The sequence below is a fragment of the Parasteatoda tepidariorum genome, chromosome 3, assembly GCF_982258835.1.
Source record: "Parasteatoda tepidariorum strain Cologne lab strain chromosome 3, Ptep-v5.0, whole genome shotgun sequence".
Classification (NCBI taxonomy): Eukaryota; Metazoa; Arthropoda; class Arachnida; order Araneae; family Theridiidae; genus Parasteatoda; species Parasteatoda tepidariorum.
The window spans coordinates 408,990-481,078 of NC_141757.1; the positions used below are offsets into that span (position 1 = coordinate 408,990).

The 72,089-nt window shown below is 31.5% G+C and overlaps 1 protein-coding gene across 2 annotated transcripts; it reads left to right on the plus strand.

Annotated features, from left to right (window-relative positions):
• Nucleotides 1-23,494: 23,494 nt before the first annotated feature.
• LOC107457416 (PR domain zinc finger protein 1) lies at nucleotides 23,495-55,599 on the plus strand. 2 transcript variants are annotated; one of them, XM_087158552.1, is made up of 5 exons: nucleotides 23,495-23,720; nucleotides 47,579-47,746; nucleotides 51,287-51,406; nucleotides 52,467-52,713; nucleotides 53,962-55,599. In XM_087158552.1, exons 2-5 carry the CDS (start codon nucleotides 47,585-47,587, stop codon nucleotides 55,482-55,484), a joined length of 2,052 nt encoding a protein of 683 aa, XP_087014678.1. In that variant the 5' UTR covers nucleotides 23,495-23,720; nucleotides 47,579-47,584; the 3' UTR covers nucleotides 55,485-55,599. The 2 variants fall into 2 exon arrangements, with proteins under 2 accessions (XP_087014678.1, XP_015931061.1); XM_016075575.4 differs by lacking the exon at nucleotides 23,495-23,720 and adding an exon at nucleotides 47,165-47,372.
• The last annotated feature ends 16,490 nt before the right edge of the window (nucleotides 55,600-72,089 follow it).

The window sequence follows — 72,089 nt, forward strand, 5'->3', positions numbered from 1 at the left end:
CGTAACAGAAGGTTAAAATCAATTTATATTAATTACCTATTTTAATAGAATATGTTCTCCGAAGCAAATAAATAAAAATAAACAATCAAACTTTCTGAAGCAAATGCCGTAAAATAATGTTTACCGGGTCAATAAATAAAATAAAAAGCATTCGACGACTTTTAGGCGCGGCATCAGAAAGCCAAGACAAAATTCTTGATGGTTAATGACGGTTTCAGTAAGATTCTTCCAAAATGTGTTGATGGCCACCATCATACGACAATTTCCCTCTAGTTTGGATGGGACAACAAATTTCTATCATTAAAAAATTAAAATGTTACTTGTGTGTTATGATGGTAAGCAATGTCTGATTCTTGTTGGACCCATATAAACCATCCTATTTTGATGGCAGAGATTGCTTTACCCTTATGATGGTCAACCAACAAATTATGTTTTTTTATTACTAGACCAACAACCATCAAAATAGGATGAAGGATGTTGCATGGCTATTTTGATGGTCCACCCACAAAATTTCTTTATTAATGTTGGGCCAACCATTATAATAGGATGGAAGATATTGTTTTACTAATAAAATGATTCAACCATCATGCTATGTTTAGCATTGTTGGACCCATAACAGCCATTAAAATAGGATGGAAGATGCTGTTTACTTATTATGATGGTTCAACCACCATGCTATGTTTGCTGTTGTTGGACCCATAACAGCCATTAAAATAGGATGGAAGATGCTGTTTACTTATTATGATGGTTCAACCACCATGCTATGTTTGCTGTTGTTGGACCCATAACAGCCATTAAAATAGGATGGAAGATGCTGTTTACTTATTATGATGGTTCAACCACCATGCTATGTTTGCTGTTGTTGGACCCATAACAGCCATTAAAATAGGATGGAAGATGCTGTTTAACTATTATGATGGTTCAACCACCATGCTATGTTTGCTGTTGTTGGACCCATAACAGCCATTAAAATAGGATGGAAGATGCTGTTTAACTATTATGATGGTTCAACCACCATGCTATGTTTGCTGTTGTTGGACCCATAACAGCCATTAAAATAAGATGGAAGATGTTGTTTTACTAGTATGATGGTTCAACCCTGATGCCGTGTATTTTATTGTTGGACCAACAATAGCCATCAAAGTATGTTGGACGATGTTGTTTAACTATTATAATGGTTCAACTATGAAATTATGTTTATTCGATTGAGCAATTTTCAAAATGTGCAATATTTCTTTTATTTTTTTAAATTTTTATTACTATTACCCATTGGCAAAATTTGTCTTGATTTGGGTTTTATGGTGCGCGCACTTTATTTGGACGCCATCACACTATTCAACTGTGTTCTAGAGTAATAGTGCGCATGCGTCGTCACTGCATGCGTTGCTATGGAGACCGCTGCTGTTTGATCATTTTTTCAGAATTCTTCTTTTCTTTTTATTTTCACCAGCAGTCGTTCTTATTTATTTACATAATAATAATTTAAAATATTTTTATATTCCTTTCATTATTAAAATATAATGACTGGCTCGACAGTGATTTTAATATAAATATGGTTTCTGAAGAAGAAAAATTATTTTGTGACGTCTTGAAACAGGATTTGAAAATCAATCGGACGACAAGCATCAATGGAGACAGCAACCCATGATTCGAAATGTTGCCTCGTTTATCGGAGTCAAACCAGAAAAAGAAAAGCATTTGACCAAAGTGATCACAATGTTTTATATAACTTTGTTTCCAACTTTTTATTATTATTTTAATTTTTCGATTTCTGATTTTAATTTTTCAAATTTCACATCTCTGAATCTGTTCAGTCATAAAACGAGGTGTGGTAGTTATTCAAAAGTAAACGCAAGCAAATGCTTTAAGAAGAACTGAAATGAAAAGAAAGAAGAAAAGAAAGAAAGAGTTCGAGTGTGGTGAAAAACAACCCCTTGTTTATTATATAGACATCAGAAGAACGTCTGTTCATGTTTAGGTGTTTCGATCTCAAATACTCGAATGACCTGCACTTCAACTGCTTTTGTTGAGAAAAAAAACACATCTTCTTCTAACACTTCTTACCCACTGACACGCAATTGCACAAACTGCTCAAGAAGAACTGCTCATTTTCCACCAGATGTTTATCCGGTCGTTTTTCCGGAGGTTCTCTAACAAAATCGAACCCCCCCCCAACCCATACTCTTGAACTACAGTTTAACAAAAAAAAAAAGGAATAAATAAAACGGTACTCAAGTGGGTTAGTCGTAGCAAGGAAACCCAAGCAGCGCATCTCCGTTTCTCGGAAATGCTTAATCGTATAGGATTCGGAAGAAGAAGAAAATAATGTGTTTACCGGAGGAATTTATGAAAGAAGACATTAGATCCCCTCCCCCCCTCCAGCAATAAGTCGATGGTTCACTTTATTCAAATGCCGCGAAAAAATATTTGTTATCATGCAGTACCCGGGTGAATCACTATAAGATTCTATGTAAAATCTTAATTATTAGGTGATACTATACATCATTATTGTTTTAAGGCTGCTGAAAGCGATCTGCACTTGTTAACGTTCGTGTATTCAATGGGTTAAATGAGAAAATGGGAATGAGACGATGGGTTAAATGAGAGAAATGAGACGACGTATACTATACATTAGACGATTGGAAGAATTAGACGATGTATTATAAAAACATAGACTATTTATTATATCAGGTATTATATTAGTACAGTAAAACTTGTATAAGTTGACCACTTGTGGTGCATTGTTTTAGTGGTCAACTTAGACAAGTGGACAACTTATAGAGGGGGGGGGGAATCATTGTTCACTTTTTCGTTTCCTATATCATGTTGCTATATATTTAAAAACAAATTTCACTCGATTTATAAAATTATATTTAACAAATAGCCAAATGAATATCTTTAGAAATGTGCTTAAACCTGAATGAACTTCAATTTGTTACATATAATTCTAATATTTAACTAACTTTTTTTTAAAAATTATTTCGTTAGCTATGCATGTTAAATATTTAATGAAAATAATTTCTTAAAATATCAGAACACGAAAACATATGTTTTGAATGAAAGAAATGGTTAACAGCTGACCCCCTACCGTTTACCCAGATGGTCAACTCACAAAAGGGTTTAGATTAGCTTTTCACACTATTTCACCAAACAAGTGAAGTTTTAACATGCATTGCAAAATGACAGAAAGTTTTCTGAATTTTTTTTCTCTGGTCAACTTATGAGGGTTTTAGAATAGAATTTCATAATACTCCTCGACAAAATTGACTTGTTTCAGTGGTCAACATACAAGATAGACAGGTGGTCAAGTTACAAAGGTTTTGCTTCTTTATATTATATAGAAAAAATTCCGTTCTTGATAATTGAGGTCAACTTATGCAGGTGTCCAACTTACAAGGGTGGTCAACAAGGCAGGTTTCACTGTATATTTTAATAATCAGCCTAAAATTATTAGACGCACTGTAGTGTTTTAATAATGACACATTTTGTTTACATTATTTGCTTGAGTAGTTTAAAAAAGGATTTTCCATTAAACGGATTTCCCATAGAACTAACTTCGGGAGACCTCGTTAAATAGAGGTATATTATATGAATAATTCATTAGCCATCCTTAGAGTTCAGTTCCCACATTGAAATCATGGATTAAACGGGAAAAATCTCAAAGAATATGAGAGACCACTTTTATTTCAGCATATTTTTCTTCAAGGAATATAGTCAAAATGAAAAAAGAAATGCGTTGTTTACCTCTTTTTATCCCCCCTCTCCTCCAAAATATTATATTCTCATCCATCTCTTTCAGATTATTTTCACTCTTTCATAACTTTATATTCTTCCGGATCGGCGCGGAAACACACTCTTTTTTGAACATGTTCAGTCCCCCTAATCCGACACCTCTAAAGGGGTCCACGTAGTGGGTGTTCGAGAAAAAGAAACTTATGTATTCAAGTAACAAACAGTCCATCCGGAAAGGGAAATTCTCCTGGAAGGGGGTCGTCGTCTGTGACCTCTCTGAGAAATAAATAAAACTCTCGGGTATTATAATGTTCAAAGGAGTAAGGGAATCAAAAAAACAACCATGCGTTATGACCTTTAAGGTGATGCATTCAAAATCACTGAAGTTTAACTGTATTCAAAAAACTTTTTAGTTGTAGTATAAATCATATAAAACTGTATCGAAATTATTTCTAACTGTGCTTCATTATAGTCCGCTGATTAAAGCGAAAACAAGTAATAAAAATTCCAATTCTGGTCAACACAGAAAAATTTTATTTTAGTTACCTTTTTTATTAAATAAATATAATTTTGACTCTCATCTAAAACTAAAATGAATGATTTTAATTGAATGAATGAATTAATATTTGATAAAACTGTATTAACATCGAGTGCCACTCACTGCAAGTTTATGTTTGAACTCGAGTGGAGGAATAAAAAGTGTTTTAATAATGATTGAACATTTGAACAAGATATATAAATAAGAGTGTGAACTAATAGTAAGAATTGAAAGAAAAAAAAATGCTTCTTTTGAAGATTCAATAACCACGACATTGTTTGATAAAAAACAAAAAATAAAAAAAAAATAAAAAACATCTTTGTTATGTGATTATGAATAACACCTAAAAATTTTTTTTCTACACGCTCCCCCTTTTAAGAAAAAAGAAGATGAAATGAGAAGAATTTCTTCCAGAGATGTAAGGAGGCGCTGAATTGAAAGCAGAAAGATTACAAATTCATACCTGTGCTCGAAACAAGGGAGCTTTCTATGTATTCATATTTAATCAAATATTCACAGGTCAACAAAGCTTTTGACGCTTTTTACTTTGCTATTTGAGATACATTTTCCGATGAAATTTTTTGTTCTACTGAAAGAATAAGATGAATGCTTCTGGTGGCTCAGGACAGTTCAATAAGGTGAACCGGGCTCGAACCCAACCGATGGCTGGTCGATACGAATTCCGGCTTGCACCGACCACAGTGCTGACGGGAAATATCCTCAGCGCTAGACGGATCATGGGTTAGAGTCCCCTTGCCGTCAGGCTGACGGTGGGAGTTTCTCGTGGTCTTCCTCTCCACGTAGCGCAAATGCGGGCTAGTTCCATCAAAAAGTGCTCGACGAAGATAAATTTCTCCCAATAATGAATCCAGGAGTTCCATTGTCTTCTTAATAGGGTTCAAAATGACAAGGCTATGGAGTTGAATATTAGTAGTTCTAAACCCAAAATACTGTTCAACGACGGTTATAAATTAAAATTAAAAATGGTTTTGAAATCATAAGTTTTTTTTTTTCCATAATAATTTCAATTTTAAAAAGTACTTTTTATACAAAAGGAAAAAAAAATCTTTTTTAAAATGCAAACCCTTTTTATTCTTGCTCAGTCTTACTTTATTAAGCGTTGAACAAATAAATGGAAAACAAATATCTCACTAATAGCAAGGTAAGAAGCGTCAATAAGTGCAAGTACAAATTTGTACATTTTGTACATACAACTCCTATAAATCCTAAACTATCAGTTTAATCTGATCAATATTTGTCTCGTTCTTTGTGAAAAAAATACATAGGCTCCCTTGCTTGCCCTCAACGAAAGAAAAGGGGTGTACAGAAGAGAGTAGGGGAGTTCTCAGGTATCATTTATAATAACATAAAAAAAGCTTTAGATGAAGAAGAAAAAAATTGGGCATCAGTTTTTACTAAGAAATAGTTCAATTTTTCTAGACTAAAAATCAAAATATCACATTATCTTGAAAAATATTTTTGAATGTTTAGCGATAGAAAATACTGCTAGTTCATTTGTTTAAAACATATTATGAATTCCAGTCCTTCTCCTAAAAAAACGTTTTGTATATTTTTTGCAACCTTTCAGGCAGGGATAGCCTGGTTGGTAGGGCACTGGGCCCATGTCCAAGAGTTTGTGTGTTCGATCCCCGCCGGCCGAAGATTCCCCATGTCATAAATGGTGATTGATTCACTTTAAATCTGTCGAGTCGCAAAGTCATACCTCTAGGGGTACAAATCATACCTCTAGGGGTACAGATCCAGGAGTTTCCTTGTCTTCTGAATTAGATTCAAAAGCATTAGTAATCGTAAGCACAAAATTGGGTCAGCTGTTCAACAAAGGTTATAAAATATCAAAAAAAATTTAACCTTATAAGGATCATGGGTTAGAATCCTTCTGCCGTCAGGCTAACCATGGAAGATTCTCGTGGTTTTCCTCTCCATGTAACGCAAATGCGAGTTAATTTCATCGAAAAAGCTCGTCACGAAGGCAAATTTCTCTCAATGATTGATCTAGCAGTTCCTTTGTCTTCTGGATTGGGCTCAAAGTTGCAAGGCTACTGCGTTGAGGATTAGTAGAACCAAAAACTTGGGTCAGATGTTCAACGACGGTTATGAACTAAAACATTTAACCAAATCGAATCATTCACTTTATATCATTCACTTTCACCTCTGATTAAAGCTTTAATGAAAAATTATTTTATTAGTTACATGAAAAATTTGTCACTTATGCATGCAACGAAAATTTAAAAACAGATATGTGTTTACTATTCATTTTTATGAATTTAAATACCTTTCACCAACTGCTGATTGCGGAGATTAAATTGTTTGTCAGAAAAAAATAAAATAAAAGAGAATCTTCTTTATCGCAAATTCTGATTGTATTTGAAAGATAACGACGAATCATTCAAGTTTATGTGTGAGGAATTAGTAAGTTTCCTCTCCATTCGTTCGACAATTGAGTTCAGAAGTTGGAAATAGAGCACTACAAATAGTGAAACTACTCTAGTCGCTACTTTTGTCGTAGTTTGTAGTGCAGTGAGCTAATTTTTTTAAAAAGTAGTAGTAGTGCAATATAAAAAAAAAACAGTAGTTTGTAGCGATTCCTGGAAACTACTTTTAACGATAGTTTAGTAAAGAAATACGGCTTTAACGTAACTAATATTTCGAATATCATCTTCCATCAATGACTGCAGCTGAGAGTTAACAGAATTTACGTATTTAGAATCATGTATGACTAATATTTAAATTACAAAACAAACTAGGAAATAAAATATAATCACATTAAATAAGAACTATCTGGTGTATAATCATATTCTATCAGAAGCATGATTTTATAAAACTCGACATTCTTTGAATAAAATGCTTTTTACTCAATAAAATATTTTATTCAATAGATGACTCATAAAGGAAACATCGCATTTTATAGTTAAAAAAATTAAAATAAAAAGATTAGCAATCGGTTATTAGCGAAAAATTTGAAATTTTGGGGCTACGTGCGCGAAGTCAAGTTCCTCGTAAGTTAATCGCATTTTAATATTAATCGCAATCAAAGATAATTTCATGCAAAAAATAATCATTAAAAATTTTTTTTGCATGAAATTATCTTTGGGTAAATGAGTTTTTTGAGTAGGAACAATTTTTTTTTTAAATTGCTTAATTAGTTTTTAAAATATGACAAAAAACGCAAAAAATCATATTAACATTAATTTGTTCAAACTTTGAATCGCTCTCCTGACCAAACTATGGGGACCACATTTCCCAAATTGCGGCTAGCTCCTATATTTTGAAGCTTAAGAATCCAAATATGTAAAAAAGAAAAAAATATATATGTTTATTCAGAGAAAGTACATTTTTGTGTCCGATTTCGTAACTTATAGCACTAAACAATTAGCATATTTGTGGTCACCCCCCCCCCTATTAAGATTGTGAAACTCCGATCATTAGAATAAAAGTTATTCAGGGTGATTTTTCCGACTGTACACCCGGGTGAAACATTGATGTTATTGAAAAGAACGTATTTTGAATGTACTTAATATTTCAAAGGAAATAAAAGAGCGTTAGAACAATTAGAAAATTTTGAGTATTTAATAATTTTGCATATCTCAAAATAAATATTCGCTGTCGAAAAGGGCATGAAAAGATCAAATAAACAAATGTTTTAGAATAGCAAACTAGTTCATGTAAACATGAATAAATATTTCTTAAATACATTTAATAAAAGTTCGTTCTCCTTAAAGTACTGATGTTAATACAGTTTTTTTTTTCAAATATTAATTCATTCATTAAATTTAATGAATTAATTTCAGTTTATATGGGAGAAGAAAAAATTAATTATTTAATAAAAAGTAACGAAAATAAAAATTTTCTTTGTTGAGGTAGGAACTGACTTAAATTTTACTTGTTTCTATGGTGCACCGTTCATAAATTGACCCCCAGTTAAATCCATTTTATTTATTCAATTGAAGAAGCATCTTGTTAATTTGAGCCATTTAACGGTGCGTTATTGAAGCGTTCATAAAAGTGCAAAAAAAGCGTTCGTAAAAGAAAAAGAGATCATCACACAATGACATATTGCTTCGACGATTCTCTCCCGCGAGAACGCATTGCTCCCTGACTGACTTTAGTTAATGTGTGTCCATTGCAGGGAGACGCGGCGGAAGAGGGGGGAGATTTTTAAGTGATCTTGTTTTCTCTCACTTTGAAAAAGTGAAGTGAAAAACGTTACTCACTGAAAGAGGATAGAAAAGAAGAAAAAAAAGAGGGAGTGTTGGAAAAATATAGAGTTTTAGTGGATCCTCTTTAAACTAAAAAAGAACGTGTTTAAAAACATATATAAAAAAGAAAGGAAGAAGAGGAAGTCAAGTTTTTTCTTTTCTTTGGGTGTTGAGGAGTCATTTTTAGTGATAGAATGTTCATTATTCTTTTTTTTTTTTTTCTCATTCCATTCCGTGAAAGACAAAGTGGTTTTCGATAACTTTCTGCTGTGGTGTCAAAAATAAATAAATAAAAAAGAAGGAAAAAAAAAAGTTTCGAGTTCCGAAAACATTGTCATTGTGAAAAATAAGATGCGCTACTTTTTGGCCCTCAGGCTAGGCAATATTATTTCATCTTTGGAATAGCTAAGAAAGAGAGATGTTTAGTGGTTATTTATCGAAAGCTGTCACAGATCTTTTGTTTTTATTTTGAGATAGAAGCATGCTTAATGGGTTAAATAAATAATTTTACTTTTTTAATGCTTATCAGTTTTTATAAATGGTGCGAAGTTTATTTACCATTGAAAACATGAAACCTATCTTACGACAAAGAAGATTTTTTTTTAACAAACCTTTAAAAATATTTTATTCTCTTAGCGTTTTACTTCTTTATCTAATAAATATTAATTTCACTCATTCCCTATAAGATATGCAATATTTATCAATATTTTTGCTCAATATTTTGATAGTATTTCAGTATTTTTGAGACAAACTGCATACTCTATCTTCCAGTGCAGTACCTCGAGGGGAAAAAATGGATTTCATTCTCTAGAAGATAAAATTAACAAATTAACCACTATTCATTCGAGCAGGAAGTTATGTCATTCACAAATTAACCGTGTTTATTTTAATAAATTAACCACTATGTACAGTGCCCAATGAAAAAAAAAATACGGACCACCCTGAATCCGTTCTAATTGAAGTAACCGGATCTTTACGTTCTAGGGCTCAATCTTAATGGCTCGTGAGTGTGATCAAACTTTTGGGGCCCTATCTTCCAGATGAGGCTACCCCCCATATTTTGGGGGCCAGCAATCTGGATCCGTCGAAATAAAGGTAAGGTATGTATATCCAGAGAAAGTACGTTTTTGTGACTGATTTGGAAACTTAAAATATCGTCAGCCTCCATCCCTAATTAATTAACATATTTTTTAAATAGCTTTAAAATGGCATAACATATTATTAAATAGCTTTAAAATGAAGAAATTCGATGTCAATATTTTGTATTACAACATGGCCCTATATCTCACCATAATATTGACCCATTAAATTCAAACTGAACCTCGTACCGGGTACTGGTGTACCCTACCAGAGAAAATAATTATAGCCCTATTATTGGGCTTTTTTACGCACTGTGCATTTTAAAGGATTGCATTCATTTAAAAATGATAAAAGGTGATTATAACGAATTCGGGAGTATAAGAAGGTGTCGTTGTTGGATACCAATTGGTGTCGGAAAAGTGACACCAGTTAGTTTAAAGTTTTAATGAGTTAAAAGGGGGTTCACCTATAGGTTACAAAAAAAACAAATATTTGTTAGTTAAAAATTATTTAAGCAAGCATTTATAGTTGTGTGAATTACTCCAATGAGAAGCACAAAAAGGCATCTTTTGTTTATGTCATTCATCATAATTATATCGGCATGTTATTGAAATGAATCTAAATAAAATAAAAAGCAGACAAAAAAATTTTTTAAAAAAAAGTGTGATTTATCAAAAGTGTGTTTAGGATCACTACGTCAAAGACGACGAATATTAAAAGGGTGTGGAATAAAACACCATGATTAATATTTTATTAAAAAAAAATGCTTTAAAATAATTTTTCTGTATTTTTTTGAGTGATTAAACAGTTTAAAAGAGAAAATTTTGAGTAGTAAAAAATAATTAAATAAAAACCAGCATTTAAAGAAAGCTTTTAAAAATTTGTTGTGAAACTTTTTTTAAAGCATAAACTAAAAATTTTGCATAAAAAAACTATTGAGTACGTGAGTATTTAGTACGTAATAAAGGCTTTATTTTTATTAAAAAAATTGTTTTTAAAAAAACACTAAAAAATTTTTTTTTTCCACCATAAAAAAATTATGCATTATTTTTTCAGTTCTCACACGCACCCCACTCTCTAGGTCTATTAATAGAATTAAAAATATTAACCACAGCGCAATATCTAAGCTTATAAATAAAATCCGGCTTGCTTCATTGCCTGCAACCTTTATCCAATCAATTTTATTTAAGAACAATCATTTACTTTCACGAACTTCAATTTTTGTTTTATCGTTTTTTTTTAATTATTATTATTAGTTCAATATATATTAATCTAAATTGTGTTTTTTTAATGAGAAGTTTTACGGACTAGTTGTATTCGGGGTTTTTGTTGATAAAAAAAAAAATTTGAATGTTCTTCTAAAAATGTTTCACTAGGATGTGTGTCGATTATTTGAATCAGTAAAACAAATTTTAAATTGAATTACTTTGACTTTTTTTTAAAACAATTCCTGGCCTACTTTTACGTGAAGAAAAGGAAAACCTGCCAGAGGACAAAAAGGCAAAGCAACCAAAAATTAGAAAATACATGCATTGCGTGAGGTCTCACTAAGAGACTATGTTGCTCAGGGCCTGATTATCGCATGGCCCTGAGCTGGCACAAAATGTCACTTATTACTATTTATTTTTTAACAGCACTGTATTGCGTCTACCACTACAAAAATACAATTCTATTTCACTAGTATATTAGACATGTTAACTCAATTCTTTGTTAACATGTACCTTTTCATAGAGAAAGGTCAATAATAGTGTCAATAGTAACTATCCCTACATTGCTGACACGGACGGTGATGCGAACACTCCTACCTTGATAGAAACGCTCACTTCGATTTTAAAAAGCTTAAATCGATGGATGGTCCCATTGAACAGCTACTTGTGACTGCGACATTATCCACCTACTCGCGTTGTTGCTACTCAGTCTCGATCACACACAACGTCGGCCTGTATTCACTCGACTGCTAATGGCATCACAGGAGCGACCACGACCGTGAACACCTCTTACAATCAGCACTCAAAAAGTACGGTGCTCTTAATACAGTTCTCCCGACTTCTCACGAAACAGCAATAAATCAATTAGTGGTATCCGAATCAAATTCTCTCACACGTATAATTTTGGTGGGGGATAATGCGTCTACCTCTACAAAAAGGCAATTCGAATTCACTAGTATATAAAACATGTTAACTCGATTCGACATTCGGGTACCTTTTCATAGATGAAGGTTGATAATAACGACTATCCCCACAAATATTATAAATATTTGATGCGCGTACTTCTGCGTTTAATGAAATATTACATTTATTATTGTCTAGCTGAATACCCGTTCTTCGTACGGGGTGAAAAATGAACAAATCAGTAACGACTAGCACTACGGAATCGTGCACGCAACTGAAAGGGATATACCGGCACAATTAATAAAACTAAAACAATTGCAATTATTTACGTATTTATTATTATTTGTTGCCCTTCCTAGTGGTTTTACATTATTAAATTAAGTAAAACACGTTTTTTTAGTAGATCCAATCAGATCCGAGTAACTTTTGAGGGGTCGTAGAACTCCTCGGTCTCCTATTAAAACTGCTTAGTGTTGGTTCAGTTTTACTACTAGTTACCAACTTATAATATTTTGCACCAACATTAGTTATATTTGTTACACATTACATACCCTCCAACATTTGATTTTCGAGCGAAATGCATTTATCAGAGGTAGCAAACTATAATCGAAATTTTGAAAATAAATATAATTCTCTTTTATAAGGATCATTTCTCTATCTGACCTTTAATTACTGTATAAAATAAGTAGTAGTGGAAAAAAAGTTCGTTTAATTCATTAAAATCTTAATACACTATTTTTGCTATCACTGAAAAAAATATATATATTTTCTGAAACCGCGGAAAATCAGTAGCAGAATTCCAGATCGAAACTGCACCAATTGGAAACTCGCAACTCAAGAAGAAGAAGACCACTGATACACAGCCACCTGACTTCTCGGATCCTTTACTAGTGCTCACCTAAATTTTCCCCAAATTAGTTTGTGATATTATAAAGAATGCTACTGGTAGAAGAGTTTAAACTTACACTTGCTTACAATCGATGCACATCATCATCATCTCGCATTCGTGCATGCTTTGTTTAATGATTTTCTGCATTGTTTTAGAACTTTTAAATAAATTATGATAATAATTTAACAAATCACGACAATGCTTTAGAAATTTTAAATGAAATACTATAATGATTTATATAAACAACTATTTCCATCATTACAAATTACCAAAATTAATGAAGCATTGGGAAAAATAATATGGCAGTTTTTTTAAGATTTCCCAAAACGAACAAGTAATTTCATCGATTAGCCTAGCTTTCCAGTATAGCTTATTTTTTATTTCAATTAATTCTTATTACCAGCCATTAATTAAGCATCACTGGTGTCAATAATAATAAGACAATTTTTTAATATTCCTTTAGTAATTTTGCTTTTTAGTACATAGTTTATTTCTTTTATTTCAATATGTATTTATTAAACTAATGAATCAACATTGACCTCAATAATAGTATGACGATTTCTTACGTTTCTCCTGAACGAATTAATACAACTTTTCCGTTATTTTTTCCTTCGAATATGTAACTTTTTTTTTTCTCAGTTACCGTTCATTTCGAACCTTTGTATTTCAATAGATGTCCCTCTGAATGAGTTGTCCCGGATTCAAATCCTAGTCGATTGATACCTCCTTGCACCTAACTAGCATAAAATATCCTCAGTGGTAGATGCATCATGGATTAGAGTTCCCCTGCAGTCAAGCTAACCACAGGATATTTTTGTGCTTTCCCTTTCCATGTAACGCAGGCTAGTTTCATCAAAAAGTCTTCAACAACGAAGGCAAATTTCGTCCACTACTTGAGTTCCCTTGTCTTCTGGATTGGGCTCAAAATGACAATGCTACGGAGTTGAACATCAGAAGTCCTAAACTCAAGATTGGACCGGCTATTCAACGACGGTTATAAAATAACAATAAAATTATGATTGATTTTAAATTATTTACTTTTATAGAAACTCGTTATAAAAGAATTACTATAAAAAAAATAGATTATAATCATTATCGTTTACATTTATGAACAAAAATCTTTATGTGAATAATATAATTATGCAATCTTGTATATGAATAATGCAATGCAATCTTTGTATGAATATGTTTATATGATTATGCTTATGCAATATTTATAGGAACAAATTCAATGTTCTTATTTATTTTTGAAAAATACTGTTAGTATTTAAATTGAAATTCAGAAATTAGAATGTCTTCATTGCAGAAAGAGGTATTATTTTAAAATTTAATGCAGGTTTTGCTCATGTTTATGAATTTATTTTTTTTAAGAAGTGTGACTTTTTGAAATTGAATTTTTTTAACTTGGAAAAATTCAATTCCTATTTCTGAAAGGCACTCAACTGAAGTTGAGGCCCTGTGCCTCAAGTTCCCCATAGCCGGATCCTGGCTACGTAGCATATGTGACTATCTGAATAATAAAACTAGTTACAAACAATAAGTACATTTGTAAATAGCCTTATCAGAGCCTAAGAAAATTCATTCTCACGCTTTCTAATCAGCCTAAAGATTTAAAAAAAAAACTGAAACATATGAAGCAGATTAGAAAATACTGAAGAACTTTTCCATCAGCTTGATACACGTAGATGTAATTTGTGAACAGCTGAATTTTCTAATTGGCTAATAACACACACGCATATATATATTAAATGAAACGATAGATGATGTAAATTCGACGATTTCATAAACTAGACGATATATTATATACATATAGAATATTTATTATATCAAGCATTATATGAGTATAGTATAATAATTAGACCAAATTATTACACGCACTGTAGTGTTTTAATAATGACATGTTTTGCACGAGAATATAAGCAATACTTTTATATTTAATGGGATTTTATTCGGGTGACTTCTTATACACTTCCTATTTGTATTTATTTATAACGCATTCCATTACAGCAGTGATTCTCAACCACTGTGCCGCGGCACTTTTGTGTGCCGCCAAATTCTTAAAATGTGCTGCCTAATATTAGAAATGATACAAAAAAAATTATAATACTTTTTTTTTACGAGTAAAGTCTAAATTAAAGAAAAGTGTATATATATATATATATAATTTTAATAAATATATATATATATATATATATATATATATATATATATATATATATATATATATATATATATATATATATATATATATATATATATATATATATATATATATATATATAATTTTTTTCCAGGCTTTAACCGCGTGAATATTTTGTCGGCGATTGTCTTGTCTCTGACAATCTTAAAATAAGTGAAAATAAGAAGGAAGCGTTTAAATTGTTTTTGGCAATTTTAAAAAATAATGAAATACGTAGAAAATTTAATGACTATTAAAATTATTAATTAACAAAAGAAATAAAGCTAAATATTAACTTTCAAACGGAAATAAAAAGCTAATCATTAAAGTAAGCTATGCAATTAATAGTTATAAAAGCTAATTAACAAAGGATAACTAACGAAAAAATAAGCTAAAAAGTTTGATAATTAGCAAAAAAAAAACTAGTTAACAAGAAATCACAAAAAATAACAGTTAATAACTATAGAAAACAAGTTAATAATTAATAACTAGCAAAAAAAAATTAACTGTTACCAACTAATAAAAAATTAGTCGAAAAAAATAATTAATCTCTTAATAAATGTACTTTTGTAGTACATATTATTTTATTTCACGTTCAAAATTATTATCACAAACTATTTAACACAGTTCATTATAGGTTAGTAAACAACTCTTAAACTAATTTTTTTCATTGTGTGCCGTCAAATTTCGAAGTCGTTAAAAGTGTGCCGCCACGAAAAAAAGGTTGAGAATCACTGCATTACAGTGTTAACCCATCGATACACGAACATAAACAAGTGTAAACCAGTTTCAGCCAGGTAAAAACAAACTGTATAGTATCACATGATAATTAAGATTTTACATAGAAGTGCGTCGAATCATTCGGCCAGACACTGTACATATATGTACATATACATATGCGCTCCAAGGTCTTGTCTACCTTGGAATGCCCTATTTAACTGCAAAAAAGGAAGCCCTTCTATTACATAAAGACTATTTTAACCTATATTGCGTAACTCATTGAAGTGTGCCCTGCAAGCACCCACTCTTTCAAAAGGGGGGTGGAGTAGGCTGACTCTTTTTTTTTTACCACCTCGTAATAGCAACCACTTTTCAATGAATCAGTGTTCGATGAACAATGATGAAGGTAGCCGAAGATTTCAGGTTAATCGTCAACCACGCGTGCGGTGCCTTTTGGGGACCACCTGGACTTCCCCTTGACTCCTTCTTACATAAGGTGGAAGAATAAAAGAAGAAGGATAAGAAGAAGAAGAAAAAAAAGGGATAATTTTTTTTATCCAATATCATCTCCTACACACCTATTGTATTGCACGTGCACAAGGCCAGGCTCGTGCCCCGGCAATCACTCCCGCTCAACCATTATTATTAACAAATGTGGAACACTCGTGTGCACATTGCGGATCTAAAAGAGTGTTCCTCCTAGGGATAAATCTGGATCAGAGGGGGGAAGTTCGACCCGGAAGCCTCCCCAACTATCATCATGTAATATTGTGTAATTTCCGGCGAGGTTTAGGTAACAGAAGTGCTCTTACCCCTTTACTCTGACACACAAGAGGAGAAAAGAATTGACCAGAAACGTTTGCATCTGGAAAGACGACGGAAATATATACATTTTTTTACCCCCCCCCCCCATTTTTAAGAGTCACGGTTATGATCTCAATAGTCAGCTTTTCAAGGAAAATTACTTTTTGTTCGATTAAACGGTCATCTAAAAAGTATACTCTGGTATTTCCTTTCATTTTAAAGAAGAAATTCGCAACATGATTCGATTTTCAATTTTATTTTGCGCCAAACTACAGTCCCTCGCCAAATTATTACACGCACTATAACATTCTATGTAAAATCCTAATTATCTGGTGATACTATACGGCTTTATTGCTTTTATGCGGCTGAAACCGGTTTGCACTTGTTTACGTTCGTGTATTCAATGGGTTAAATAAGACGACATACCATATAAATTAGACAATTGGATAAATTACACCATAAATTATATAAATATAGAATATTTATTATATCCGGTATTATATTATTATAATATAATATTTAGACCAAATTATTACACGCACTATAACATTCTATGTAAAATCATAATTATCTGGTGATACTATACGGCTTTATTGCTTTTATGCGGCTGAAACCGGTTTGCACTTGTTTACGTTCGTGTATTCAATGGGTTAAATAAGACGACATACCATATAAATTAGACAATTGGATAAATTACACCATAAATTATATAAATATAGAATATTTATTATATCCGGTATTATATTATTATAATATAATATTTAGACCAAATTATTACACGCACTATAACATTCTATGTAAAATCATAATTATCTGGTGATACTATACGGCTTTATTGCTTTTATGCGACTGAAACCGGTTCGCACTTGTTTATGTTCGTGTTTCAAATGGTTAACATTGTAATGCAAAACGTTAAAAATAAATACAAATGGGAAGTATATAAAAAATCTCCTGTATATAAACCCATTACATGCATGTTTAACTATAAAAATATTGCCTATAAACTCGTACAAAACATGTTTATTTTTAAACGAGTACTAACTTGCACTAACTAATGTCTAATCATTTGGTTTAATTATTATAATATATTAATATAATACCTGATCTAATAAGTTGTTGTAGTTCATTTACGTCTCACTAGAGCTGCACAATGGGCTATTGGCGACGGTCTGGGAAACATCCCTGAGGATGATCCGAAGACATGTCATCACAATTTTGATCATTTTGCAGAGGGGATGACACCCCCTCTTCGGTAGCCCGACAACCTGCACGCGAAGTCGAGCACTTTACGGTCGAGCAGTTTGACGAGGACCCATACCGCGCATCCTCGGTCTCTACGTTGACTGATTCAAGTGGTCACCGACCGTAGCCAGTGATGCTTGACTTCGACGATCTGCTGGGAACCGCGTCTTAACGATCAGTCCACAGCGGGACACCTGATATAATAACTATACATATTTATATAATATATCGTCTAATTTATACACTCGTTGAATTATTAGTCAACCAATTGATACACAAACATAAGCAGGTGCAAAGTCGGGCAAAAACAATAAAAATAATCCTTGGGCCCATTCTTGGTAACTAACAAATCAAACGCACTTCGGCGCTGCAGTAAGAACGCGCTAAAAAACAAAATCCCTCTATTTAAGCTTTTACCTCAATTTTCGCTTCTGTTTTCATGGTTTGTAATCTTGTAACAAAAATATTTTGAATCATTCTTGAAAAATTTCCCGTTCATGTAAGTTCAGTTGAATTCGCTACTCACTTTACAGATTTCGTTTTATGTTTTGTTCTGTTTTTTCTTTACATTTTATTGTCTGTTTTTACGTGATGTCTTTACTTAATGTGTTCGATTCTATATGTTTCAACAAAAAAAATTTTGAGTTCTGCTTACATTATAGTATTGATATATTTTGGTTTGACTATATTGATACAATATTAGAAAGCACTCCTTTTTGCGGATATAATCGTGTGAGCTGATGAAAAGATTATATCTTTTATTTTCTGGATTTTTATTAATTTCTTCCCCTTTTTTCTGATTTTTTTTCGGATTTTTATTATTTTTATTATTATTTTTGCCTTTTCCCCTTATTTCGTTGTTCTGTAATTTTTTCCATGTTTTCTTTACATTTTTAACTTTATGAATTCTATTTACTTATGCGCAGTAAATAAATTTTTTTTTCAAAATGAGTTCAAACTAAAACAAAGTAAAAATTACAGACTAATGAAAAAAGGGGGAAAGAAGAAAATTAATAATAAAAATAAAAATAGCAAAGACTGGAAAGGAAAAAAAATTCCAAAAAAAAGCATAGAAATCTATTAAAAAATCAGGAAGAAAAAAAAGATATAATCTTTTTATCAGCCCACACGATTATATCCTCAAAAAAGAGTGCTTTCTAATATTGTATCACTATAGCCAAAACAAAATATATCAATAAATAGCTAATATGAATACCTAACAGCTAGATTTTTAATAATTTCCAATTTAAATCTTTATCTATATTAAATACAACCCTTATTAGCAAATATTAGCAACGAACAGCAATGGCTCAGTGGCGTTCGCTTTCCAATGAGGTGAATAGGGTTTGAATCCCGGCTGAGCGATATGAATTCCGCATCCGGCTTGCACCGACCACAGTGCTGACGTATAATGTCCTCAGTGGTAGACGAATCATGGGTTAGAGTTTCCTTACCATCGGGGTAATCGTGGGAGTTTTCCGTGGTTTTCCTCTCCATGTAACGCAAATGTTGGTTAGTTAAATCAGAAAGTCCACCACTAAGGCAAATTTTTCCCAATATTTGATCTAGGAGTTCGAAAAAACTCCAATGTCTTGTTTTTTTCGCCGCTTGTAAAAATTGATTAAACTAATTTTTTTTAAGTAATTTTTAAATTTTTGTTTTTTTTTCTACTATGTGAGTATTTCGAAATTAACTCAATGTCTTGTTTTTTCGCCGCTTGTAAATTGATTAATAATTTGTATGTGGAATTATATTTGTGTAAACAAACTTAATAATTAAATGAAGAAGAAAAAAATTCGATTTGCTTCGAGATATGGCAAAATGCACAAAAATGAAGCCCACACTTTTCTCTGCTCTTTTGACAAACTATTTTTTGTCCAAATTGCAGTTTTATCCTAAAAAGAAAAATCATACGTATCATTAGTTACAAAGTAAATATTATGCTAATCATCAAGAACCGATTCGAAAAACCCTCTGCCCATAACACGAACTTTTTCTCACATTTTACTTAAATGATGCATACAAGTTTCATCATTAAAAGGAAAATATTCTAGTTTCATACAGTTTGATGCTTCTAATTTAATAACGAATTATTAACTTTAAAAATATGGTATTAAGAATCTATGATTTAAATATAAAAGCGTGCACTAATTTGTGGTGTGTGATCCAATACAGTTTTTTCCAAACTTGAGACTTTTGTGTAACCTTTCTAAATTCTTCCTAATGCTGTGTACCACTCATAAAAAAATGAATGTATTTTTTACTAAAAAAGTTGCCCAAAAGTTTAAAATCACAACTGGCTGTTGACACCGCTAAATACTAACTGTTAACTCTGCAAAAAATAGCCAATGGAAAAATATGTAATCATAAATTTTCATGGCTAGCTTTGTTTTTAAATAAAACTAGTGGGCTGCGCCCCCTGCTCGCTAACGCTCGCCAACCCCCGAAAATTGCTACGCAATGTTATATGGTTTGCTCCGCAAACCAAGCTCGCTTCGCTCGCTACTAACTTGTGGACAAATGCACAACAAAATTCTAAGTGCAACATTGCAAATGCAACATTGCAAATGCAACATTGCAAATGCACAAAATTCTAAGAATTCAAAACAATCATTCAAATCCATATAACAACTTTTTTTTCTAAAAAAAATTACATCTTTTTAGTAAGTACTGAGTCCTTAAAATAAATTTGAATTCAAATAAATGACATGTAATTCGTTAAATCTATTAGAAATGTGCTATAGTATAAAATCTTAAGATAAAATTTCTAAAACTGATATCTCTTTAAAAAGATTAAAATTTCGGCTATAATTAAGTCTATTAAAAATTTAATAAGTGAATTGCAATGGAAAAACCTGCATAAACAAATAAATTCTAGTAAAACAAATAAATTCGTGATATAAATCAAAAATTGTCAAATAAATTCGTAATACATAAATTCGTGGAAAAAAAAAAACGCTTTCGACAAAAAACCAAATAGAGATCTATCGACAAAGACTTCTGCCTAGCTTATGCTCTCCCTGGTTATTTCAGTTTCCGTTTTTAAAAGCGCTATATGCTGAGCCATCTTAGCTAGATTTGGCATGTGACATTTTCTAGCGTTGCCATTCGGGGAGTTGTAATGAGGTTTTTTATCGCCGTGTAAGAGAAATATATATATAGATGTTTTGAAATTTTCTTTTGTTGCAAGATACTTCGCATAAGAAGCGTACCCCCGCTAAACTGTACCTTTGAGGGTACGCGTACCACACATTGGGAAACACTGATCCAATCCAAACATAAAATAAATTCCAAATATTACACATCTACGTAAACATAATTTTTTTTGGTACAAACATTTGTTACCACCCAAAGAATGAACTCATTTAAGCGTTCTTACAGCTGATGAAATATTTAATTTAGACCCAACAAGATTTTCTTTTTCTTTTTTAAGAATTATAAAACGAGAATTAAAGATTACAAAGCAGATAATTATTTCTGTTAAATCTAAATTAATGCAAACAAAAATTAGCATTTACAGTCCCCGGTCTAAATTGTTAGACTCGCACTCTAAGATTCTATGTAAAATCTTAATTATCACGTGATACTCTCTACAGCTTTGTTGTTTTTCGCGTAACAATGGGTTAAATTAGACGGTATATACTATAAATTCGACGATTGAATAATTCAGACGATATATTATATAAATAGAGAATCTTTATTACATCAGTATTAGTACATTATGATAATTAGACCCAATTAATAGACGCACTGTAGTGTTTTAATAATGGCATGCTTTTGCACGAGTTTCTACGCAATACTTTTATATTTAAACATACATGTAATGGGTTTTTATTCAGTATTTAGTTCTATTTGTTTTTATTCTTAACGTATTGTATTACAATGTTTACCCATTGATAAAGGAAGTAAATGCAAACTGATTTAAGTCGCATAAAAATCTGCATCACCTGATCATTAAGGTTTTACATAAAATCTTTAGAGTGTGCGTCTCATAATATGGCCCAGGGACTGTAAACGATATAAATAAGATACTTTTTGAATAGTTTTAGATGTTATTAGTTTTAAGAATCATCGGAATGCTTCATTCGAGCATTTTACAACATCATCTGAAACTAAGCAATTAAATAGGGCCTCCGATTATTTGGTAACAGCGAATTTGGCTATATGGAATACCATATTCTTGTAACCATCACCTTTCGGAACTGAAATCCCAAGAATTAAAAATAGATTCAACTGACCATTTCAAGATAATTCTTTGTACGCGTCTCTTTTGAAATAATCCACGTCATTTTTTAAACAACACACCAAAATAAATTTAAAAAAAAATTTTCTTTTCATTTCTTTAGTTAGTTAGTTATTTTGGTTAAGTTAAAAATTACGTTTAGATGTTTATTAGTTTTGATGAAAATACAATTTAACTCAATATACGTTAACCGTAGGTCTCGTAAAGTATTTTTAAGAAGAGAAACAAGTGAGATGTAACTAGAGTACGAAATAATTGGCATAAAACTGTTTTTTTTTTTAATGACACAATTTTAAAATAATTATAATAGTGCTCTTGAAATTATGAATGTGGTAACTTTTGATTTTAAAGCGTGAGTGAGGAATATTTTTTATTTCACTTTTATTATTACCCGTTAAATGTGTAAAAAAAAATAAAATATGTGAAAGCAACAACAGAAATAAAATGTACCATTTTCATGTGTGAATGAATATAAAACGGGTTTTTAATTTTTCTTTCCCCTCATAAATTCTACTTTATTTGAAAGTTATTAAACAATTTAATTGTTTGGGTTTCCCGACTTTTTGTTCGCTTTGAATGAGAACTCATAATCCATTCATTGAGTCACGACATAATCTGTCTGCGTTATTTCTCCAAGTACAGTGGATTAGTTTTCAAACTCATATAATAATTCATTTCCTAGGCGTCCACTAACATACTAGTAAAAAATTTTCTCACAATATTACTGTACATTTTATTAAAGAAATGTAGTATGATATTTTATTAAAAATATGTTTGCTTGTTTTTTAGAAAACTATCCCTTTTTAAGGGGGGGGGAAACAATCATTAATGAAAAGTAATTGTGGGGGCGGGGTGGCGAGAGGGGAGAGAGTAAAAATTGAAACAACGGAAACTTTACCCTCGATATATATATATATAATAAAGGCAAAAAGGATTAAAAAAAAAAAGATAGATTCACAAAGATTAAGAAAAATGAGTGCTATACTTTGCGCATAAATTGTAAGTATATAGAACTGATAAGATGGGGTAAAAATATGGAAAAAACATGGAAGAAGATGTCAATTTTTTTTTCTAAAGGAATTGATTATATCCGAAAATAATCACCGGATAAATATACCGGATATAACTGATACAATCGTGTGAGTTGATAACGGGATTATATATTCTTCCTATTTAATTTTCCGCTTTATTTTAATTTTTTAATTTTTCTTAAAAAAAAAAAAAATTTTAGAAAAAATTTTTTAAATAAATTTTGTAATAATTTTTTTTACTTCTTTAAAAGAATCTTTACATCTATTTCCATGTGTTCTCTATATTTCTCTATATTTTTTTTAAATTCTCTATATATTTTCGTATTTTTGTTTCACTTGCAAAAATTATATTATCATCGCGGTATATAGTCAGCTACTGTCATTGCCTACATAATTATTAGTAGATATTTTTATGTGTTATGACTCTACTTTTTAGAGTAGGTACTAATTTGTAACATATTTTTCAACTTTGAAACATCGAGAGTATATATATATATATATATATATATATATATATATATATATATATATATATATATATATATATATATATATATATATATATATTATATATATATATATATATATAAATTTCCTTTTTCTTCCACCTCCCAATTCATTATTATTTTTTTTACCTGTGCGTGTCGTTGATGCGCGTCAGACTCAGAAAAGTTCAGCTGGCTCTGTTCTACCTTCCTCTGATTGGCTAAGAGAGTTTTTTCGTCACAAACCGGGAGAATGATTGTGGACATCTCTCTCTCTCCTCTTCTAATGTAGTTTTATACTGATCTATCTACAGAGAGAGAGAGAGAGAGAGGTGCGTTTCTGCTGCAGGTTATTAAGTGTGCACGCTGCTTGGATAAACTGTATTTATCTATCAAGAATAAAAAACAATGAACAACCTCTTCTGATTCTTCAATAATCACTGCATGAGGTATCTTTCTTTTCTTTCTTTCTTTTTTTTGTTGTTGGTATAATTCGAATTGCATTTGCCACCAAAATGTATAATTATGGAATGAATATTAATTAAAGCTTCATCTAAAACTATTTCACCTTAAACGTGTGTTTAACTCCATCGTACAAAAGTATTGTATTTTTAAATTCCCTTTGTTATATAAATATGGCAGTTTTTATAATTTGAAATATTTATATTATATATATATTATATATATATATATATTATAATTTGAAATATTTATGTTATATATATTATATATATATATTATAATTTGAAATATTTATGTTATATATATTATATATATATATTATAATTTGAAATATTTATGTTATATATATTATATATATATATATTATAATTTGAAATATTTATGTTATATATGTTATATATATATATTATAATTTGAAATATTTATGTTATATATATTATATATATATATATATATATATATATATATATATATATATATATATATATATATATATATATATATATATATATATGTATAATTAAGTAGCTGATAGTATGTGAAAGTGATAAATAATAGGCATTCCTAGACTTTCCGGGGGGGAGGAGGAATTGAATAATTTGTAGTTGTTTCAATAATTTTAAAACTCTATTATTTATTTAGTAATCACTGTGTAAATTAGGTTGTCTCATTCTTTACGTTGAGTCGTCAGAAAATAAAGTAGGTTGAGTATTAACAGATAACGGGTAATTTTGTGTTGTTTACTAAAAAAGGGACAAAAAGGAATATTTTCATGAGTATTGTTACGATTGAAAGATATATTTTCTTGGTCTATTTTAATGAAGTAAATCTAACTTTAATTGAATTTTAAGGATCTGACTTGAGAAATAAGGGAATTTCATTAAGAATATTATTTTCTGCGACAGCATTTTTACGTTGTTCATTAAAAAAAATAATGATACTATTTGCGGTGAAAATTTTTCTTCATTTAAAACAAATTCCTTTCTAACTTTTTGCCCGGAAATCTTATAAATTGTGAATAGTTTGTCAATAATTAAAAAATATATCATTTTTGTACTATTACGAATGATTTTTCTATTTTACCCATGTACTTTTTTCAATATTTTTTTTCTAACATGGACTATTTCAGTACGGTGTTTTTAGAATAACTGAATTCATGTTTTGATCGTTATTACAAATGAATCTCCACCGCTGTTTAACTTCATTTTGTTTTGTTCCGCAAAAATGATAAGACTTAAAAATTAGAAAGGTCTGTTGAACAGGGTTTTGAATGGATTAAAAAAAATTCTCTAACGTTCGAGAATTATTAACAGTTAATAAAACTTGTTGAAAAATACAGTACTGCAGATCGCAGTCAAGCAACTGCAGAGTTGAAATTTGACATTCCGGTAGGACCATTTTGTACCAAACTTTTTAACGAGAGTTCTTATTTTTTGTAATTCCTATTATTTTGAAAGTTATATTTAAGTGCTTTTTTTACTCTTTTTTGCCTTAAATGTAGACCATTTATCCATTGTCGTGGAAGAATTATTTTTTCAAATGACTTCGTATTTGCTTCCTTCGGTAAATTTTTCGTACATTATCCGTTAAATAATTAAACCAATTCAATGAGAATTATAGTGACATTCATATGATATAATTTCTATTTCATTTGATTCGTTTAATGTCTCGAAATTCGTAAGAGATTTCACGTGCTTCGCGAATCCGTGGGGCGAACGATGGAGTTTCCCCCCTGTAAGTATGCATTTCTGCCGATCACCCATGACCCGTTGGCAGTGACACAGAAATCGTCCGTTCTGCCACCGAACATCCACCGCGGTCGACCGTAGCATCGGCCATCCTAGGTCAACTCTCTTCTTTATTGTATAATTCCCTGTATTATCAGAGATGGGATATCCAGAGGGCAAAATTAACGGTGACTAAATATTACAAATTGCTTTCAGTTGAAAAGGCGTTTATCTTTTTAATGAATACGGAATGACCAGTGGCGTAGTTTCGGGGACAAAACCCATTCAGAAAATTATACATTACTCGATTATACATTTTTTTTTGTAATTTAATTATATATTGAATAAATAAAATGAACACACACACACACACACACACACACACACACACACATATATATATATATATATATATATATATATATATATATATATATATATATATATATATATATATATATATATATATATGCATGCCCCCTCTAAACATGCAATAAAACTACGCCTCTAGTAATTACAAAGAATATTTTACAATATTCTGAAAAGCTTATTTATTAAAATTTTTTGTTTCACTTTAAGAATGTAAAGTTCGCCTCATTTGAGAGATTATTATCAACAGTTATCGATATTTGAAAAGAGTGGCCATTGCTACAAGTACCCGTACTCTACGTATATATATGATGACTTGCCAACAGTGAGTTTCTTCACAATGCTGTTTTTCGATAACGTTTAAATTATATTTTCAAGTGGCTGCTTCATAATAAATAAAAAGGAAGAGAAGTGTTACGCGTATTATTTATATTATTTTTTAAAATGCATCATTCAAAATGGATTTATTTATTTTTGTGTTATAGGATTAACTTTTATTTTCTTACCTCTCACTTACATAATTTTTTTTAAAATTAGGAATGCATTTAAATACAATAGGATAGTTTAATGAAGGAATTTGTAGATCGTAATACGAAGCAGAAATATCATTATGATTCCTGCAGATGATTATGATTATGATTCCTGCATTATGATTCTTATGCAGAATTATCATTTGATATCATTATGATTAGATGTTCATTAATAACCCATTATTCAAAATTATATTTTGTACAATGACATTAAATGTAGTAGAATCTACGAAGAAAACATCCCCGCTGTAAATTTATTTGAAAAAATCAAATGGGTAACATTTTTGTATCTAAATGTCACAATTATCATTTTTGAAATCATTTTCGATGTAAGAAGTATCCTTACAATTATATTTATTAAAATATTCACTGATGAATGAATGAATGAACAACGAATAAAAAATGACTACTGAGTTGAGCTTTAAAACACAAGGCTGCACTTATCATTGATGGGTAGTGATTGATAATGGGTGTTATTGATTGCAAATTAAGTTCTTAAAGACAGAATTGATCCTAAAAGAAGGCTCTCAATAGAACAAAGGAATGAGGCTTTTCAATCATGAATTGTTCAATATACAAATTATTATACAGCATTTTTGTTTTTGCTCGGTTTACACTCTTTAATGTTCCTGTATCAGTGGGTTAACGTTGTAATGCAATACGTTGAAAATAAATACAAATAGGAACTGCATTAAAACCCATTACAAGTGTGCTTAAATACAAAAGTATTGCATATAAACTCGTGCAAAACACGTCATTATTAAAACACTACAGTTCGTCTAATCATTGGGTCTCATTATTATAATATACTAATATAATAACTGATATAACAAATATTCTTTATTTATATAATGTACCGTCTAGTTTATGAAAGGGTCGAATTTACATTATCTATCGTCGAATTAAACTCATTGATGCACTAACGTTAGCAAGTACAAACCGGTTTCAGTGGCGCCAAAACAATAAAGCGCCGTATAGTATCACCTAATAATGAGGATTTTAGATAGAATCTTATAATAGGTCTAATTAATTTAGCCAGGTAGTGTAATATTATGTAAAAATATCATTCCTATAAATTGACTAAATTGTGTAGAAATGAACTTTTCGAGCTGTTTATTTAAACAATGGACAAAAGAGAAGAAAAAAGAATGGTGCGCAAAGTTTTGAAAGAAAGAAGAAGAAAAAAGAATTTCTGCGGAAATGAAAACAGAAAATTTGTAATGCGAATGACTTCTTTCGGACTGTGGTGTCCGTAATAGACCACCACTATTTTTCTACTCGAGAGAATCAAAAGAGAGCCCCTTAAACTTCCCTTATTCTATCATAAAAATGGAGGAGTGTATGCGGTTGTTGTTCGGGCGTGAGAAATTGGATGTTTCAAAAACTGGCGACATATGTTTCTCTCTCCCAAAACTAATAACTGCTGACTCTCTTCAAGAGAAGGCAATAGTTGTGTGGTTTAATATCTGCTGCTGACTTCTGATTCGATGTCACATCAATTGCTTTTGTTTAAATTCTTTTCATCTTCTTCGTCATCCCTTACTTTAAAATGAAAGTAAGTTAATCACCTTCTCATCTTTAATGGTGTCCATTTTCTTTTGTGTGTGATTTATTTTCAATTTTATGGATCATAAATCTCCTACCATTTTCAGAAATGTTTATTTTTCTAGAATTATTCGTCATTTGTAACAATTTTTGAGTCTGAAATTCACTTCATGACACGTCATTAGGTATGACGCCCTTCATGGTTATTCTCCTTAACCCAGTGTTCTCCTATAAATGCGCTTACTTTGCCCTTTTTGAAAAAATAAGCCGCCATCCCTTAAAAACACTGTATTTTTATTCCATTTAGGAAAATATTAAATATATTATTATTATTATATTTTTATGTAATTATAAAAATTATTATATATATTTATATTATATATAGTGGTATTATATATTATTATATAATTATTATATCATATTCCATTTAAAAAAAAAATTAAACCACTGTTTAGATAAAAATGATACACAGGTAAAGTTTTCTATGTTTATAGGTATAATTCTGATTACTGTTACAAATATTAGGATTATTTTCAAACGGTAAAGTTTTAATAAGTTTCTTTTCTTTCGGAAAGAGGGGTATATTAATAAATTTTTTAAATGATTTTAAGTTTTAAAATTCTTTTTCTAAATAAATACTTATTTTTAAAAATGCACCTTTTAATGTTCATTTTATTACAATTTACTGTTTAAATTATGGAAAAAGCTTTTAAGTTGTTTATAAATTAGTATATATATTTTTGTAAGTTTACTTTTTTGAAAGAATTTATGCACAGAGATTGCTTTTTCGCATGCCTTAAATAATTTTTTATAAACTGCACATTTTTCTCTTATTTTGACGACACTGAATGAGAATTACTTTCTGAAATGGAAGTATAAAACAGTATAAGAGAGTCATTTAAAAATTATTGAGGATCAAATTCAGTTATTGCATAATATTACACACTTTGATACATTTTTATGGTGTAATGTGATTGCCCTTTCAAAGCCCAAAGAGCCCTTTTCTGTAAGGAATCACCCTGCCCCCCCCCCCTTTTTTTTTTATTCATAGGGAGAACTCTGCTTAACCTATTATGTATGTGTACACTTATGTATGTGTACTAATGGAATGCTATGAATTTGTTCTTTATTTTTTTTAACAAAATTAGCTTTCAAACGGTAATTTCTCACTGGTTTTTGTTTTAATAATTTTGTTCAGATTTTTCATTCATTATTTTTCTAAAAGTAGGTTGCTTTATAATTGTGCGATTTTATTTTAATAAGTAACAAATGAGTGTTTTGATATTTTTCTTTTCTTTTAAAGATCCCAAGTGCTGAAATATAACTTAAGTTTACCTTTTTGCTTGAATTAAAAACAAATAGATTGAATGATGAAACATCTTACCGTTTTAAAAATGCCAGAAGTTGTGTACATTTCAAAAGAAATCGAAAAACAAGCGATGATTCAACGGAGAGGGGAGGTGGGAGAAATCTTTCTCGCAGTTCAATGACTTTAGAGCGCCTCTTAAAAACAACTTTTCGCATTCGAGAAAGTGGTGGTCAACTGAACGTGGGAAAAATAGAGCCCACATCCAACCCCTTAACAGCCCCCCTCGCCTCTCCCAATTCAAGAGGATCCCTCTCGACTACAGGAGTTTTAAAAAAGCTTGGATTGATTTCTTTTGTGACAATCAATTCATAAAAAGGCTAATGATTTAAATAAAATGAAAAGAACTTACATTAGTGAGAACTACAAAGTAAATAGTCAAATTGTAATATTTATTGAATTATTCCATTCATGCATTGTTACTGCTCGAAAAAAAAGGTAAATACACTGGTGTAAGAAATGAAAAAGAAATTGGGTCGATTATCTCCAGAACTACTGGACAGATTTTAATGACATTTGATACTATCTACATAACATTGATACACTATAAAAACCATTCAACAATATTGTAATACACACGTAACACTCGTTGGAGTAAGAAGGTATGAAATTGCCACATGAAATGAAGAGCAGCCTTATTTTAAATATGAAATCACGCTACAAGGCCTGTATATCTGAAGGAGGGACATTTTGTTTTGTTGTTGTTTATTCAGCAACTGTTGTTTCATACCTTCCGACTCCAATGAGTGTCACTCATGATCATGATTGTTGAATTTATTACTTGTTTTGTAGCGTATCAATGTGTGTACACATATCAAATGTCATTCGAATCTGTCCAGAGATAATCGATCCAGTCTGCAAATTTCTCTATGCTTTATATTTTCCCGTAACGGATAGTCCAACTTACTAAAAAGAAACCATGCTTTATATTTTCCAGTAAGGGGTAGTCTAACTTACCGAACAAAAACTATACATTATATTTTCCCGTAACGAGATTACACTTACGTCTGAATCACAACTCCAAAAAAGTTCTAAAAATGTCGTCTGCTTTTTTAATCAATCTCGTTTTACTGCTTTTCTATTGTTGCTCATGTTAGCCTGATTTCTTTTATGACTCTTACAGTACTCAATCCCCATTTCATAAAATTTGCGAATGATTGAGAGTGATTTGGGGTCGATAATATTTTTAGAACAAAGTAATCCCCCGTCATATTTATTAATAACCGCATTGTTGATTGATTTAAAAAACAGTCTCTCTATCTACGCCACCTGTTAGGATAAATAAACAAAATTCTCTCCTTCCCTGCCTCCTTTAAGTTCGTTCACCTCAGAAGTTTAGAGGGTGGTGAATAGAATGAAGGGACCTGTACCCTTTTTTCCAAGATCTCCCCCTCTTTCTAGCGTGAGAATTCCTTGACCCCTGTCACGAGAAGTTGTCCTGCCTTCATTTACAAAAACAATTATAAGCCATGGTTATTGTCATTTATTTGTTTTTAGGATTTAGAATCACATTAATTGCTGCTTTTCTACGTAATTATATATTGTTATCAATTTTACAGGAAGAAATGGAAATGATTTGTTGGAAAAAAAACGTAAAAAAGAAACAATATTACTGACGCCATTGATAATTAATTTTGGGACACCCATATTGTTTAATTTCGGCAATAATTTAATTTTGGCAATGACTTCATGGTAATAGGTGCTGTTAAAATAGGTATTAAATATACTCTTATGCAAGTAGGGCGAATTTTAGAGTAAATTTGGGGCCCATTATAGTTGCACCCATGCTGTACATTTTTATGACAGATTTCTTACGTCACCCCTCGAATATATACGAACAGGAGAAAGCATAAATTTGAAATATCATGAGTTGCCTTGAGCACCAGTTGTTAGACAGATGATACTGAATACAGTTAGTCTTTATTTTGATAGGATGAACAATTAAAAACGTGCTTATATATATATATATATATATATATATATATATATATATATATATATATATATATATATATATATATATATATATATATATATATATATATATATATATATATATATATATATATATATATATATATATATATAAAATAAATAAAAAAAAGCATAGGAATCAATTTATCTTGATTATTTGTGTCTGTATTTGATTGAAAGTTTTGAGCACGATTTTGAATATTAAAAAAAAATTAATTGAGAAGAATATAAATAAATAAAATACATTAAAAAAATTAATAAATCTTGTTTCATTAGCGGCACTTCTTATCTTAAATTATATGATTACATTCTGTTACAAATTTTATGTTACTTTAGAAAGATCGCCATTGTTTTTCTCTCATTTATTATACAGTTGTTGTATTGATAAGTGCAGTGTTATGCATTGTCAATCATTCCTTTTCCATTAACAGATCCACACGACAATTTACACAAGATTTTTAATTAAAACAACTAAAAGTATTTCCACACTTTGCAGATGAAATTGACTTTCTAAATAAGTGCAAATAATGAATCGCTTGGGAAGTCATATTTTGGAAGGTGGTTTATTCGAAAAGAAGTCATTTAAATATCATTCCGCTTTGCCGTGACGTAAAAAGGTCAATTCTATTAAGCAACAAAATTGTCAGCCCTTAAACTCGGACGATGAAAGTAAAATTCCAACCAGAAAGGAATCTCGATATACAAATAAGAAAGAATTTTCTTTTCACTTATGATGTGGGAAGGAAGGAAGGGGAACCTGTTCGTCGTCACAGAGAAGTAGTGCAGTGACGGTCATTGGCCTTTTGTCCCCATTGCGGGGCCTCTTCTTCTCTCGTTTGGCCTTGCCCTTGACAAATGCAGTTGCGGAAGGAGAGACGAAATTCTTCCCATCATTTCCCTTTTCCTAACTCTTTTTTTTGTTTCTCTTATAACGAAGACCCGTTTTGTTTTGAACGAGCAAAGAAAATCTTCTATTTTAACAAGTTCCCGTTAAAGAAAGCTAGGCCTATTGTATTACCATTTTACAACTCTGTTCTTTAATACGTACAGTAAATTAAAATGTTGTATTTACGCTACTGAAACCAGTTTGCACTTGTTTACGTTCGTGCAACCATGGGTTAAATGAGACCATATATAATATAAATTCGACAATTGGATACTTTAGACGACATGTTGTATAAATATAGAATATTTATTATATCAAGTATTATCTTAGTTATAATCTTATAATAATGAGATCAAATGATGAGACGCTCTGTACTTTATTAATAATGACATGCTTTGCGCGCGTTTATAGGCAATACTTTTGTATTTCAACGCACAAGTCATGGATTTTTATTCGGGAGATTTTTCATGCACTTCCTGTTTGTATTTATTTTTAACGTATGGCATTACAATGTTAACCCATCGATACACGAACATAAAAAAGTGTAAACCGGTTTAAGTCGCGTAAAAACAAAAATGCTGTACAGTATCTTCTGATAATTAAGATTTTACATTGAATTTTATAGTGCGTCTAATAAAAATTAATTAAAAATATCTATTTATAATTAATTTTTTCCCACTTAAAATTATTTTTGGGGCTGCAAAATTCTCCTTACAAAGCGTAGTAAATCATTAAAAATAATAAAACTTAAGTCTATTTGTAACAAAAACCTTTAAATTGTAGGTTATTTTATTTATTTATTAATTGAATATCCTTTCTACCGTTCTGAGAAGAAGAAAAAAAGCGTTACTAATCAACACCACAAAATCGTGCTCAAAACTTTCATCCAAATACCGACACAGATAATAATCAAGGTAAATTGATTCCAATATTTGTTTATTTCTTTTTTATTTATTTGCATACTATTTATGAGAAACATTGAAATCAATGTTGCCATTCTCGTTATTATTTGAAGCAAAACACGTATCCTATCAAAATAAAGACCAGCTGTATTCAGTATCGTCTGGCAAAAAGCTGTAGTCTCCAGGTATTGAAAATTTATGCTTTCTCCTATACGTATATATTCGAGGGGTGACGTAAGAAATCTATCATAAAAATGCACAGCATGGGTGCAGCTGTAATCCGCACCAAATATACTCTTAAAATACGTTCTACTTGCATAAGAGCATCTATTAAAACAGCACCCCTTACCATGATGTGCCTATTGCCAAAATTAAACATTATAGGAGTCAATGCCGAATGTTTGTGTAACAAATAACTACATTTTCTCCATTCATTTTGCTTTTTAGTTTATGGCTTATTTTTTTTTATTTCAATTAGTTACTATTACCAAAATTAATGAAGCATTATTGACGTCAATAATAGTTTGCAGATCTCCTTTCATACTCTCTTAAACGAATTAGTACCGTTTCTCTATTCATTTAACCTTTTAGTACCTAGCTTATTATTTTATTTCAATTAGTAACTACTACCAAAATTAATTATTATTAGAGTCAATAATATAGTTTTTTTTTTTAATGAATTAGTTCCATTTTTCCTTTCGTTTTGCTTTTCAATTCAAAACTTAATTTTCTGTCATTTCAATTACCGGTGATTTTAAACTATTTAATTTCATAAAAACGCGTTTTAAAAGCATAACTGTAACCAAATTAAACACATGGTGACGTAGTCCGCTTTATGCTCCAACGATCACGTGGATCATTCAGCTAACCTAGCCCCATAACGAATAAAAACTAATTAAAATAATTAACAGAACGTGCGATAAACTATTTTTATCAATCAGCTATTTTCATAAGTGTAATCTTGAAAATATTTGACAAAAGCGAATCGTTTACAGTTTACTTTAAAACAATGGCTTCCGCTAAGCCAATTAGAAAATTCCATTTCTTAAATTTCTCCAAACTTAAAAATCGAAAATCGGTCATTTATACTCATTTAACTTCATTTTGAATTTCTTATTCTTAAGAGTATACCGTTTACACGCACCTTTATTTTGTAATATGTATAGATTTTTAATGTGTATAGAATATTTTTCCAGTGGTAGCGAAAGTAGTGTATTAATATTTCGATGATTTGTGGAATGAAGAGATCTTTTTTTTTCTTCCTACCACTACTTAAAAATATTTCAAACACTATATTGAAGGTCATATAAAGAGATTCCCAAGTCTTTACCTCATAAGAATTCTATTTGTTTTTACAATTTCAACCACTGCTACATTTATTTCGCACAAAACTCAAATGCTGAAGGGGTTAAGTACACTCATATAGATATAGTTAGTTGCAGCAAAGCAGTTTTAAAGTCAACTTTGTGGAAAGAAGAGCCTTAAAACCCGGGACAATACTTCATTACGGTGAAAATTACTTCAAAGTAGTAAATTTTGACTATCATGAGTTGGCCATCGCGCCAAGTGATGCTGTTCATCAGATTAGAGGACGTGTTTTGTTAAATATAATAAACTACCGGGAAGGGTGATCAATAATAATGAATAAATAAAAATTAAATTATTTCAGTTTTATTAATCTAAGAACTTAGTGGAAAAACCACGTAAGTTACACTTTCAAAGAGTTGGGGGGAAGAAACTGGCCTCCTAACTATTTTATGACCGATTTATTTGAATTCGGGACTCATAATTCTCTGTCTTATTTTATTTTCCACTGCCGAATGTGAAAATAAAAACCATGAAGGAATACTATAAACTAATGTTGATGTTAAGATTAAAGCAAAATCAATTTTATGACAGTATCCATATTCATGCAACCGCTTTATGTTACTTTCACCTAATCCAAAATCCCCTTAAAAATGCTTACCTGTTTATATTTCCGTCTTAAAAATTAAATAGGCTGATCCATCAATGATTCCTTGCGTAATAAATGAAGAGAGATTTGCAGACTGTGTCTACAGGACCGATTTTAATGAAATTTGATTACAATACAAAACACATAACCATTCATCAATTGTAACACATCATAGTGTTCTAATAGGAAGGTATGAACTTGCTACAGGGACAATTCAAGATTGGAAATGATAAACTGCCTTATTTCAAGTATGAAATCACGCTTTATGTCTGTAGTACCTTTTGTTGCTGTTGTTGTTTATTCCTGCAACCGTTGTTTCATACCTTCCGCACGATCATCATGCGTGTGTATTACAATTGTTGAATGGTTTTCTTATCAGTGTATATGTACCCTATTAAAATCGGCCCAGTCTCCGCAAATTCTCCTCATTTCTCACACCAATTGTATTTTCTAATCAGCATACAAAGGCATGAAAAACGTCACGCAGATTATAAAATAATTTTAACAATTAACCCCGGTTGCAGCAAACAACTATCGATTAAGAGTTCCTTTTTGTTAAAAACGTAGCGATCATTTCTAAAAATCAGACGCTGTCACACCAAATATTGATCGGAAGTATCCTATAGACTACTTTCAAGATGCAGGGGGGGGGAGGGGAGGGAAGGATACAAAAATAAATAAAGGCACTCGTGAGGGCGGTCGTGCGTTCCCTTTATGCATTCGATGGGGGGTGAGCACCTGTGCAGTCAGTGGGGCCGAAACAGAATCCGTCGATTCCCCTGCGGCAAAACCATCTTCTACCGGTGGAACTAAAAAATTATCAATTCTTCTATATATCGACCCCTTTTCTTCTTCTGCTGCTGCTCCCATATATATATATAGGGTTGTTCCTGCCGCAAAAGACTACCTTATTTTCTCTTTTAGAAAGTCGAGGGAAAAAAATGTCGGAAAAAAACATCGATACCTCAGCTGTGTTTCGAATAATATTGTGTAATGCATGAACAATTAAGGAGACATGCACAGACGACTCAACAGATGGAAATGCTTCATTTTGTTCGACGATTAAAATTAAAAGCTACAGTCCGTGGCCATAGTATTAGACCGCACTATAAGATTCTATGTAAAAGTATAATTAACGGGTGATACTACACAGATTTATTGTTTTCATAAGACTGAAACCGGTTTGATATTAGTATATTACAATAATTAGATCGAATTATTAGACGAACTGTAGTGTTTTAATTATGACATGATTTGTACGTGTTTATCGGCAATACTTTTATATTTAAGTATACATGTCGTGGGTTTTTATTCAGGATATTTTTAATATACTTCCCATTTGTATTTATTTCAACCTTATTGAATTTCAATGTTCATCCATTGATACAGGAGCGTACACGGAAACCGGATTCAACAGCGTAAAAACAATAAAGCTGTACAGAGTATCACCGGATAATTAAGATTTCACGTAGAATTTTACAGTGTGTCTAATAATTTGGCCAGCGACTGCACACTGTAAACTAAATTATAAGAGTGTTTCCTTTCGAATGAAAAAGTTTTTTTTTTTTTTTTTTTTTCGAAAGCCGAATATATTAATCCATGTCTATGGGTAAAATAATAACATTCGTTTGAAATTTGCTATAAATGCTTTCTACTCTTTATACATAAAATTTTTAAAATAAATCTCTTTAAAGTAATATGCATTATCTTATGCTTTTAATCTGATTTTTAACGCTTTTGAAAATATTTTTAATATTCTATATTTAATATTTTAGCTCTGTTTATTAAAGCATTGTTTTTTTTTTAAAAAAAACAGAAATAGGTTTTAATATGTATAGAACAATGTTCAATATATTTTAAGTCCTTTAAAGTTGTGGGACAAAATAAATTGACTTTCAGCAATGCACTTATAATGACTCGAAACCAGTCGATATATATATATATATATATATATATTATTAATTAAAATAAATATAAATACTCAATCTGAGAAAATTTCAAAAAAACACATTTTTAACGCTTTGAAATCAAACGATGACAAAATTGTATTAAAATTGAATTTTGTTAAAAAAATAAATAAATAAAAAGAGGAATGAGAGAAAGAAAGAATAATAAAATGTCTTAAAGTACTTTTTAGGAATTGCGAGAATGACTTCAAAATCTTTTTCTTCCAACTCTAAGAACAAAGATTCTTTGTTATCTGTTTTAGAAAGCAGGTGCTTTTGAACTTTTGGAACACTTCATGAACAACTTGTTTTACAAAGATGCGACCCAAAACCGATACACCCACCCTCGCCTTTTTTTTATCTTTGGATGGAGAAAAAAAATTCTTTATATGTTTTCAAGAGCCCCACCATCCCTGTGACCACGAGAAAGAAAAAAATCATCCATGAACATCCGAAAGAAAAAAAGAAACATTTCTCTCTATTAAAAAATGTATAATAATAATAACTCTGCGATGCGAGAAATTAATAACAATAAAACATCGTCCCCTGTACACGGGACTCGTTTTTCTTTGATCTCCATTCGAAGAATTATTCGAAACAGAATCTTTCGAATATTCTCTTTGGAATAAAAGGAATGTCCTAAGGAAGGTTGATCATCTCGAGTATTGGATGCTACACGGGAAAACAATGAATTCTATTATTCAATGATGTGTTTTTTTTTCTTTCCTTTTTTTTTAAGAATTGATGAAGCGTGTTGAGGGTCGGCGGTTGTTTTAAATTCGTCGGATTTAAAGCTGCAGTTCTTAAAAGAAACGCATCTCTTCTTGAGATTTTCAGAGAAGCCGATACATATAACAGGAAGTGACTTTTGTTATCCATCAGAAATGATTCCAACTGAAATAAAAGTCTCTCTCCTTTGTGACTCTCCTCAAAGACTTCCTTCTTTCGAAAAATGATTAACTACTGCTAATTCATATATTGCAGGTGTTGTTTCTGCAGGAAAAGTATATATATATATAAATAATTATTACTCCTGGTCAAATTATTAGTAGCACTATAAGATTCTACGTAAAATCTTAATTATCATGTGATACATATATATATATCATATATATATATATATATATATATATATATATATATATATATATATATATATATATATAAATAGTTATTACTCCTGGTCAAATTATTAGTAGCACTATAAGATTCTACGTAAAATCTTAATTATCATGTGATACATATATATATATATCATATATATATATATATATATATATATATATATATATATATATATATATATATATATATATATATATATATATATATATATATATATATATATATATATAAATAGTTATTACTCCTGGTCAAATTATTAGTAGCACTATAAGATTCTACGTAAAATCTTAATTATCATGTGATACATATATATATATATATCATATATATATATATATATATATATATATATATATATATATATAATTATTACTCCTGGTCAAATTATTAGTAACACTATAAGATTCTACGTAAAATCTTAATTATCATGTGATACATATATATATATATATATACACATCATGTGATATATATATATATATAGACACATATAAAGAATATAGACTATAAAAGATTAAAGAATATAAAGAATATATATATAGACGCATATAAAGAATAATTTTTATCTTAGGATAATTATTCTTTATTCAGAAATATCGCATTATTTATGGCAATTAGATGTGTCTTGACAACGACTATTTGCCTTTACCATTCTTGTTTCTCTACCATTTAGTTTTTTATTTTTATTTTATTCATGTTTTTCATGTTAATTTGTGTTTATATATATATATATATATATATATATATATATATATATATATATATATATATATATATATATATATATATATATATATATATATGGAATGTTTCTCATTTCTCATAGCTGGGGTAACTACCATAGTTTAATTTCATTATAAATCGTTGATTAAAAGCATCTTTTGCATGCTAATGAGAATACATGGGCCTAACTTTTTGTGACAGAAAGCAAACAAATATCATTAATCATTAAAATGGATATTTTTCCTCTTCCGAATGTCATTCTGGGATGTTAAAATCAGAATAACATTCACATTCATTACTTAAAATGAAATGTTATTTGGGAAAATAATATTTAAGAGCTCATTATCCCGATAGTTATAAACAGGTGGGGGGGAGGAGGTTTTCCGCCGCAATGATTTTGTGGTTTTCTCTTCTGCGTGTTATCATCGGTCGTCATTATTTTATGACTCCGGGTCTTATTTCACTCATCGAATGCCCCGGAGTCTGAGGTTTTCACCACTCTCAACACGCTGTGTCCACCCTCTTCAGTTTCCATTATTTTAATTTCGAATTTAGTTGGGAGAAAGAAAAGGAAGAAGAAAAAAAAAACTGCTTACACTTTTCTTCTCTTTGATGGCAACCTTCATAAATGGTGTCCGCTTTCTTGCACACATTGATTACAAAAAAAAAGAAAACAGAATGCACTTCAAAATAACTGGTAATTTCATTTTAGCGTCATTTTAATGAAACAAAACTTACCTTAACGAACGACATTTGATGAGTTTCAAACTGAGTTTAGAGTCGCTGGCCAAATTATTAGGAACACTTTATGTATAATCTGAATTATTAGGTGATACTAATGTTTTTTCGTGACTTTTTGCACTTGTTTGCGTCCGTGCACTAATGGGTTAAATGAGACGATGTATAATATAGAATATGTATTATATCAGGTATTATACTAGTATATTATAATAGTTAGACCCAATGATTAGACACACAGTACTGTTTTTAATAATGACATGTGTTGCACGAGATTATATGCAATACTTTTATATTTAAACATACATGCAATGGGTTTATATTTATGAGATTTTTCATATACTTCCCATTTGTATTTATTTATAACGTACGGCATTACAATGTTAACCCGTTGATACACGAAACGTCAACAAGTTTAAACCGGTTTCAGTCGTGTTAAAACAATAAAGCACCTGATAGTTAAGATTTTCTATAGAATCTAATAGTGCATCTAATAATATGGGCAAGAATTGCAAAAATGTATTAAAAAATATCGGACTAGCCGTGGCTTCCTCACCTAGACTTACCCTACATTTGATTAAAAACTTCATTCGCTTCAAAAATATAACTATATACTTACCGTATGAGTCAAACAAGCATTTTGGAAATCCTATATTCCAGAAATGTTTTAATAACCAATGACGTGACTTTCAATCATTTTATTCCTATTGAAACACGTGTGTCATTATAATTCCTGAACATCCCTCTGACTAAACTCCTGTTGTTCATTTATTTTGATCAAAGAGAAGCACCTCTGAACAGACAGTGGGATGCGCCATTGAACCATTTCTGTCTCAATCGCACAAAAAGCAAGAAAATAATACGAACAAATAAAAATAAGAAACGATCCATTTCTTGAAATTGAGTTACAGAGTTGGTTCCGTTTAGATGAAAAAAATTCCAATTCAGTCAAATAGTTTTGAGCACTCTCAAATAGAAGACAACAAGATAATTTCCGGTCAAAAAGATTTTAAACTGAGTGCATTTGTTGGATAGAAAAGTTGTATTCATAGAGCTTTTATAGCATCGATTGCAGGTTAAAACACGCGTTTGAGGGACACCACTACTTATCCACAGAACTCTATCTCTCTCCAAGGTTGGAGACACTTTTCTTAAGCTCTGTGTCCTTGAATAAATGAGAGTAACAGAAATGTGTCACTCTTAAGTAATAATTGAAACAACCTTCTTTCCAAATAAAAGCATCATCCGGATGTCCATACCTTTTGTAGGTAACAACTTCTGCTGACTTCTTTACTGAAGTTTAAATCTCCGTTGCCAAAGAGAGAGAACTAAGTTTCTAAAAATGATTTTCATTCTTTCAAAAATGGGTGCTCTTAAAAGACTTCTTCTACCTTAAGATGATCATTTCCTTTAAAATTAATACTTTAACTTAACCTGTATGGCAGCGCCTTCCATGAAAACTGAGGAAAATAAACCACTCACTTTTGATAGAAAATTACTCAGAGCCACCTTCGGAGCTTTTAAGGAAAACAAATATTTGTTGGATTCTGTACAATTATGAATTTTACGGAACCAAACATAATTTCAGTTTTATTAAATTCTATAGAATAAGATCATATCAATAGAAAGAATGAGGGTGTGACTCAGTTGAGAGGACCGCCATACCGAGGAAGAAAATTTTCGAAGCAAATTCTCCTTCATTACTAGTTTAAAATTTAAAAGAAAGAAGAGGTAAGTTCAGTCAGACCTAGAATAAGTCATGACGTTTCAGTGGTTGAAAAAAATACTTCAGACTATTGAAATGCGAACAAATTATCAGAAGAGAACTTCTCAGTTGTGTCATCCTAAGTTGACATCTCATCATTTGCATATTTTAAAATGTTCTTTTCAGTATTTGAAACTTCCATGGCTTACTCTAGGTTTGTCTGAACGCACTTTTTCTACACTTTAAATTTTAAATGAATAATAAAGGAGAAAGAAAATTAGCGACGAAATTTTTCGTTCGCGGTACGGCGTCCTCTTGAATAAAACTTTCAAGGTTTTCTAACTATGACACCTTATGTCGTAAAAAAAAGGTGACATAGTTCGATGTAGAAAGGGTGTATCAGAGGCAGGATGAAAAAGGTGCGAGGGAACAGCAGGTGAAAGGGATCGTGCCATCACCCTCTCTCTCCCTCGTGTGTGCCGGAGTTCCTGACCCCTTTATTGGATGTTCTCGGTGTGTCAGCGATGGCATTTATTTAAAGCCTATCTTTTTTAAAATTCTGCTATTTGTTTACTTTCTTAAAAAAGTCAGGACCGCAAGGGTACGAAATGAAATGTTTCCCTCGTGCAAGGAAAAAAAAAAAAACGCTTTTCCTGATTCCTGATAATTTATTGTGACCTTCAGATGTCCCTGAAAGATTATCGCTTTTTAATTCTTACTTTTCTTATATTTTTGACTCACTCCTGAAATCATTATAGAAATAAAGCTGCAACGAACTCGTAAAGTATTAAAATAAGCTATCCATACTAGAATTGAACGAAATCTCAGCTGCTGTCTCAAACAATCAGCTGTTGTGACTATTGTTTACAAAAGCAATGATTTTTACACTTTATGACAACCAAAATATTTAATTTGAAAGTGAGTGTCACACGTATTGACATAAAATCAGATTTTTCTGAAATTTCACTTCAAGGACCTTTATTTATAATTATGCGAAATTCTTTTCAATATTCTTAATTGAAAAATGAAGCAACACACCGACATTTTGCAATACACACACACATACACTGAATTTCTAATTGGTATTTTTTAGACATTTTAACCATCAGCCTAGATGATTTTGCGCTTAATTCGGCGAAGAATGACTCAAACTGGATTGACTTGCTGCAATGAACGTTTAATAAGGTTATTTACATTGAACTTTCACTACTCAGACCTTTTTTAGAAATGTGTCAATTCATCAATAGATGTCGCCTCCATAGAGTATCCCGTGATAACGACGCATTTCGGTTTCGAATTCGCGTACTAAAAAGCTCATTAATTTATATTTCAAAAAAATGCTTATTAATAAAATCAAAAAGTGATTTTTTTTGCGTATCTTTCCCTAATTATCATTATTAGCAGTTGTTGCATTTAAATACTTTTATTCTCTCGGGGTGGAATTATGAATAATTCAGAGCATTGATACATTAGGAATTTTCTTTTTTTCCTAACGAAGTACCTAACAATAATTTTCGAAAAATAAGAGTAATTTAGTCGACTTTATTTCAAGTTAAATAGAAAAGCTATTTATATTTGAAATAAATGTAAAATTTATAAATGAATAATGTGATTTATTAAATCTACATTAAGTGTTTATAAATTTGGAAACATTCTCGGAACATTTTCTCAAATTTGATCGTTGATCGCAAATTTTTTAAATGCGATCTTTACAATTAAGAAATGAAAGATTTATAATTCCAAAAAATGTTCAAATTTGTCTTGTAATGCAAACCAAATTTTTTTCCTATCCCCATAAATGACATTTTATGAATTTTCTCAAACCATTAAATGGCATTTTTGTCGTTCTATTCAGTAAAATACCAATTTAATTGAAACACGTTTTATAAAATTAAGTAATTTAGGTATCTTATACGTTAAAAAAATTTAAAGGGAAAAAAAATCTGTATAAATCATGTGCTGAACAAGTATTAATGAACCAATTTACAGAAGAAATCCTTTCGCGTTTTGAATTCGATAATTAGTAAGTGACAGATAATTGTTTATCTCTCAAAAATCGTAACAATAGAAATCAATCCTATAACCGATTACAATTCTTTATTTTTTGCACCATTCAGTTAAAAGTGAAACCACAATGAGCAAATATTAACAAAAGGAATTATTAAAAACCTTTGTTTATATTGTAAAATCGTTTTTTGTAATAATCAAAATATAAAAATAGCCTCGAAATGTGAATACTGTTAGTAATGCTACAAATGCTTGTAAGTATAACGTGGGGTGATATAATTACTGTGGTATGTGCCAACCGCTGGAAGAATTCGAATCAACCAGCCGACGCTGGGATCGAACCTAGGTCACCTCTATCGCCTGAGCCACCGTGACTCTACGTTTTATATTACTTGAGGAGGATCTCTCCCTAAACGTAAGCTAACTAACTTTATTTATATTTTCATCATCTATAACAAGACGCGCAGATATCGCTTTCAATACATAAATATTCCAAGAGCAGACTGAATGGAGGGGGGGGGGAGGTACATCCAATATTTTATTATCGGTTGCACGTGGAGTGGAAAAAACGGTGTCAGTAGCCTCTTTTTCAGAATGTCACTTATCGCCTATTTATCACAAAAGCTTTCACCACTTGCCATTTCTTGAAAATTAACCTTGAATGTTTTTTTTTTTTCTTTCCCCTCCTTTCTTTCAAATCTATATTGACTCATGAGATATTTATTTCAAATAATTCAAAACGAATCTGGCATTAGATCGCTTTAAAAATGACGTAACAAAAATGGACTAAAAAATCGTTTTATAATGCGTGAAAATCGTTTGTATGGAGAATTATTGATAAAAAAAAAATGGCGGAAACGGAATGCGTTTAATATTCGAGTTTCTAATGTATTCGATAACGACTCATTATTGAAAGTGTTAATCTATTTAAATTATTTCCCGAGTTAAAATTTTTTGTTTTCTAAACCACACAACTATACTTTTGGAAAAATTAACTCATTCACATCATGGCGGAGGAGATAGGAAAAAAAAAAAAACTTTTTCAAAACTGTTGTGTTGACATTAATGAACGCATTAATTTTTCTATTCAAAGAGTTTAGAAAGTGTGTGTTATGTGTTCTATTTATATTAGGAGCCGGATTCAAAAAAGAGAGAAGCGAGAACGATAATTGAAGAATAGAGAGGTGAATAGAGAGCAAATGAAATTTTATTTCTATAAAAGCGCTCGCCTCTCCTTTTGTGGAGAAAGTTCTATAGCAAGCGATGCGTTAAAGATAAAATCTTCGATTTCGGCGTCATCCATCCCGCGAAGGAACATATTCAAACATCGTGTTCGATAAATTCTCTTGGGGTCTCCATTATAACGACACCGTTCCTTTTCAAACAAGGACCGAGTTGAGATGTCGGGCGCGAAAATCTCTCAATCGTCGTGTGTTTAGTCGGCTTTTGAACAGAGGCAGGCGCGCATGAACATCGTTGAGTCAATATTAGCTTCCAACTGATCAAAAGCCCTCCCGCTTTACCCATTCTATTAAAGAGACCCTTTTGTGAGGAGACTGTGTTGATACAACTAGCACTTGCCTCCTCCGTCCTGACCCCCGCCCACTTTTATTCAAGATTTTAGTGCTCGATTTCATTGAATTCTGCCTTTGTTCAAAAAGAGCCTCAACCCCCCCCCCACACACACAACCAAAAAAAAAAATAATTACAACCCATTTGAATATTCCTTATGAAATGAAATCTTAATAAATACATTTATTTCCCTTACACCCCTTAAAAGGAATTAAATCATGCATATCACTTGTCATCAATAAAAGATTTAAATACTAAACATACCAACACTTAATACAGTCAAACCGCGATGGGGATAGAGCGTTCGCCTTCCAATGAGGCGAACCGGGTTCGTATTCCAGTCCGCTTGCACCGACCACTGTGCTGACGTGAAATATCCTCAGCGGTGGACGGATCAAAGGTTAGAGTCCCCTTGCCGTCAGGCTAACCGTGGAAGGTTCACGTGGTCTTCCTCTCCACGTAACGCAAATACGAGCTAGCTCCATCAAAAAGTCCAGAGGCAAATTTTTTTCCCAATACTCGATCCCGGAGCTCCCTTGTCTTCTGAATTGGGTTCAAAATGACAAAGGCTGCGGAGTTGACCCGTAAAATTGTGTCGGCTGTTCAACGACTATTATAAAAAAAAGAAGGAACCGCTCTAGAGAGCCTACTGCAAACAATTTTGACGGCTCTCTTTTGTGAGGTATTATTTAATAAAAAAAGAAACGATAGGAAGTCACAAAATATGTGTTCACTTTTATCATTCTTCGTCTTTCGTTCAAAAAATTTAGGGATAGGATCGAAGAAGCAAACAAGAAAAAAAAAATGCTTATGGCAACATTCCACCTCAATAGATGGTTTTAAAAATCGGTATGGGTAGAAGTTTCAAATTGAACAAAAAAATGAAGAAAATAAATCAGTCTCCAAGACAGAAAAAAGTTCATAAAATGCAATCTTCTTTTCGTTCACTCTTTCCTGGAGTTCATTATAAAGAATGTTCACTATAGCGGGGTTTGACTGTATATACCTGTTTCTACCATAGCCGGTCATATGATCGGAGTTTATCAGTAAACAAAATTTAATATTGCCAATTTTTACAAATTACAAACACAAAGAATAAGAATTTTTATTTTATCGCTCAACGCCTTTTTTACATATGCAGGGTGCTTCGATTGTACATTTTCCGCAGACATATTTCTTCTAATTATTATTACTTCTATAATTATTAATTATAATTATAAGAATGTGAAAGAATTATAATTATAAGAATATATAAGAATTATAATTCCTATAATTATTCTTATAATTAATATTCTTCTTCCAAGAACGTGCTGCCGTGATAGTTTCGACACTTTTCTGGGTAAAAACTAACAGTTAGTTAGAAATGAAGTAAAATAAAATATAAGCTACTTAACAAAACAGTTAGTTTTTGTAACGTTTTCCTGACACAAAAGTGCCAATCTAAAATTTCGGGTACTTTCTTGAAATTTGAATTCACAGTTATTCTGATTGAACTAGCGACAGTCTTTTGCAGAAATGTGCAACTCATCGAATGCAATACGTTGAACACGCGTAACATCGTCATGTCTGATCCGATAAAGCAATGAATTGTTCTCCCGGTCAAACGACCGGTAGTGGTGAAAACAGGTATACGACAAGTATTATTCGAAACGAACAAAATACCAACAAAAAAAAAGAAGAATAAAAAACAATAGAACTGTATACAATTGTTAGAAAAAGTCATGAAGTCAAATGTGCAAAAACGATAAGATGATAAGCGCATTTTCGATGCAAAAGTTCTTGAACGGTGATTCGACCGGTTATGGTATGATTAGTGTAACTACATGACTATGGTATGTTTAGTGTTACTACCATTTACTACACGAGGAGTCTTTGACCGGCGGGGATTGCACCCACGAAATCTTGGACGTAGGGCACTTTACTTGAAAAAAGTGTGAAGGCATTTTGTAAATAAACGAAATTTAAATTTGTGCAACAATGATCAACATGAGGAAATTTAAATTTGTGCAACAATCCCCAAACATTTTTGTGTCTAGGGTCCAAAATTTTTTTATTCTGCCCTTGGGATCTTTTTCCTGGCACATTTAAATTATCAAGCACCATAATACTGTTTAGTCCATTGCTTGTTTTTCCTTATTGCTTATTGCCTTCTTTTAATGAGCATTATTATTAGGAATATTGGGCAGAAATAAATTCTTTCGGATAAAGGGGGGGGGAGGCTTCATATCGAAGACCACACCCCCTTCATTCCGGAATTCATCGCACGAATCTCTTTCATCTCCTCCACTAAACTCCTCCCCGTGACGTCAAGATAAGCTCCACCCTTTTCCTCTTAAAGGTTCTCCCCCTCCCTTCCCCAATCAATCTTCAGGTGAGTTGAAGATGAAGAGCACCCAACTCTTATCAATATTTTTTTTTTATTTTTATGGATGAGGCCTTTCCATTTTGTGCTAGTAGCGCCACTCACGGACAATATATTTGCGGAAAAAAATTTTCATTTTCTCTCCCACTAAATCCTCTCTCTGTTCTGCCAGGCCATGCCAGCAGTTCTACACGGATCAAAACAAAAGGTAAAAGGGAAAAAAATATATATAAGATATTTATCCCGTTATTTTAATGGCACATGACTTTTTTTTTTTACTTCGATGAAACATTATTTCTAGCTAGTTTTATAATAGTATTTTGTGTTATCGTCTGCACCGTTTTGTATCTTCCTCTTTTTAATGACTTATTTTAACAATAAAAGAATGAATAACGATATGATAATATTTTTCAGCCGATAATGGGTGATTCTGTCGTCTGGAGTGATATCAGAGAGGAAGAAATAGATCGCTTGGCCGTTTACAGGGTTCAAGATTTGCCCGTCGACTCAAACGATCCCCGGAAGAATGCCGAAGCAACACTGCCCAGGAATTTAGAACTTCGAACGAATTCCGAAACTAATGTAAGTATTGTATTTTTATTATTATTATTTTGAATACAGTCGGATTTCTATTGAACGAACTTCCATTTAGCGATTTTTCTTTCGAGGAACCGAGAACATTTTGGAAATTTCTTCGTGAAATAACTTCCAAATAACGAAGTGAATTTTCTATTGAACGAACTCTTCTTAATTTAAGAACAAAAAAGAGTGGGAAACATTCAAATAATCTGAACTTAGAGACTAAAAAATCGTTTTACGCTTGGGGAAATGAAGGAGAATATGCGACTCACCTCTTTTATTTGAATAAATAGGAGACATTTCGATTACAAGAAAGAAAGTATGTAAAAAGGCAACCTTTTATTTTTAATTGATTGTAACTGCTGGAAATTGTTTGGAAAAATTATTTTTCTATTGTAATGTTGCATTTTACCATATTTTAGAAGTGAATTTTTTTTTTTTTTTTTTTTGGAAATAATTATTTTTGCAATGTTTTTTTTTTCTTCTTCTTTTTTTGTCATATATGAGTTTTCCTTTAAAAATTTTATTCTTAAATTTTGTTCTTAAATTTCTTAAAAATGGGAGTGGAGTGAAGCGGTCATACTGGAATAATAAGATTTCAAAAAATGAATAATTAAAAATAATTACTATTAAAATATAATTATAAAATATAAATTGTCTTAAAATATTTATTTCGTTGCCGTCAGGCAAAATTTCCGACGTTTACGTGATTTTCATCTCCATGCAACACAAATGCGGGTTATTACCATGAAAAGGTCCTCCACGAAGGCTAGTTTGTTCCAATGCTTGTCACAGGAGTTTCCTCGTCTTCTGGGTTGGGTTCAATATTCCAAGTTGACAGAGGTTATGAAATAAACTGCAGTCTGACTTCCATTGAATGAACTTCCATTTTGCGATTTTTTTTTTTCGAGGAACCAAGAACATTTTGAAAATTTCTTCGAAAAATGACTTCCAAATAACGAAGTGCATTTTCTATTGAACGAACTTTTTTCTTTGTGATCCTCTTTCCCTATTTTCCAAAATATTTCAGTACATTTCAAACGCATTTTATAAAGGAAATGACCTTGATTTTCAAAGCCACTTCACTTTTAGAAAACTCTTTCCCTTTTTGTACGCATTTCAAACGAAAAATTCAGACAAAATAAACGGATTTTAACAGTAGCCATTAAATTTAAGAAAGAATGTGGTAATGCATGTTAAAAATTACTTTTATAATAAATGCAGCTATAATTTTATACATAAATTTAGCTTTTTTTTTTAGTTGAAAATGTATGTAGCGTGATAGTGTAACACTGTATAATGTTTTGCACTATTTTTGCTTTCCATGCAGATTTCTTTTGTGGCTAAGATTTATTAAATAAATATTAGATACTAGTTTACAGGATAAAGGTGCATCCACGTTATAACTACGGTTATTAAAAATTTAAAAAAAAGAAAACAGAATAAGTCTAGTTTAAATCATTTGCTCTAATTATTATGATACACTAATATAATACCTGATATAATAGATATTCTATACTTATATCATATGTGGTATGATATATCCAATAGTCGAATTTATATTATAAATCGTCTCATTTAAGACACGAACATACTCAAGTGCAAACCGGTTTCAACCGCGTAAAAACAATAGAGATGCATAATATCGCTTGATAATTAAGATATTATATGGGATCCTACAGTGTGTCTAATAATCTGGAAAGGGACTGTAAATTTTTAACAACTGTAACGGGTACTGTAAAAGAAAGAAAAGGTGAAAAGCGCGTGTGGTCAAGGCCAAGGTCATTTCCACTTGATCAGATGATTCTTCCTCCACTTGATAGATTTCCAAATGATATAATTTTAGCTCCCGTTATGACATCAATACAAAAAAAAAAAAACTTTTTTTTCAAAACTTGGAAGATTGAAACATGTTATCGGTTCTGCTTTTTATCTTGACCTTCATTCTCTCACTTTAGTCCCAAGTGTTATCCTCCCCTTATCTCTCCCAAATATTTCTCAATTATTGAAAATCGAGACTACTTATCATCTAACCTTGATTTCTCTGCTTTCACATGATAGCATTAGGTCGATGACTTCTAAGCGACAATAATTTTCTGTCATGGACTTTTATATCTTTTGCCCTTCAAAATAATTTCTTTTTTTTTTCTTATCGTCTGAAAAATAAATAAATAAATAAAATTGAACTCGATCCAGAATCGATAGACAAAACTCGAGAAATATGGGTTATTAAGCTAAATTTTCTTTGTTGCATAGAAAAAGAAAATAGAGATTAATGTTCGAGATACAAAAATGTTTTCTCTTGTCATTCAGAAAATGCCCAGAAATATATATATATATATATATATATATATATATATATATATATATATATATATATATATATATATATATATATATATATATATATATATATATATATATATATATATATATATATATATATATATATATATATATGTTATCGTTAAAGTATATAATGCAGTTATTTCATAGAATACCTAGTTATTGTATGAAATAACTAGGTATTCTATGAATTAACTAATGAGAGACAGTTAAAGTGTAAAATAAACAATTTATCTAAAATGAAATAACTAGGTATTCTATAAATAAACTAATGATGGACAATTAAAATGAAAAAGAAGCAATTTATCTAATTTATGCGGCGTATAAATGGTATTTATGGAAACGTACCATAAAATAATTTGTTACGACAAGGATTACTAAAATGACACTTGGAATTACAAAGAACATTATTTCTAAAAAAAAAAGACATTTTTTGCTGACACACTGGGTTTTTCACGAACATTTTTTAAATCCCTGACCAGTACCTAGACTTAAAGCTGCAGCAACCGACCGGAGCTATATTTCTACATCCGCTACTTCTTCGATTTTAATTCATTTTTGTTCGCAGACACTGAACTGGGATCGGGAATATAATCGTTTCTTGAGCCCAATTGGAAAAATCCTTCTTCGGTTATTTTTATGATGATAGCTAAAATAGATAAACGCAGTAGGGGTGGAAGGTAAATGTATTTGTCATGCGACATATATGATATAGATTATTTTACACTTTAACGGGCTGCAGATCGCTATTCTATGAAATAACTAGTTAAACCATGAAATACAAGAGAGTTTTAAGTGACACGATCAGTTATTTCATGGAATAACTAGGTATTCTATAAAATAACGGATTTCATACTTTAACGGTAACATATATATAGTTCCTGGCCATATTATTAGATGCACTATAAGATTCTATGTAAAATCTTAATGATCACGTGATACTCTCTACAGCTTTGTTGTTTTTACGCGACGTAATGACGTCAGATTTTTCATGTACTTCCCATTTCTATTTATTTTTAACGGATTGCATTACTAATGTTAACGAATTGATACACGAAGGTAAACAAAATTTTAAATGTGTTTACATTTTAGGAGATAATAACAATTAAAAAAAAAGGTATTTGGTGGGATAAAATATGTTTCTGTCTGTTGAATCAAAAACAAGCCATTCATTTAAAGTTAACTTGTATTTTTTAGGTGAATGGTGTCTGGGCCACAGATTATATTCCGAAAGGGACAAGGTTCGGACCCCTCTTGGGTGAACATTATCATGTATCCGAAGTGAATCACGTCTCAAGTAAAAAGTTCTTCTGGAGGGTAAGTTGCTTTTCATTATTAGGAAAATAATTAAATCACTAAAGGTTATGAGGATCATGAATAAATTAAGGAATAAAATTTAATTACTTTTAGGAATGAAATTTAATTCATTTTATGAATAAAATTTTATTATTAGGACTTGGAAAAGAAATTTGTTTGTTAAAACAAACAAAATTTGTTTCTAAGACAAATCCTCTACCGTTTTCTTCTTCTTTTTTTTCGATAGACCATTTTTATGTCACTGTTACAGTGAGCATAACTTAGAAAACATCACGCTGTATCGAAATACCGCACACTCTGAAAATACAATGTTATTCTTAGGTATACTTGCTGTTATTCTTAGGTATACTTCAGTGTTGTCTACACAGCAGCGAATGGTTAACACTCAAAAGAGAAGGGGAAGGAAAAAAAATAATAATATTTTCGAGTTTAAAGTACAAAGAATTGAAGAGAAATTTGCAGACTGGGTCGATTATCTGTAGAACAGATTTTAATGAAATTTGATGAATGCACATTGATACAACACAAAACACATTTGGAAACAGGAGATGAAATGAAACGAAGAAGAAGCATATTATTAAAATGAAGATTCGACAAGCTTATGTCCCCCATCAGGGGAAGTGCTCAAAAACGTGGCCGACAACGACGAAGTGGTTGCACCGCCGTAGAAGGGTGAAAACACCGGGCATCTCTCTTATGGTTTCAGCACATAATCGGGCTTCGGCAGAATCATCCAAATTTTCAACATTTGTTTCATAAGGAAATCAAATAGTTTAGAACACAATTTATTAAAACATGTTTCTTTAAAAAAAAAAAAAAAAAGTACTCTTCATTGAAACCAAGTAGTGATGAAATTGATATTTCGAATGAAAGGGATTTCATCGGTAATAGGATATAGTGAGTAGCGTTTTAAAAAAGTGCATAAAGGTGGTTATTTTAATAAAAAGTAACTAAAATAAAAAATTTCTTGGTTTAAAATATTTTTTGTTTTATTTATATTACTTGTTTTCATTGTATTGTCAAAAAAGAGATTATTAAAAAAGAAATGTTTTCCTTTCAGATTTATAAGAATGATAGTGATGAATACCATTACGTTGATTGTTTTGATGTCTCCAAATCCAATTGGATGCGCTACGTGAGACCGGCACTCCGTATAGACGATCAAAACTTGGTGGCATGTCAAGTACAAAATGAAATCTACTTCTACACCATTAAAAGAATTATGCCAAACCAGGAACTCTTAGTCTGGTATGGTCATCAATACGCAAAAAGAATACAGGCTGCTGTTGACACCAGAAATGGAATACGTAAGTTATAACCTTTTTCTTTCATTTATTGATTCTTTTTCGCTATATTGTTTTTGGCAACAAAAAATAATTAGAAAAGTCCGGATGTTGATCTGAAACATAATTTCATATTAAATACAGTCGGACCCCTATTGAACCAAGTCTCTAAATCTCGGTAATAAGTTCTTTATACAGAAAGTTCGTTAAATAGAAGTCCGACTGTATGTGCACGTATATTAAGATAAAACAGAGATGTTATTGATGTTTGTTTTAAGTTGAAATGAAGTAGAAGTGTGTATACCATTGTCTTGTACACCATTAAAGATTGGGGCAAATTGTTGAGGATTTTACTTCATAGAGTTCACCATCAACCATGTGTGAAAGTGAAAAAATAGTTAAAGTAAGTGAAAGCAGTGATCGAGTACTTCTAAAAGCATCACGGAAAAAGGCTGCAAAATGGGAAGAAATTTCCCCAAAATCTCAAAATTTTTTTAAGAAAACTACAAATGTCACTAACATCCGAGCATTTAATTATCAGCCAAGCCCTACTCTATGAAATCCCAAAACTGCGTTTTTTTTTTTTAAAGGTCTTTTGACCGAAAGATTTTTCAAACGATCCTCATATCTGAAACTACACAGTTAAAAATTCCGCGTTTTAACAAAAATCGGTATTCATTTGCTGGCTACGTAAAATGGAAGTCAATTTTATCAGATTTTGGTTCTGTATCATTCATCAGTAGAAGTAGGTGTTCTGAGAAATACCTATTTTCATTTATTCTTTTATAAAAGCAGACGATGATTGCACCGCATTTTTAAGGGGCTCAAATAAAGGAATAAGAATCTGAAATGTAGGTTATTTTATTCAAACCCTTTAATACCTAAATTTAAAAAGGCAACATAAAAGAGTTTAATCAATGCATTTACCTACCTAAATAAGTTGATAACAACATGCATGAGTCGTCATAAAGAAAACAAAGTTTTGTGTCCAAATTTTAGTGTAAATATTTCTCTCTTCACAATTAAAATGATCTTAACTTTGGAATAATGAGGAACTTTGCACAAAATAATGGTTGTTAAAGATTTACAGAGTCTCTTCTACAGTTCGCTATTTTCAATCTACTTTATTTTAACAATTAAATTCTTATTACTTAAATTTCGTAATTTTCAAAAAAAATTCAAGTAAGCTTTTAAACTTGATCTGTAATTTAAGTCAATAATATATGTTTAAGAGTGTTGTTTTTATAAACGTTTCTCTCCTGCTCTCTCCAGGTATTCAACTGAGCCCACCGTCTGAGCCATTTGGAATACAAGAATACTGCGATCCGATGACACCCCCGGAGGACAGCAGCGAGGACAGCGAGGCTCTCGATTACAGTGTCAAAAAACCCTCCGAGGACGAAAAGACATACACTCGGAACGAATATTACAAACTGAAATTCAAGTACGCCCTCTCGAACCATTCCAAAAACGTCGAATCGCACAGTAAGGAGAGTGAAACGGAGGACGAGAAACCGACCACCAGAGACGAAGCCGACAGCTCTTCCAGCGACCACTACTCTGCCCCTCAACCTAACAGCCCCAAGTGTGCCAGCACACCTTCGGAAGACAAGAAATTGTTCTACGAATCCGCTTTCGTGTCGTACGAGGGACAAAAGAACAATTCCGAGTACATGGCGTCCGAGCCACCGACGATGCTCGAAAATCTCCTGAGCCACCGAGAAAACGCGTCCTTGAAAAGGGACGCCATCTCTTCGGTTCAGATACTGCGGAAGTTCCACCTCAACGAATCGCTTCCGCTGAGTCTCAACCCCGGAACATTCTGCCAGGAGCGAAACAGCCCGGACTCCACTGAGGAGAGCCACCATCAGGAAAACTTGATCTACGGCAACAACATGTTCTCTGCCGCTCAGTTTAATATGCTCACATATCATTTCTCGGAGAGGATGCACAGTGCTTTCCCGGCGAGGCAGTTCGTGATGCCCCATCACCCGACGGCCCGACATCACCTGGACTCCCAAACTGAGCTGCCCTTCCTACACTCGCGGCCCACTTCTCCTTCTCTCCTTCACGGCAGGGGATACAAATCCCTGCCCTACCCCCTGAAGAAGAAAGACGGCAAGATGCACTACGAATGCAACGTCTGCCGCAAGTCGTTCGGACAGTTGTCCAACCTCAAAGTCCACCTCCGCACTCACTCGGGTGAGCGACCCTTCAAGTGTTCCGTCTGCGACAAAAGCTTCACCCAACTGGCCCACCTGCAGAAGCACCACCTCGTTCACACGGGTGAGAAGCCCCACAAGTGTGAAGTCTGTCACAAGAAATTCAGCAGCACCAGCAACCTCAAGACACACCTCCGACTCCACAATGGACAGAAACCGTACGCCTGTGATCTGTGTCCGGCGAAATTCACGCAATTCGTCCACCTCAAACTCCACAAACGATTGCACACGAACGAGCGACCCTACACATGCCAGACATGCAGCAAGAAGTACATCAGCGCTTCTGGTCTGCGGACGCACTGGAAGACGACCTCGTGCCAACCTAATGCCGTCTACCTGGACGGTGGACATCAGTACGATTACCCCAGCGACTCTAGGTCACCTCCTCCCAGCGGATACCCCATAAGTGTTCCCGCTTTTCACCCGGACAGAAATATATACAGATCTTACACAGATATTTTATCTTCCCCCCCACTCTCTGTCGAATCCCAGAGGACCAACGAATCAGTGTATTCCATGAGTGCACCCAGTTCACCAGACGATAGACCTTTTCACTGTAGACCCTCTGTTTAGGTCACATTATTTGCTCTAGATGCAGGACATCCTTAGCATTTCTGTGACATGTGATCAGTGGCGTAGTTTTACCTTCTCACATACATAAGTTAAAATAATGACAAGAGAAGAAAAATTATAAAAATTATTTTTCAAAAGTATTTAAAAAAAATATTTTTTTATTTATCTAAAAAATTTTTTGTTATAAATCCGGAAAACTAAATAAATAAAAGATACAATCTCTTCATCATCTCACACGATTATAACCGCAAAAAGGAGTGTTTTCTAATACTGTACCAATAAAGCCAAAGCAAAATACATCAATACTATAGGAAAGATTTTTTCAATAATTAAACTAATTGAACATTTAAGAGTCAAATAAGCTAACAAATAGATCATATTTACATTTTTTTTAAATTATTGATTTTTTTTTTGTTACTTTAAAATTGAAGATTTAATACGATAAGCTGCTATATACGGCCGTACAAGTTTGCAGCTATATATATATATATAAGAAACATTACAGATATATATGAACATTTTTTATGTCTTCATCTTACTTACCGAACCGAATAGCTCATTAATCAAGTAATTTATAATTTTCTCGGGGTTTTTTATCCCCCAAAACTACGCCACTGGGTGTGATAAAATCTGAAATGAAATTTCCCTTGTACAGTAAAAAGTGAGAAGCACAAATTTCAATGTTCCATCAATGGTTTCATGATGATGAGTATTGAATATAAAATTTGTATCTGCAAAAAAGAATCACAACTATGTAAATATGTTATATTATTTAATTTATTTTGTGCTGTCCAAATCAAATTAAATGTGTTTTATGTAGATTATTTATAAACTGATCCCTTCACGATATTTCAATTTTACAATTTTTCTTTTTTTCTGTTCTCACTATTTTAGCTCATAGTTTAAATGATATCTTAATTTAACCCGAAAAACTGCAATAGTTTTATATTCACATTTTGATTTTACAATTTTTTTTTTCGTTCTCACTGTTTTAGCTCACAGTTTAAATGATATCTTAATTGAACCCAAAAAACGGCAATATTTTTTTCTTTAATTATTGCAAGTGCATTTGAACACGAAACCCATATAATGTTTGTTTTTTTTTTTAAATAATCTGATAGATTAAAATCTTTAAACACATCGTTAACAGTTAAAATAAATTTGTTTATAAACGATCCATTTCTTTTAAAATCAAATCTGTTTTCTTGTTTCTGTCATTTGTCGTCTTCTTAGTGATTTAGAATTATAGATGCATGATGTGCTTCAATGCGCCATTTTAACCTTTAAAAAAAAATATGCTTCTCTAGTCACATTTATGAGTCAAATAAATATAAGAAGCATTTACTTCTCTTTTAAAGTAGTTACACTTAGCAAAATGATGCAATTTTAATTTATTATTTTATATGTGATTACTCGAAAACTAGGCAATAACAATTTATGATATTTTTTTTGAATAATTATTAGTTAAAAACTAGGCTGTAATTTATATTTAAGAAGAAAAAACTCTTAAAATTTACAATATTATCTTTTGTAATGAGTAGTTTTTATGGAATCATTTTCTTTTTCATGAAATCACAAAATGTAAAGAAAGTTTTGTCGAACAAAATCTCTTCACAGATCCATTAATAAAACAATATCATATGATTCATTTGTGGTCTTATTTATTTAAACAGTCATCCAATGACACTGCAAAGACTCTATTCTATGGTGGTGTCAACATTACACTTCCCGCATGGGTGACAAAAACTCCCACTTCGATTTTAACACGCCTACTTCGACGGAGGGTCCCCATCGCTACTTGTGACTGCGACATCATCCACCTCCTCACGCTGGAGTTACTCAGTCTCGATAACTTAAACACTCGACGGCTAAAGGCAACAGAAGAGCGAACTTAATACAGCTGTCACGATCAGCACTCAAAAGTACGGTGATCATAAAACAGCTCTCCCGGCTTTTCACAAAACAGCAATGAATCCACTTGAGGTATCCGTTCATCGAATTCTATCACAGCTATAATTCTGGTGTACTGTAGTGTGTTTACCACAACAAATATGCAATTCCAATTCACTAGTATATGAAGACATGTTAACTCGGTTCTATGTTAAGGGTACCTTCTCATAGATGACATGACACATACTAATTCTCCTGAGGCTCTCCGAATAAGGCGGGGAACCAGAAAAACTGAATGTATAGTTTGTCTAAATTAAGTACTGCCCTAGCCATTCCTCTGAACCGGTGATTATGGTAACGAGGTATAACTATTTCAAGTGGGGGGAGTCATTTTTAAGAACAGGCTCGAGTCGTTAAGAGAAAAGGTTATCTTTTTCTTCGGTCTATCGTGTTAGCCCTAGAGTGAAGAGAAGCTGCCCTCCCTCAAATGAGCTATTCTTGTTTCCATACCAGCAGACGGCCTCGGACGTTGCGGCGGGGGGGGGGGGAGTTCTTAACACAGACAAACTATACATCATTCGCAGCAAAGTGTCTCCTCAGATAGGTACGCTTATCAATAGTGCGAAAGGGATCAATGAAAAGAGAATTGACAGGAGGAGGTTCCTTCGATGGCAAAAGAATTTTAAGCCATGTCTGCAACAACTGTTCTCAATTCGAATCGGAAGCAGAGTTCGGCCAATTATGATGGTTTACGAAACTGGGCTACCTCACAGGGAGGTGAGTAACTCTATCCCCTGAGCCACCGTGACTCAGCTTTAGAACATTAAAAACTCATTCACGTTCTTCATTAAAGTTAGTTTTTATTTTATAACCGTCGTTGAATAGCCGACCCAAATCTGGTTTGACGACTACTCCGTAGCCTTGTCATTTTGAACCCAATCCAGAAGACAAGGAAACTCCTCCATCTGTACCTTCAGAGCTATTGATTTGTTATGGGAATAGGGAGGACTTTGCCGCTCGACAGATTTAACGAGCATCAGTCACCATCTACTACACGGGGAGTCTTCGGCTCGCGGGGATCGTACAATAAAGCTGGTTCTCGAAATATGACGTACCTGGTCAAAAATTGCCCATTGAGCTTAAAAGGAAGAAAAACAATAAAATTTTGGTCCTATAGAATGTCGCAATCCTTAAGAAAGCCTTGAATGAGTCATTTAATTTAAATACTTTCTGAATAACGCATACCGGACAGTTAATATCTTTACTTATCAAAACTTTATTTTCTGCTTACACACTCATTTCATTAAAGATAATAATTTCATGCAAAGTATAAAGTAAGTAGTTTTAAATGACTGAATTTGATCCAGTAGTTTCGATGCAATAATGATAAACACATTTCCAAGATTTAATTTTTAAGAAAAATTCAAGTATTCACAAGATTCTCTAGAATCTTGAGAAAATACAACAATTTTTAAAGGGGCAATATTCAATCACGGCATTATTTTATGTTCTACCGCGTTCCACGAATTATTAAGACATAAATATACTTTCAGAGAGAGGACCTTTGCATCGAAAATCAAATATCATTCCGAATCTTCGGGGGGGGGGGGGAATATTTCCGCCAAAATGTACAACCACAAAGGAATTGTGAATACATATTGATAACCAGTACAGTGCGTAAAAAAAAAAAAAAAAAAAAAAAAAAAAAAAAAAAGAAATAAACTGACCACCCTGAAGAACTTCCCAAGTCAAAATTTTCGATGGTTTTCCACTGATGGACCCACATGATCTTGATGCTAATCATCCATAATTCCTTTATAAACCATTATATTTCTCGATGCTAACCAACATAAATAACCATCACCCCCATGTAGGAATTTTGACTGATTTGTGATGGTCCATAACAACTTGTTTTGATGGTTTACTCAAATTGAACCATCAGAAATTTCGTTCATAGTTTCTTAGAAATCAAATATTGAAGCGATCATGAATCACCTCAATGTAGGAATTCAGGCAGATTGTTTTGATGGTATGTTCCTGTGAACCAACGATAATTATTATTAAACCATCATAGAAATGCATTGCTTTACCATTACGGACCGTCACGAATTTCCATAGTATCTAAGAAATCAAATGTTAGAACGATCATGAACCATCCCAGTGTAGGAATTCGGACTGATTTATGATGGTTCAACTTAAAAAATATCCAAATTGTTTTGATGGTATATTGCTGAGAACCAATGAGAATTACCATTAAACCATCATGGAAAATGTATAGTTGGGGCCATCATGGGTCAAATTTCTTTTGTTGGTTAATCATCATAGTATTAGTGCAGCATTCTCCATCATGGAATGATGGAAGTTTGTTGGCATATCAAAAACCATGGACACATAATGAAAAATGTTGGACCATCATGAATTGCACTGAAAGCAACATAAACCACAAGGATTTTGTCTTGGGTTATAATCTTGTGATCGGATCTTCACGTTCTAAGACTCCATCTTAACGATTTAAGGGGTTGACGTCAAATATGCTAATTGAGTACAAAAGAAAGTTTAAGTTACGAAATCAGGCACAAAAAAAATACTTTGGCTGAATAATCATACCTTTTTTTTTTTTTTTGTTCTCTACAGATTCTGATTTCTGACCCACAAAATATAGGGGGAATGAGAAATCTTGGAATTATGGTCCCTATACTTTGGTTTGGAACCCCTTAATGCTAATTTTATTTTTTGCGTATTTCGCCGTATCTCAAAGAACTTTTTAAGCGATTTGAAATCTTTTTACACTCCATTAGAAAAATTCATTTATCCAAATATAATTCCATGCAAAAAGAAAATGGCTTTTAGCAAATAATTATTCTTTTTATTTATTTATTTTATTTATCTGCTCGCAGTACATAAACAGAGTGTGTGTTTGGTGTGACCGTAAAGTAGCGAGAAACGAAAAGTTTTGAACAACTAGCTTCCGCCAAAGCTGGGAATAAAGAGCTGAGTGCAGCCGAAACAAAATCAATTCACAGACCAACTTTTTTATAACGTGAGCAACTGAAATAGGTATGTAAAAGCTGCAAATTGTTTTTAAAAAATGTTTTTTTTTAATGCAATTAGCACCTTCCCCCGATTTGAGATACAGTCTCGTTTCGATATATCTAGACAAGTGGTTCTTGTTGTTGTTGTTGTTAATTTACGTCGCACTAGAGCTGCACAATGGGCTATTGGCGACGGTCTGGGAAACATCCCGGAGGATGATCCGAAGACATGCCATCACAATTTTGATCCTCTGCGGAGAGGATGGCATCCCCGCTTCGGTAGCCCGACGACCTGCGCGCGAAGTCGAGCACTTTACGGTAGCACAGTTTAACGAGGACCCATACCGCACACCCTCGGTCCCTACGCAGACTGATCTAAGTGGTCACCCACCCGCACACTGACCGTAGCCAGTGATGCTTGACTTCGGTGATCTGCTGGGAACCGTGACAAGTGGTTCTTATATACGTAGAGCTGGAGCTGCACGATGGGTTATTGGCGACAGTCTGGGAAGCATCCCTGAGGGTTATCCTGAGATGACATACATACGTCACCCCCCGTGGAGGACACATTCAGATTGAATTTCGACCTGAGCTGGAGCACGATCCATCTCCGATCCACTACCCCTAGAGGTACAGGTATGTTAAGGGAACTTGGAGGACTGCGTGACCCCGACAGGTTTATCGCGCACCAGTCACCATTTTTTACAATGTGACTCTTCAATCGGCGAGGATCGAACTCATGATCTCTTGCACCCAACGCCCTACCAGCCAGACTATCCGATCCCAAACAAGTCACATGTTGTTTTGATGTATCTTCTTTTTTTTTAACGCTGAATTGAATAAAACGTCAACCAAGTCAAAACTAATTGATCTTTTATGGATAAATAGTAAGCAGACAAAATTTTAGAAATATCAAACACCCAAACAGCAATATTTCAGTTACAGGTATTTTTATACCATATTTTATTTTATAACCGTCGTTGAAACAGCCGACCTCATTTTCGGTTTACAACTACCCATGTTCAACTCCGAAACCTTGTCAATTTGAACCCTATCTAGAAGACAAGCGAACTCCTGGATCAGTGCCCCCAGAGGTATGACTTGTTATGGAAACATAGAGGTCTTAGTGACTCGACAGTTTTAACGTGCATCAGTCACCATTTACCACACGGGGAGTCTTAGGCCAGCGGGGATCGAACCCATGACCTCTTGGACATGGGCCCAGTGCCCTACCAACCAAGCTATCTCGGTCATTTTAAACACATAAATTTTATTCAGAATTGAATTAAAATTTAAGCCGATCAGACAAACAGTTTAGAAGTAATTTAATTTTAAAACAGCATACATTTTGACTCATGTTTGTTTAAATGTTTGACACTGCTCTATAAACACTTAAAGTATTGAATCCCGTGTACAGTTTTGATTTACTAGAGAGTATTATAGATGTAAAAACTGCACTTTTTATACAATAACTAATCTTATAACCTTAAAGTTACAAAGGTATCCAACACGTTTCGACTCATTTTTTTCCTTAATAAAACTCAGTTAAAATTTTAATTTTATGTCTAATAAGCTGGGTTCCAAAAATCATAAATTTATAGTATAATTTAAAAATTTATATAATATTTTTAAAAATAAGGGCAAATTTGAGCTTAAATCTACGAATATTCTATATCAGGCTAACAGCTCTACAACTAATAGTAATGCATAAATTTAAAAAAAAAAAAAAATTTCTAGATCATTATCTGTGCTTTGAACTAAAATCTCAACTAAAACTGAAAATTTTTTTTAAAAAAATGGAATAGATTTAAAAACATTGTTCATATCGAATTTTTAAAGGAAAATTCAAGATATTCTTAATGAAAGCTTGATAAAAATGACAATTTTGAACTTAGCTTTTATTTCTGACGTTACTATTATATAGAATCTACTCACAAAATTTCGAAGAATTTTATAATAAACTTTCTTTGTAATGTTTATTAGAGTCAAGAAATTTTCTCAAAATCAACATTCTTCAGAAAATGCAAATAAATACTGAAATGTATGATAATTCAGACAACCAAAAAAAAAATTAATAATTCGAAAATTAATTTCTGAAAAGGAATTTTGTCTTAAAAATATAGTTTACTCATAAAAATAAGGGTTTAAATACTTAAAACAAACATTTAGTTTCGTTTTCGAAAGAAAAAAAAGCTGTCACTTGATTTCAAACGTTCTTCTTCATTCTAACAGTGAACAGATAGTTAAGACACGGCTCCCAGTAGAACACCGAAGTCACTGGCTGCGGTCAGTGTGCGGGTGGGTGATCACTTGGATCAGTCTGCGTAGGGACCGAGGATGTGCGTGAAGTGCAGGTCGTCGGGCTACCGAAGCGGGGGTTCTCTGCAGAGAATCAAAATTATGATGTCTTCAGACAATCTTTAGGGATGTCGCCAATAACCCCTTGTGCAACGTGTAAATGAACAACTTAATAAGTATCCTTTTAAGTAAGAGTCGCCTAAAAATGGATAAATAATAACACGCTTCCTAAAAGCGGAAGGAAAACTTCCTCCACTTGAGACGATGTGTGAACAGTTCTAGCAAGTTTTATTAATGTTTACCATTCATTCTTTCAATTTATAAAATCTAACTGGTTGTCAGCCGAAAATAAATTAAAGAAAGAGTAAGTTTTTTTTATATATATCCGTCGCTGAACAGCCGACACAATTTTTGGGTATACGACTGCTCATGTTTAACTCCGTAGTCTTGTCATTTTGAACCCAATCCAGAAGACGAGGGAACTCCCCGATCAGTACCCCCAGAGGTATTGATTCGTTATGGGAAGAGGGAGAACTTTGTGACTCGACAGGTTGAACGTGCATCAGTCACCATTTATTAAACGGGGAGTCTTCGGCCGGCGGGGAACGAACCCACGAACTGTTGGGCATAGGCCCAGTGCCCTACCAACCAAGCTATCCCGGCCGCAAGTGTAAGTTTTGCCATGTTTTGAGTGTTATCCTTTATTTGGCTATATTTGTGTAAAATATCACGGTTTTTTGCGTTGCATTTTGCAGGGCATAGCATGTTCGCGGAGTCTTCCAAATGTTGTTTATTTCAATGAAATTTAAAATATTATAAACATTACAAGTATTAGATGGCACTCTTTTTCAATCAATTGGGTATAATATAGCCTACGTCACAGGTTGTGTTGTTCCTACTAAATTTAACCCATGAACGGCATTTTCTGCGAGCCAAACTTCAAGCCACAAATAAACAAACGAAGTGTTCGATCGTTTAAGTAGCCGCTCGCCAGATTTTATTGCATTATAAAGAAAAGTAATTGAAACTAAATACAACTAAATAAACAACAACAACTAAAACAAATAACAACAACTACTAATAGCAATAACTAAATAAACAACAACTAAATTCCATTCGTTTAGCATTGTGTCATATGTTGTTCCTACTAAATCGAAGTAGTTGTGTTTTTTTCCTATTATACCCAATCGGAATAACCCGGAAGTCTTACGTAGCGCCATCTTACGACCATTCGTATGTAGTATTTTTTCAGATCACGTTGTAATATTTTTTTAATTTCACAGTCTGGCAATCCTGTTGAATTCTTCGTTGCCACTGGAAAGATAGACACTTCTTGCGGATTCCGATTACCTGTAAAGATCGCTTTCCAATATTCACACTGGTGACACCGAAGTGAAACTTGTGACGTAACCACTTTCAGTTCGCATCTTAATTTAGGAAGAGATCGGTACGGTTAGGTCGGGTTGCCATTAGCAACCAGAAGCAAACGCTCTCTCTTATAGAATCTTTGCAAAAAGTGTATTTCATGATTGCATTCATTATTTGGGTAGTCTTCTCTCCTTTTTGGGTGTTCCACTTTTGCATTGTTTGTTAAAGAATATACGTATATATATTTAGACTTTTAAAACAGTTTTTTAATAAGAAGCGAAATTCGCTGTATGATTAGTTTTAGTTTTTCTTATATGGTTTTCAAATTTAGTTGATTAAAAGTAAAACCTTTATCGTGTATTAGTAATTTAAAAAAAATAGAATAAAAGAAACACTATCTCTCGTTTGATTATTTTTTTTATTCCCTTCAATTCAAAGTTCGAAATAAGAATAAAAATATTTTGTTTAAAACTGAATGTATGTGAAAAAACTGACTTGTTAAAACTGAATGAATGAAAACTGAAAAAAAATGACAACTGAGTTTTAAGCAAAATCTCCTACAAAAGAAGAAAAAAAAGTGAAATCTCATTTTTAAAAAAAATTATTATTTTTTTCTAGATTTAGCATCAATAACAGTTTTTGACAAGATTTGTATTTTATTTAAGCTTGTCACCATATTGAAAATTCCACAATATCAGTACAGTAAGTTTTATATTTAAATATTTTACAAAATCAAAGAGAAAAAAAAAGATTTACTCAGATTTTATGGTTTTACTTCACCAATATGCTGGTATAATTTTATTTTTAAACTAAAGAAATCGTGATACTTCTCACAATGAAATAACATTAAATCATCTATTTATATCAATTATAGACCTTTAATTTGCATTCATTAAACAAAAAAAAAAAAAAACATTTAAATCTCAAAGACTCATACGAAAAGATTGCGGTTTTAAATTAGTATCATTTCTTATTAGTATAACTTAAGTTAGTACCACTAGAGTTCCTTTATTTAGTTATTAGTTTATAAATTTGAAATTTTTACATCAATCTGTCCAAAAATTACATTAAATACATTTAAAAAAAAATAGACACACTTTCATTAACTGTTAATATAGGAAATAAGATAAAGGGGTTTTTCTTTCTAAACATACTGTATTAGATATTGCCATTATTTTATGAACTTCAATTTTAGGAAGTAAATGAAATAATAATATCAACACACAGAAAATGGAGGCTGAATATTTAAAACATTTTTGATTAATTTGTTAAAAAAAATAATAAACATTCCAAACATTTTAGTTGTATTAAAATGTTCTAAAACTTCTTCAATTTAACCCTTTAAAATATGTTATTGCACGTGTAAGAAGCATGAAGAACAATAGCTATTTTTTAAACTCATTATTCAGACCTAATTATTTTATTTCTCTTATTTACCCAATATCAGCCCTATATATATTTGTCAAGTTCACCCGATATTCAATAGCCACTATTCAGCCGATGTTAACCCTATATAAAATTGTCAAATCCAGAAGAGAAGATCAAGTATTGGTTGAAATTTGCCTTCGTGGAGGACTTTTTGATGGAACTACCGTTCATTTGTGTTGTGTGGAGAGGAAAGCCTCCCATGGCTAGCCTGACGATCAGGTGACTCAAACCCATGATACGTCTACCACTGAGGATATTTTATGCAAGCTCGCAATCATGCTTCATACGATTTTAAAATTTATTTCAGTTAAAATAAAATCTTTTTCCAAAGCTTTTATTGTAAGAAAAATAAATGGAGAAATGTTCTTAGTGTAACATGGTGAATATTTTATAATATTAACAAATTTAAAATTTTTTATTTTAGTCTAACCTGCTACTTTTATCAGGGAAAGAATATTTTCCTTCTACTCTTCAATTTTTATAAAAAAAAAATTATTTCAGTCTTTTTGATTTTAAGAATATATAAATTAGAAATTACATTAAATATTTATGTATTTGTATAATTATCAATTATCTAGAGGTAAGTTGTTAGAAGTAACTAATTTTTCATTCTGAAAATTTTCTAAAGTTAACAATTTCAAAGTATGTTATTTTTTTAATTTAGCTTGAACATCTTAAAAAAACTCTTTCTTTAGATTTTTATTTAATAAAAAACTCAAGAAGTAATTTTTTTTTTTTGTTGCTAAAATTATAAGAATATTTAAACTAGAAATATTCTTCAAATACATATGTGTTTTTGAACTTATTAAAAAAAAGTAAATATTTTTAGTGCTTGGTCCATGTTTCAACAATTTTCTGCAATAAAATACATATATGTAGTCAGCTTTGTGTTGAAATTATAATACAATTTATAAAAATTTCTTATGAAAAAAAAAGAAAACAATTTAAATTTTGGAATCAGAGAAGAGAGGTTTAGTTAAGAAAAGAATGTTTTGTTTTTTTTTCTTTTAAAAAGGAAATGAAACTAAACAACGAAGAAGAGTTTTTAACAGAACAAAACAAAAAGTAATGGCTGTGATGTATGGTTCTGAAATTTAAAAAAAAATATTAGTAACCATGAAATCGATTTAAAGATGGCAGCACTACACTAATTCTTGATGACGTTAAAGAAATTCAATGGTGGGCGTGTCAGGTACACCGCTCCATCATATGGACCTGACCTTGACCCCCAACATTACTATCCCTCATAAAGAATTAGTGTAGTGCTGCTATCTATAGACTGATTTCGTAACGACTAAAAATTTCTTTTAATTTCAAAATCATAACTTAGCGTTATTTCTCAACCATTACTTTTTATTTCGTTCTGTTTGAAACTCTTCGTCACTATTTAGCTTACCTCCTTTTTAAAAGAGACAAAAAACAGTTCTTTAAGTTCATAAGAACATGTATATTTAAAGAATATTTCAAATTATAGCAACAAGTACAAAAAAATAAAAAAAGGAATTATCTTTTTTCTTGAAATTGCATAGTAAATTGGAATGTTTTTTCAATGAAAATCTAAACAAAAAGCTTCTTTAATATGTTCAAGCTAAACTAAAAAAATAGCATGCTTTGTAATTGTTAACTTTTTAAAATTTTCAGAGTAAAAAATTACACTATTATATAGATTGCTTCTAACAATTAACCCCTAAATAATTATTAAAATGTAAACATATTCAACAAAATTTCTAATTTAAACTTTCTTAAAATGAAAAAAAAATTTGAAGTAGTTCTTATTAAAATTGAAAAGTAGAATGAAAACAGTTTGTCCCTAATAAAAGAAGTAGGTTAGACTAAAATAAAAATAAAAAAATTTTAAATTTGTTTATATCGTGAAATTGTGTAAAACTACGACTATTGTCACGGTGTAAAACTAAGAACATTTCTCGATTTTTTAAAAAAGCTGCAAAAAAAAGATTTTCATTGTAAATAAGTTTACATTTTTTAATATAATATTCTCCTCAGAATATATTTAGTACAATCAAAATTCTAAAGATGGCAGCACCAATTTTTTACGTCAATGAAACGTAGTGGAAGTCACGTCAGATGCATAATTATCGTCGCTCGTCAATGACACCCCTTGGACTTCCTGATGCTTTTGGAAAGGAGTACAAAGAAAAGAGGGGAGCAAAGTTTAAATGTAAGCGTAATTTACATATCTGCTTGCGGCACTTGTCAATGAAAGTTGAGTTCCTAAAAACCTCATTAAAATGTATATTTGGTAGAAAAATTATGAAGTAGCAAATTACTTTTCAGTGCTGCCATCTCTGAAAGAAACACTTTAATAAAGAATTATATTTATTTAATTCAAATATATGGTATTATATATTAACAACATTGTATATGTTGTTTACTAACGTACAAACAAAAAATTAAAATGTGTTAAATTTGCATTTAGAGCTAGAATGCAGCTGTAAGAAATATAGTCTCATGAGAAAGAAAAAAAGCAATTATTTTAAAAGCTATTCTGTTTCTGTTGTACTAATGATATGAATAAATGTTTTTTTGATTTCATGTTACTGGCTACCTTTAGTGTGCAATTTACACTGGTTGCAGAACATTGAATTAATTTATTAATGACCCAAATTTAAAAATAAAAAAAATTTTAAATTCTGTTTCATAAAATATAATAATGATGTAATAAACTTTAAAACAAACAATATCCAAACAATAACAAATATCCATTCAATGACTAAAGCTTGGAGAGAGAAAAAAATCCCGTAGATTTTACGAAAGAATATAAATTTCATGATAATCATTGCATAATGTACAAAACATTTTACACATAGGGAATAATAGGGATTTTTATAATCATCAAATTAGAAAAACTGCACTATTTTCCGGATATGATTGACATTAAATGAACTTGAAATGTTATGTACTATGTTCACTCGTAAATTTGAATAGTAATAGGCAATTTAATTCATCAAAAATAGTTAAAAGATTTTTTTAATTAATTTTTAAAAGGAAGTTATAGAATAATAAACTATACATTTTAGAACAAAAAGTTTTAAACTGAAACAAAATGAGGCTTGTTTCATAATGTGTTATTAGTAACACTTATTTAAATATTCAAGCAAGCAATGATCTGTGCAAAAATTCTATTTCAATAGCAATTTTTTAAGGAAATTTACTCAATTTTAGGAATTTTTTTAAAATGTACAAAAACCAGGAGAAACTGGTAAAATCCAGTCGAGTTCACACCCATGCAGTGTTGCCAGATTGGGCTACTTTTAAAAGTCACCGCTACTGAGAATCGAATTTGGGCTACTCATTATTTTTCGACCGCTACAAATCTTAAAGATGCGCTACTTTTTTCCCCCTTCCCATTATAAAATGATTCCGAAAAGTGTGCGGTTCTTTTTTAAAAATAAAACTTTTTATTGTTAAAAACACATCTGCTTCAGTTGTGGAATCATGATTTGTTTTGCTCCATATCTATGTTTCAAATCGTAAAATCGAAAGGATATAAGGGTGATTCTTTGGAAACATGACAATTCGGAAGGAAAAAAAATTTTGGTATATTTATTTAGTTACATTTATTAATATCTTACAGACAGCAGTGTAGTTTATTGACATTTTCTCAAGAAAAAAATAAAATAGAAATTCACCACATTTTGAATGCCAGGAAAATGACATATTAGCTTAAAAGTTAAGAAAACAGTCGTTTTAAGCTAATAGTAAGCAACACAACTTAACTCAAAAAAGACAAATTTGTTTTGTCCTTTTTGAGTTTTAACGTTTTTATGTAAATAAAATTCAAAAATAATTATTTTGTGAAAAATTTTAATAAATGTTTTAAATATAATGAAAGTGAGCGAGTAACACACACAATGAGTTAGTTTTTAATTTTACTACACTTTAATTTGCGAAGAAACAGTTAAAACAAAGAAAACAAAAAAACTGCAAAATTTTATTAATCTTGAAGCTTTCAAAGGAAGCAAAATGCCTGGAAGATATTGGATAAGGAGCAGACATTTTTGAATTTGTGATATTCTAAAAAATTTTGACACAGACTTTTTTTGATTAGCAGTCTGTTTGCCAGCACGGATAATAAAGCTAACTTTAATATCTTTATGAACAACTTCAAAACTCCTACATTACAAATGATAATCTTAGGAATTTCTTTAATTTATTTTATAAAACTTTACATTAAAATTAATTTTATAATAATTTACATCGAAATTTTTTATATAATATTATTTAAATTTAAAATAATTCTAATAATTTTATTTTACCACTTTTTTACATTCCTTAATTTATGCACCCAAGCAGTGTTTAAAGACTGACAGAATTAAATTGTACAGTGATGTTCTTAGTTTATCCTTTATATTTTTAACTATCCGTGTTTTGAAAGAAGAAAAAATAACCTAAAGCCTTTTGCGTTAGAGGAACCACGAATTGTTTAAATTAATTACTTTATCCACTATAGAAAGAATCAAAAATGTTTTTGTTGTTATGTACAGAATAAAATTGTGTATAATAGTTTTCCCTCTCTTTACATTATAGTGCTTAAAAAATTTTCTTATAACTGTGTTAGTGTCCTGGAACTTATAAGTCAGGATAATGACAATTTAGTCATTTTACAGCATTTAACATTACTTTAAGATTTTGGCTTAAGACGTTTAATTTCTGCAGAAAACATCAGGATTTCGTGAAATAGCTAATGTAAATGTAAATAGTTTATTATTAATGATTTCAAGAGGTCAGAAAAATTACAATTTAAAAACCTTCTCACCTTGTAAAATTTTTGAAATACATTTTGACTTAGAAAGTTGGTTCTTTATTCCTGCAATTAGACATGTTCTGATAGAATTCTAATCAATCTCTTAACCTAAGATATTGATTGCTGGCGCTATCTATTTTGGTTATAAATTACTAAGAAAACTGCCAAGAAAATGACTGACTTTCAAGTGACAGACAAATTATTGACAGAAAAAATTATTTTCAACAAAGTTTTTGGAAATAATACCCTCTGCATATATTCTAGAAATGCTTACAATGGTTGAGATAAAATTAGATATTGAAAAATGTATGGGAAGTTTTGAAGCTAGTAACTATTGTTTAAGACATACCAGGAAAATGACATTTTGATATGCAATTAAATATTTTAACTATTCAAAACAGTCAATGCTAGTGCAAAGTCATTTTAAAATGCTCACAGCAATGCTATTTATCAATTTTTTTTAAAAAAAAGTTCTTTTAGTAGTATAGTATTAGACCTTGGAGCAAGAGACTGAATTGTCATGTTTCGCAAGAATCACCCATATATGGAAAAATGCACGGCGAGTATGATGGAAAAAAAAATCTTTAAAACCTACCATTATTAACAGTTTATCTCCCATAAAAATAAATCACGTGACCTTTAATCTGATTATTTAGGTTTGGTTTACCTAACAGCATCGTTTGTCGAAAATAAGACCCCCCCCCACACCAGACATTCATCTGGACCTGTGGCGGTGACTATGGTAACGAGGTATGACTATTAGCGTAGTAAGTAGGGGTGTGGGGTCACGGCGACAGAAGGGGGATCTTTCTTCAGTCTATTGGTTAGCCCTAGATTTATTTTATTTTATTGAGATTACATACATTTGCTGACTTGTTTGCTCAATATATAGGCTTATAAGTCATTGTCAAGTAGAAAATACAGATAGAACAATTCAGAGAAAGACATCACAAAGAATGCATCCAGGGTTACAGCGGGAATCGAACCCGTTACCTCCACGCTTAACAGAGCGTTTGGACCGGCGATACCGCTCGGCCGGGGAGGCCCCTTAGCCCTAGAGAGAAGAGAAGCTACCGGCCCAGAAATGCGCTATTCTTGTTTCCATGGCAGCATGGTTTCAGACGTTATGGCGGGCGGTGGGGGGAATTCTGACCGTAGACGAACTGTTATGGTCCTTCAGCCAGTAAATAAATAATTCCTAACAAATGATTGGTTTCGAGGGGAGAGTTAAAATTTGTGATAAATCAAAATTGATTTTACACATAATGAACAAGATATTTAAGGTTTTTTCTTTTCTTTTTATAAGATTGATTTTGTATTTTTATTTTCAATAATTAAATTGACGGATGGGACTTATTGCAATTTGAAACATTTTTATTTATAATTAAATATTTTCTACAACAAAATTTGGGTTTTTGACAGTAATTGTCAAAACAAAGAGTTTAATGTTAAAATAATTCAAAATAGATCACTTGCAATTTATGTATGTTTATTTACATATACTTGATATTTACAGTAACTTATACCATTATAAGTTAAAAATAGTTTTTAACACTATTTTTACAGTAGTCTAATTTGTGAAGAGGGTCATAAGAAGTACGTTAATTTCTACCTTGATTTTCAAATCTATTCAATTTTTTTTACATAGAACTCAATACTGAATTAAAGAGGGGGCTCAACAAGCATGGCAATTTCAAAATAAATTTCTAATACTCAAAATCATGTAGAATTGTGCAACAACCTGTTCATATCTGCTGTCACTTTGCTTCTTATGCGCAGGGTCTGAACACATACTCTGGTAAACCTGAAGCTAATTCTGCAAGT

What these genes read in the sequence shown, in the direction of transcription:
- LOC107457416 (XM_016075575.4), top strand. Translation starts at nt 47,340, where the DNA reads ATGCCAGCAGTTCTACACGGATCAAAACAAAAG. An exon ending in GAACGAATTCCGAAACTAAT is followed by an intron (nt 47,747 to 51,286) that starts GTAAGTATTGTA and finishes TGTATTTTTTAG; the next exon opens with GTGAATGGTGTCTGGGCCAC. An exon ending in GTAAAAAGTTCTTCTGGAGG is followed by an intron (nt 51,407 to 52,466) that starts GTAAGTTGCTTT and finishes TTTTCCTTTCAG; the next exon opens with ATTTATAAGAATGATAGTGA.